This window comes from Epinephelus lanceolatus, chromosome 12 (genome assembly GCF_041903045.1).
Source record: "Epinephelus lanceolatus isolate andai-2023 chromosome 12, ASM4190304v1, whole genome shotgun sequence".
Taxonomy (NCBI): Eukaryota; Metazoa; Chordata; class Actinopteri; order Perciformes; family Serranidae; genus Epinephelus; species Epinephelus lanceolatus.
The window spans coordinates 38,474,817-38,535,764 of record NC_135745.1 but is presented as its reverse complement, the minus strand read 5'-3'; the positions used below and the strand labels follow the sequence as shown (position 1 = coordinate 38,535,764).

General features: G+C 41.1%; 1 protein-coding gene across 1 annotated transcript; it reads right to left on the bottom strand.

Annotated features, from left to right (window-relative positions):
* Positions 1–793: 793 nt before the first annotated feature.
* sntg1 (syntrophin, gamma 1) lies at positions 794–55,763 on the bottom strand. Its single transcript, XM_033650050.2, has 19 exons — positions 55,401–55,763; positions 37,902–38,129; positions 37,184–37,233; positions 32,058–32,192; positions 28,596–28,652; positions 28,330–28,387; positions 28,204–28,247; positions 27,769–27,810; positions 27,363–27,465; positions 26,654–26,736; positions 26,208–26,338; positions 23,373–23,502; positions 14,723–14,761; positions 10,662–10,778; positions 6,238–6,309; positions 5,516–5,668; positions 5,238–5,330; positions 1,560–1,670; positions 794–1,424 (listed from the first exon to the last, which is right to left on the bottom strand). The coding sequence occupies exons 3-19, from the start codon at positions 37,208–37,210 to the stop codon at positions 1,242–1,244; spliced, it is 1,578 nt and encodes a 525-aa protein (XP_033505941.1). The 5' UTR covers positions 37,211–37,233; positions 37,902–38,129; positions 55,401–55,763; the 3' UTR covers positions 794–1,241.
* Positions 55,764–60,948: the final 5,185 nt, after the last annotated feature.

Genomic DNA, 60,948 nt, shown 5'->3' with positions numbered 1-60,948 from the left:
ATAGTGCACATAGTATACTACACAGAAGTGTACTAATGGAAGTATGTGATTTGAGACAGTGTAGGTTTCCCACTGGACAAGAACAGCAGTGTCACAGATGACAGTCCGCAGTTTGTTTGATCCATCAACCTCCCCTCCTGCCTGCCCTGTGCTTTCTCACTTGTTGTATCACAGTCATTTCCCATAGCATCAAATAATGACACTGTCGGGTGCGTTTCATTCCACCACTAAAGGGTGCCTCGGTGCGTTGGTGTCTGATGCCGTGGGCCATTCACCAAACATCTGTATTTGACAAGTTGGGATTGAGGCTGGTTGGTTTGTGAAGTACTGAGCATGTGTGGATAAATGAGACTTGAATTATGCTGCACGAGTTGTGCGAGAGTTTGTGAACGGATGTTTTGATATAGTTTTGCTGTTGTTAAACGCAGTCCTCAGTGACTTCAGTTCATGAAGAGTGTTCACCTTTTTGGATTCTTCGTTCACAATGGAGGCATGAGACAAAAACAGTGTTGTTCATTAATTCAATGACCACACGGTGAGTAACTGATATACAAATAGTCATTTTGCAGGTTAAGTATTTTTTTCTATTTTAGTCAAAATTCAGATTCAGATTTGTGTCACTGTTTACCTTTTAGTTGATCTGATTACACTCCAGTGGAAATTATATTTTACTGCTAATTCAAGTATGAATGTTGGTTAAAGTTTTCACCTCAAAATCACACAAAGAAACTGAAATAGAGAAAGTGTTATCATACTCCGTCATTGTATCCAGTGTCCAGACAAATCCTTGCAGAATTTCAAGTGATGTGGAACAAAAAGACTAAAATCTGATTTATTTTAACTCTCCAAACCTTGAATAAAATTACATAGAAAAGCAGACTACCTTGGGAAAAGAACTGCATTTTTCTTTGTGATGTGATCATAAGGATGTCTGAGGATCAGGAGGACAAATTCACTTAAAAACATTTTTTAAATCACACATTTAGTGTCCACAGAGTCTTTTTGTGAAGTTTCTCAAAGCAGAGGTTCGTGTTTAGGTCCACAAGTATTTCAGAAATCCCAGAAATCTGAAACTTCTTCATGGATATCAAGTATATAACTCTCAAAGAGGTCTTTTATTCCCCAGCTATCCTCAATAATGTCATGATTTGAGCGTTTTTTAGTTCTCCTGTCCTCCATTTCAGGCCACAGTCACAACTTCAGCATCCCTTTCAAAAGGGGTCTGGAGAGAGCAGCGCCTGTCAGGTGGCATATTTGAGTTTAGGTGTCTGTGAATTACATGAGATACTGGAAAGAGAAGGAAACCCAGTGGTGGTCGCGGTGCCTTGGCTCTCCACAAACATCGGGTCCAGGCAGGCGACTTTGGCAGCAAAAAAAGCGTGAATACAATGAAGCACGGCGAAGAGGTTTGAGAACTCCAGCTCCTGAGGGCGAAAGAGAAAATCAATACTCAAGTCAAACGTAAGTAATTTATTTTCTATAACCTTGTTGCTTTGAAATTCTTGTTGAATAACCTTTTCTCTGACATGCAGCATTAAACATCTCTCAGAGTGAAATACCTTTGCTTCAATAGATTTGGAGTCTTGATTTTGGAATAAAAACTTGATCTTGCTCTTTCCATCATCAGATGACCCTTTTAGTTGGGAGAACTTGTATCTCCACAGCACTGCCTGAAATATAGAAATTACAAAGGTCATAAAAGTCTTACATTAATCTTTAAAACACAACCTAAACACAACCATAAATCTTGATTTACTGAGTTCCTTCTTATGTCACAATTTCATGAATAATTCACAATAAAAATCCACGTAGATCCAGTGAGAAATGGGCCACGTCAGCTGATCAACCAGATAAAAGTTATTGTGAGATATAAATGTGTTATTTTTTGCCACTGGGAAATGTAACAAGCCACAGCTTATTTCACCTGAAATAGCAAAGCTTCAGTGATTCAATTAGTGTTGAACTGAATAAACAAAAGCTGCACAGTGAGCCAGACGACAGTTTCCAGACTGACTCCTCAGGTAGACAGCTGGCACCGCTTTCACATGAATATGTATCTGTAAGTGTTCCTGCCACTGTAATAATTACTGCGACGCCAATCTGATTAATTATGGCATAAGAAATAATGTTTAACATTCCATACAAAGGGAGTCTCACTGAAATGTTTTAAAATCAGAGCAGACATTTGTGGAACATTTTTAGAGTGCATTGTCCTCGGAGGGCTTTTGTACTTCATACCAGAGCAAGAGAGGCAGCAGGAGCCACAATTTCTTTGTTTTTGTTTGCTAAATAAACCACAAGATATAACAATAAAATATTTGAAAGGACAATGGATTTGTTTGCCTGTGTTCACTATATAACCTTGACGCCTTTTGGTTTCAAATTCGATCCAAGGTTGATTTTGCTTTAGGTCAAGTAGCTATCAAGCAAAAGTTTAATGCTGGACTTTTAAGGAACACGGAGTACTTTTCAGTTTGGTATTGCTACTTTTATTCGAGTGAGGGATCTGAGTACTTCTTCAGCCGGAGGAATAATGCATCTTACAGCATGATGGGATGATTTATTATTTCTGCCAATCATTCAGGTGCATAGATAAAAACTAGAATTACTGCCTTGCGATTCTATGCCTCTGTGCACCAGTCAAGTTGCACTTACAGTTTATTTCCATGTCTGTGGAAATATGGATGCTTCAAACACATCCTCCCCCCGGCAGCATAGGAGATCTATACAATCAGCACAGTTTCAAGGTCAGCACCAAAAACTAGTGTCACCAATTCAGTATCTGACCAAATGTCTCCACTTCTGTTCCTGCGTTAGGACGTAATAGCCAGAAAAGTGTTTTTTCAAAACATTATGATGTCACAGTGAAGCTGACCTTTGACCTTCACTTCATCATTTTATCCTGTTAGACATTTGTATGAAATTCTGTCATAATTAGCATATGAATTCTTGAGTTATGGCCAAAAACAAATTTCGTGTGGTCACATTGACCTTGACCTTTCACCCTCAACCACCAAATCCTAATCAGTTCATTCTTGAGTCCAAGTGGACGTTTATGCCAGATTTGATGAAATTCCCTTCAGGTGTCCTTGAGATATTGCGTTCACCAGAATGAGATGGACACAAAGTCACAGTGACCTTGACCTATGACTTCCAAAATCTAATCAGGTGATCCTTGACACAAATGTTCGAACAGTGTACATTTGCCCCAAATTTGAAGAAATTCCCTCAAGGTGTTCTTGAGATGTCATGTTCACGAGAATGAGATGGATGAGGTTACAGTGACCTTGGCCTATGACTACCAAAGTCTAATCAGTTCATCTTTGATACAAATGTTCAAAGTGGACATTTGTGCCAAATTTGAAGAATTTCCTCAAGGTGTTCTTGAGATACACAAGAATGAGATGGATGAGGTCACAGTGACCTTGGCCTTTGATCTATGACCTCCAAAATCAAATATGTTCGTCGTTGATTCTAAGTGTATATTTGTGCAAAATCTGAAGACATCTGTGTGAAATTCTGTCATAATTAGCATATGAATTCTTGAGTTATGGCCAAACACACGTTTCGTATGGTCACATTGACTTTTGATCCTCAACCACCAAATCCTAATCAGTTCATTCTTGAGTAAAAGTGGACGTTTGTGCCAGATTTGATGAAATTCCCTTCAGGTGTTCTTAAGATTTCGTGTTCATAAGAATGGGATGGATGGATGGACAACCTAAAAACATAATGCTTCCAGCCTCGGCTATCCTCGGCGCGAAGGCATAAAAAAGGACATTTCTACCTTTGAGTTGTGGCCATATTTTTTTCATATTCCCTCTAATGCAGGTAATTTGCAAATTCACATGAACTCTTTAATGTTTTATGCTTGCTCTTTTTCTCTTTCAAATGTGTACCTGATGATTTGGCCTGTTAATTCAACAGCTCAGGTGTCAGACCTCTGGGTCTCTACTGAGCGGCATGTTTGCTCTGTGTAAAAACCACAATTTGATCCATAAAAATGTTCTGCTTTACATATTATTTAATTTATATCCAGTAAGTGCGACGCATGAGCGAGTACACTTTGATTTGTATCCGTTCAACCAATTCAGGAGTTTACATCGTCTGGAGATATGTTAAGCCTGAAATTGATATGGATTGATCAGAAATTGCTATGTTTATTATTTATTGGAATAATATTCACAGAACAGCCTCAGAATTGAGCTTCAGATAATTTTTGATCACAAGAGCAGCTACGCAAATGAGAATTTTCCTTCATCACGAGTACGGATATTGACACATTTTCCTCGAACGATACTTGTCCTTGTAAAGAAGTATATTATCCGCACCGGATGCTCGTTTCATCTGAGTATTCAGCTCACGCTATTAAGTGCTTTATCCATCATCTACACCAACTTATACTATCAGAGGAAACCATAGGCATGAGAAGTATGTGCAAACTCCACACAGAGAGGTTACAGCCAGCTGGCAGGTTCGAACTCAGAGCTGTCTTGCTGTTGTGCTTTTAAATATTATAAATAATCATACAAAATATATGTCTTGGCACCGTCATCCTTGCTCTATATGTTTCAGTTAATTTGTTTTCCTTAATACGGTAGAGATAAAATCTAGAGCCACGACTGAACATCACATCCCGAGCCTGCAGATTACAGCTCAACTTGTTGAACAGAGTTATATTTGTTCTGATTGAAACTAATTCAAACATGCTTTCTGAATTTTGCCAATAGCAGCTTTTAATTACAAAGTAATCCCGCCCAGTGTATTGTGTGCAACTGCAGTTTACATATGGATTGTGTTTTGTGCATTTCTCTCTATAAACAATACGCTGGCAACATTTTTATCATCCTTGGGGGACATTGTTGCTACACATTGTAGGAATTAGGGCCAAAATCTTAGAGAACAATATGGCAGTGCTTGTGTCCTGCTCATCCACATAATGTGCACCAGCGGAGTAGTCTGCATGGCTCTCAGATTTGGGGAAAGGCCAAAATGAACTGCAGGAAGGAGTGAGAGGTTTGAGCTGGGGGGGAATAGCTGTCAAAACAAATGTGCTCATACTCCCAAAATGCACACAGTGCAGAATAAGTTAGCAGCACCAAAAAAAGAAAAAGTGAGGCTGAGGCATCGTGATTAGTTTCATCACACTGTGTGCAATCCAGTTGTCTGAAATCTCCCAACTGAAAGCATCTCACTTCCATATTTTTATTGATGATGAAGTACTCTCAAATGCTCACCTTTGAAGCTGCATCAAAGCACACAAAGCCCATGCTGAAGTCAACTGTGAGTCCCATAAGGTGGCTCTCCATGATACAGGCATATGTTTTACACTGCAGAATGAAAGAACAAGATGTTACCCACAAGTGCTACACAAGGACACAAAAGCCTCTTTTGCTCTGCAGAAAATGTCATATGAGCGTTATCAATCTCTGTACTAAAACGACTGAGCTGGAACCGTGCGCTGGATTAAAATCATCACAATGCCCCGCACGTTGCCTACTGTTTGGGTGCGGACCTGTATCCTCTCCACCTCCAGGAAAGTGGCCATCTGAAAAGCCTTTTCCCAGATCAGCAGCTCGCACTCCAGTTCCACGCTGAAGAACATGTCCTCTCCGCTCTCCGTCTGGACGCTGAAGCAGTGCTTCCTCTTGTCCAGAAGGTCATTGTCCTAAAATAAGACAGTACAGCTGCCATGCTGATCAGGTACAGATGGGAAGAGTGACACGAACATAAGACAAAGCAGCAGCAATGCAGCTTCTTGACACTAAAGGGCAGTTTCTTTACCCTTACGACAGAGTAAAGGCTGCAGCTTAAAGTGCACTACTTAACACTCACATGAAGCTAATGCATAAATGTGTAAGCTGAACCATGAGATGGTTTACCCTAATGCATCTTTTTATAGCTTTACGTAACCCAGTATACTCGGTGCTGCAGAGGAGGTCAACTTAAATCTGATTTAATATGTGAATCTATATGAATCCAATTTGCCTTAATGAGTTTCCAGATAATGAATTGCAGTCAAATTCTCACGATTAAATTCAAAGTGACTTCGAACCTGCAGAGAAAGAATGCGAGCTGAACCCTGAGTGTCTCTGAGGGATTGAAGTAGAACACATGCAAATAAATCAGTGAGTTATGTAAGTGCGGTTTTCTACTTTAAATTCTCTCAATGTATCCAGTGTGAGAAGGGTTGCTTCTCTAAACGTTTGAGAAATGAAACAGCAGGGGCTGACTTACCTTTAGAATCTTGCACATTATCTCGTACACAGTAAAGCTTTTCTCCGCTCTGGTCCAGTCCCAGGTCGTCACCTGAAAGATTTCACGTTTGATTAGAAGAATGGCTCGATTTAAGGGAGAAGAAAGCAGAGGAATGGTCCATAAGAGTAACACTGGTGTATGTTTTTGTGCAGATAAGCCATTTGGAAAAAGTCTGTTTGCTAAATCCCACAGCCCACTGATTACTGTTGCTTGCTACGCCTCACTTAACAGTGATAACCAATCTGATGTATAAGATCTAGTAATTGAAATTAGCTCATAGGGACTTGGGTTGGGAACCAGAGGGTCACCAGTTCAAGTCCCCATCCGGATCAAATACAGACTGTGGACTGGTAGCTTGAGAGGTGCCAGTTCGTCTCCTGAGCTCGCTGACGTTCAGGGTGCCCCCTCCCTCTGATATCTCTCCATTTAGACCCTGTTTGTGCATGTGTGTGTTTCAGGCCTGTGTGTTCATGACAACAGAGTGAAAACATTGAATTCCCCCTCAGGGATTAATAAAGTACATCTTCTTCTTCTTCTTCTTAATTTAATTTCACACTGAAGTAATTAAAAGCAGCTTGCTCGGCCCAGAAGCTTTTGCCAGCTATCGTAAGCTAATGCTTACGCTAAAACGAAAGCAGCATGATAGCTAGATTTGATGCTTTGTTACAAACAGTAGCTATGTCTTATCTTTTACAAGAGAAAAGGATTTGAGGATGAGAATAATCATTTGCTGGCAAACAAAATTATTTTTTTTTGAATTGCTGAGGGGAAAACTTTCCTTCACCAAATGAAGAGGACAAAGCTGCTATTGTTGCTCTAAAGCCTGGGTCCTCAGGGTCACTTCAGAGGGGGCACTATTGTCCAATAATTTAACTTAAGTTTTAATATAAGTTGGGTTTGTTTGTGGATGTCCCGATCCAGCTTTTTCACTTCTGATACCGATATCACAGCCTTGAGTTTTGGCCGATACCGATACCGATACCTATCCGATCCAAGCGCATATTATACATATTCACTTATTTTGTTGTCAGTCATATTAGAAAAGGTTTGATCAAGCAAAGAACAACTACTTAATCAGGTTAGTTAGAATGATCCACAACAATTTGTATGAGAACTTGACCTGTTTATTGTTAACAGGGTTAAATAAACAAACTTTAAACTTGAACATTAACATTAAATAAAAAATATAGCTGGTTTGCTTTGGCTGCTTTGGCCCCTTAATAAATAGAAAATAAATCAACATAAGAAATCTTTAAAATGTCTAACACTGAAATTAAAATAGCAGCAAGACTTCACACACTTGTGCTTTGCTCCCCTAATAAATAAAAAATAGATTAACACCACAAGACATTGTTGGCATTTAACAAACAATGCAGCCTTTCCTTTTCAGCTATTTTTGTAGTGTCAGTGCCAGCCTGGTGCTGCTGTTTCCTGTGTGTCTGCATGCTGGCCTGGTGGATTGATAGTAAGTGCTGGAATGGATCACTGGCATGGACTGCTTGAATCGCGGAGCGCTGGGCTGGCCGGAAAACCTGGATCAGATTCCATGAAAAACTGGATCTGAGTTCTTGGATCGGCATTTTTCCATGCAGTCCGATCCGATGCCGATGCACGTTTTTTGCTAATATCGGCGGCCGGATATCGGATCGGGACATCCCTAGTTTGTTTTGTTTGTTTTTTCAAAATTATAATGTCTGAAAATACACATTAACAAGAATATTAACAAATATAAATGGGTATAATCATAAAAAAAAACATTTGATTTACAGAAGACAACATTAATGATAGGCCGACTGTTACCCATGAATCCTTGTGTAGAGGTTGAGGCTAACGCATCTAGCCATGCTACAACTGCTGCCGACTTGTGTCTGGTTTTGAGGGTCATGTAACCACTGTTTATACTGTGGAGAGTTTTATTAGTAAACCGTAACTACCCAGCAAGCGATAGTCGTGATTTAAACGTATTGGCTATATTTAGCTCCGATTTAGTCTAGCTACATGTAACCCAAATCTAGCCGATTTAATTTTGAAATTGATTAAATGTAATTTTTCGCCATAGCAGATGGCGTGCGGTATGATATTCAATCACGTATGGAGAGTCAACAGTAATTAAAATATGTTTATCTCCATTTTTTGGACATGGTCTCTACATAGCCGTATAATTGATGACTTCTACACTTTGGCTATGGTTAGACGTCTACCAAATTTTCACTGACAGCCCAAATTCAGCCGTGATTTAGCCTAGACGTCAGGTCTTCATGTAGACGGCTATTAGAAGTTTTTTAAACCAAAAAATGCTTGCTGGGTATAAAATGAAAGGATGTTTTGCTGCCTCACACTGCAGCTGGAGTCAGAGAAAATATAACTTCATTCAGTGGGCCGACTGCCGGCAACTTTTAAGGTGGAACCTCAACTTGTAATGTTACTCAATGCATGAGTTGACAACATGAATCCATCAGCACACCTTAAATTTCACTTTAAAAACTGTAACCATTTCTTTGGTTTTTAAGTGACAGACACTTTTAGTAATGGAGTGGATCTTCAAGTGTTTATGTATATTCATTTTGACCGGGTTATGTGAACTGCATATATTCTAATCCTCACTGGGAGAAAAAAAAAGTGTCGTTCCCATGGGCTCCGGCAACACTAAACCCCCGAGCTTGCCTGAGAGGACTAACTGCACAAACCCGCTATTTTTAAATATCTGTGGACGATAAACGAGGTGCACGCTTCCATCTTGTCACTGTTAATAATGGAATACAGTGAGTACTGGACAGAGCAGTGAGTGACAACTACCTCGCCCACATTTAAGAGGACTGTTTCAGATGGAAACGCTAGGGTCTAGGTACCATGTCTAAAAGGTTACTCTTGGTTCCTAAGGTATCATACTGAAAGTGTTTAGCAGCTACAAGCAAGTGCAAAAAAGAGAAGGCCCAAAAATATTCAGAGATTTATTTAAGTGCACCTCAGTTTTATACAATATATGTTCCGTCTTTCTTTCAGCTAAGGTATCTTTGGTTTTTGGTTTGGTCTTCGGCCTTAAAAACACTGACGACCCCTGCTCTAAACTATGATCTAACTTCTAGCATGTTGCCTGCACACAGTGGTGTAGTCTTGTTTATTGTAGCAGGTAGACTGTCACCACAGTGTCACAGATACAATTGCTGCCCCCCTCACAAAAATAATCAATAACAATTACAGGCCTCTGTGTCGTGTTTTTAAGCTTGAGTAGGCCTGTTCCCCGTAAAAGTTTTGTCACTTACAATCAATGTACTTCTTTAGATTAAAGATGTATATTTGTCTTTTTAAGGAAAATGACAATTATAGCTTGTTTGAAGAAAAATGAATCACCTAAACATGTATATACAGACACATCACATTAAAACAGGCTTGTTGTGAAACTCAAAATGTTAAATGTTCCAGTACATTAGCTGTAAAATAAAAAATCAACCATTGCACGAGCAGTGATCTACACTGTGCTAAAGACTCCTCTTGTCTGATTGGTTGTTGTCGTTCAGGTGCGGTGGATGCTTGCAAATGCCATAAGAAGCACTAGGAGGAGGAAGAGGAACAACACGCCCCTTTCCTTTGGAAGAAAAGCTAACGTTATGCTACTGTAGGCAGTAAGCTAGTTAGCCAGGCTAACGTTTCCACCTTATGTAAGAGCAGACAAACACACTGTTTGATGCATTCATTACACGCTGGCACTTGTGTTGTTGGTTTTGGAGAGACAGTGATAAAAGACACCACCTACATACTCTTCACTGCAGCCTTATGCACGGTGCTTCCACATATGGAAATCCAAAGCCTGACCAGCCTGCCGTACCTAGTTACAGTTGCCAAGTTGTGATTGGAAAATCACTATTTTAGGGCGGGGTTTAGCAGAGCGTCAATTATTGATAAATGGTTCTTATATTCAAAACTCTTGCCATTTAAAGGGAAATATTCCTCAAACTGTAGGTGACTAGTCTTAAGTAATGGGGAAGCTTGTCACATCATCTGAATAAGCAGGCTCCTATATTCCGCCATCCACTCACATTAGCATATTCCATTTATATCAGTACATTCAAGTTGAGCAGGCAATTCCAGTTTCCTATCAATCTCTTCGCATCTCCAGTACCATCGACAGCTTATCCCTCTTGTCATAATCACTTAAGTGGCTGGCAGAATGTAAACAGATTTAATGATCGTCATCAATCAAGAGGAAGATCAATGTAGCACAAAGGGATTATGAGTGAGTTGCTTCCTTCTTTCTTCTAACAGGAAAGCGTTTTCTCCTTCAACAATACATTAACATGAAATGAAAAATCTCCCGTGGAGTTCAACGACATTCAATTCAAACACAGACGTCTGATGGTTTAAAGAGGGAGTTGGAAACAAATAAGGACTGAGTGGAAACTTACAGGAGGTGCTGAAAACTTGAAGAGGGAGGAACCTCTCAAAGCGAGGAACTTTGGTGAATACATTCGGTCCTGAACGGAGTCCTGCTCCTTCTCGTCGACCCAGCCCATGTAGATAATCTATCAAACAGTGATAAAGAGACGTGGTAATGAGGGATGTGGAATGTACAGACGCAAAAAAAGATCTGTGATATGGGAAAAAAACAAATTACATTTTTATATCATGCTGCTTTCTTTGCATGAGCAACGGAGTCCTACATACATTAAACACAGTTTTGGTAAGGACTGAATTGATCTTTACCTAAAGTATCAATACTACTGACACTAAGCTTTGTGTTACTGGCATCAACAGGATCAATACTACATAAAATGCAGGGTCTTGTGTTAGATTAATTTCTGAGACTCTTCTTTTTAGAAGCTGAAGAGTCTGCTGCCGTTTTGTGCACATGTACAGCGACTGCATCATTACTTCAAAGGATTCACACAATAAACATTTGTTATTTACCATTAAAATTATTTGTTTTGTCATGTATGCAGTTAAGTAATTAATTGAGAATAATAATTAAGGAAAAAGTGATCTCGCCCACCCATAGTTTTGGTTATTTCACACATTTCAAATTGAATTATCTACGGTTATCAGCCACATAGATATGGGTTAAAAGGGGCCTATTACACCTACAGGCAGCTGGGGTAGGCTGTTATCATCCCATTTAATTTCATTTATCAGTTGTCATTGGTGTGGGAGCAGTTTCACTTTCAGTTTCGTTAGGATTAGGCCCAATACTACAGGGTAAGGATTAGCAAAAAGACCACGGTTTAGATTAAAATAAGTATATTTGTTACATGACGTGATGTAATGCAATATAACGTAACCTGACGAACTTCCGTATATCACTTAAAAGTCAATGTTTACATTTGATTTCACACTGGACACAAATCCTGGACTCCTGGGTCAAAGTCCTGTGTCTGTTTGACCCACCATCCACCACTCTGACCTCTTCTACATGCAAACTTTCTCGCTCTTTATACTTACATTATGTTACATGACTATCTCCTTTGCTCCTGTCATAATTACTATGACTACGAGAGGTCTCCACCTTCTAGTAGGTGTAGCAGGCACCTTCTAACCCATATCTATGAGGCTCCATCAGGGTGATTCAAGACCTCCTGCATCATCCAGTCGGGTATCATTTTGTAATAATGACACTCACTGTACCTAATCCTGCTTATTATACCAAATTATACTAAAGATATATTGAATAAATTAATATTTTGACACAAAATATTAGTTTAAAAACGATTTTATTGCTTGTGCTACGCATCTTTCAGAAGTGTGTCTATAGCAAGGGTCTGTTATTTATAGCATTGATCTGCTCTTCAGAAATAAAGGCCAAAACACACCGGCTGCAACGCTTTGTGAAAAAAAAAAAAATCACGCTTTTTAATTTAAATGTACAACCCCACACTGCTAGTGGCTAGACGTGAGTTGGCGCTTCTGGATGCGCCGCCCTGTGGCACTCCACTCTCCCATTTCCAGCCTCGTCGCCCCCGGCATTGAATGCATTTTTTCCCCTCAACCGCTGTCTGCTTGTATATACCATCATCCATAGCAGCTCTTTGTCTCTGCTCCTACAGCAGCTCGACTCCTCTCCTCACCATTGATTCAAAAGCCCCTTTTAGACAGGAATTGTGCAAATTTGCAGGAAAGCCCAGTCAGTCTTTTTTCAGCATTGGCAGTATAAAAACAAAATCGGGGAGTGCAGCAAAATGCTGCCTACCTACTTTTGTTGATACAGAATGCGCCTTTTTCGGGGCAATGGGGGGCATGAGCAAGTAACAAAACTTGTAGCTCAGCGTGTGATGTAAACAGTGATGTGGGAGGGAAGCCGTGGCTGGTCAGTCCTTCGGCAATTCTCTCATAAGTCGGCCCGTCCTTCACCGTCCCCGTCATCTGACGGTTAATGGCCTCTTCGTTTGCGAGGACAAGAAGGGCGCGCAATGCCTTGTCTCCCCAGTTGCTCATCTTTACAGTAGCTATGTTTCCATCCAAAAGTGATTTGAATCATTGGGAAATGCGCATCCTGTGTGTTTCCATTAAATGTACGGACTTTGGTGAAAACTACGAACTTGCACGAGTTTTCCACAGAACCAGAAACAAAACAAGTCCCGCATTCTTCTTCTTCTACGTCTTCTGGTGGTTGGCAACCAGCTTGTAAATGCAACCAACTTGTAAATGCCTTCCTGACCCGGAGTGTGGATATCACCATGGAGAGAGGTGCGCTACGTCAGACTTAATTTGAACATAACTGTTTCCATCCCCCGTTTTGCAAATCAACATTTTTTTGAATCAACCAAAACCCGGCTAAAGCGAGCGAATTTTAGTTTGTGTGAATCAGGGGATTTTAATTTTAATTTTGGCGTTTCCATCATAATTTTCCGATGCGATACTTCTAGATGCGCATCTAAACAGGCTGATGGAAACATGGCTAGTGCCTGGCAGGTTTGTGTTTCCCTCTTGCGACTAGCTGCTTGCTAATTCCTGCTATCAGCTGTTTCCTGTTTATCCACCGCCAGTGGGTCGCACGTGCAGCGTCATCAACAGCTCCTCCCACAAGTCATCAACAGCCCCTCCCGTTGCGGAAGGCTGCATCGTTCTGTTTAATCTAAAAGGGTTCCACCAATATGACTACCCTACGAGGCAGAAAATTGGGCAACTCGGATCAACTCGCCAATCCGCCTCTGTGTGTCTAAACGCTCACAGCTGGCCGGCAAAACGGCCCAACATTCACAGAAAATCTGGCAGTGTAAAAGGGGTTATAGAGAACTCTGTAGCTGTTGCTGTTTCTTCTGTGGCGAAGAATGGATGAGGAGAGACTCATTAAGGTCGAGAAATATCCCGAGCTAAACAACCCACAGTGCTGTCATTATTAAGACAACAACCAAAGATATTGCCTGGTGAGTCATGGCTCTGGAGATCAGCTGGTGAGAAATCAAGTTTAATAAGGGGCTCTCTACAGATGATTTTAAGCTAAGACAGAGGTGACAGAGGTACAGACCTTGTGGTCGTCTGTTGACGAGATGCAACACAACGCGTCCAGTGTGTGCTAGGGGTAGCACTTGACGCGCGTCACATGAAGCACTGCATCACGGTACTGCCGGTGTGTTTTCAGCTTAACAGACCGTAGAATGCCATAATTGACCAATCAGACTTGACTATTGAACACAGCTGTGTAATAACCCCAATGACACCCATTCAATTGAGTGGTAACATCCAGGTGGTGGATTTCTGTATCTATGTTTCTGCATATTACTCAGTCAGATAAAAGGATAAAATATAAAATATTCAACAATATTTGTATGAAAATTTGTTGGGTTATTTGTATACATTACAAGGATCAAACAACACCCATTAACAATGCCCACAATGGTCTAATAAAGGTGCCCTCCTCTACATGAAGGCAAAAGGTTTAAAGTAGGAAACAGATGGTGAGAAGAACAGAAAGAAAGCCTCCCCTGCAAATGTTCTGAGACATTATTTCAGACATCAGTACTCATTAAATTCAGGGTGATTGCAACCTGAGTAAAATGTTTGCTTGTTTTTCTCTTTGCAGTTTTTTGATGGATGGCAAAACAAGACAATGAAAGATTCGGGACAAGCAGGCGCGTCTCATGGCGTCGTGTTTCATAAAAGAATCGTCAAGTGAATTCACACGTGTTGTGTGCGGCAGAAACCAAAATAAATAAGTAACACAAGAAGAGAGCCCACCCTTGCATTAACTCCCATGTTTAGACTGAGAGATGACACTGCAAATTAACTGACTGAAGGCACTTTAAGTTGTTTTCTAATCATTTCTCGCTGGATGGACTTAAATGATGCAAACATTCTCCTTGTGTTGCAATCGCCGGCAATGTGGTGCTGTGTCCTCGCTGTGACTCACTGACCTGGTTAGATTTACTTGTGATTTAAGATAAGGATAAAACACACAAATTAAAGACAGCACAAGCAAAAAAGAAAGGCTGAACAAGCAGCAGGAGCTCGGCCGCTGCCTGGAGAAACATCTTACCTGCTGGTTAACTGGAAAATTTCGGTTAATCTTCTTCACCTGTTAAATTTAACAAGAACATCAATAACTCATTAAAAAGTCTCCTGCTAACAATCAGACACCAATTACTAGTAGAATGTAAAATAGTTGCGGGACCCTGTAGAGATTGACAATCAGTGTCTAAGAACAAATAAACTATGAATCACAGTGTCTGTGCGAACATGTTAAGCACAGCACTGAAGGAATATTGTTAGAGCTTCTTCATTTATTCAATGCATGCAAATTACAAAATGAGACAGATAGTCATTTCCACAAGGACCCAAGGCTCTTCCTAAAAAAAAAAAAAAAAATCCATTTAAAAAAATCCATTCTCTGTGATAATAAAAGCGAGGAAACTACTGAGAGAGCAGTCAGGCTTTAAATTAAAACATTCTGCTCAGATCACAGGTATCACTCGCTCCTAATCCACACTATACTATCGATATAACTCTTTCCTAGCAGCAGAGCACCAAATTAAGCTGTCCAGGCCTGAGCCCGTCCTCCTATAGAGGCGAGGACAAGTCACAGCTGCTTGTTTTGAAATGTTACAGAAGTTTTGGCCGAGGGAGAAAACAAGAAGTGTTTTTTTTTTTTTTTTATTTTGGCGGAGGAACTGAAACGAAACAGCCAGATAACTGTCAAGATGTGAGCAGGGTTTGGATGTACGGGAGCAGTGACAGTGGGTTTGTTCAGATTCAGCGGGTTGTTGTGACCAGGCACAGTGACTGCAGGTCTACCCCACCTCTGACACAAATATGGAAACACTGTGGGGTTTTTCAAATTCTTTTAGATACAAAACAAATACATCTCATACTTATAAAGTACATACAGGAGAACTTGGTTCACAATATACAAAAAGTAATTAAGAACACTTACTCTACAAGAGCTGTACTTACTTCCTGTATTCAGCAATCTATATATCATGTTTTACTCCATTATATTAATGGCAGCTGCAGTTATTGCAACACAGATGAACCTCTCTGTTCATTTGTTTCATCATCAACATCGTCCTCAATCCACTGTAGTCAACTCCTACACTGTTTTACATATCTGCTACTTGCAGTGCGACGCACTTGTTATTATAACCTTTGCTTTATCAGGTAAAACCAATTAAGATTAAGATCTCGTTTTCAAGGGAAAACTGAGGACATCATATGTTTGCAAGTCACTGAAGGACAATGATTAGGGGTGTAAAGATTCATCGATTACATCGATGCATCGATTTATTTTCCTACAATCTAACTGCATCGATAGAGCCTTGGCAAGTTGTCCCTCACTGATGACGATATTGCTGTGAAATCGATTTACAAGGTCAAAAATCGATTATATCGATTACTAAGCATTTGTGCGTTGTATTTAAGCACGACAACGTTATATACATGTATTTTTATCACTTCTAATCGTAAAGTTGCTCGATTCGCTTCACTCTCCCTGAGTGTGACGTCATCGGCATGTGCCGGTAGTGCCAACTCAAAACAAAACGAAGCATGGCTAACAGCAAAGAGGAGGCGGACGAGCTGGAGATTTTCAAGCCGAATTTGAAGTCGAGTGTGTGGAAACACTTTGGTTTCTGCGAAAAAGGAGGTGTTCTGGACAAGTCGGTGGCTGTCTGTTGAATGTGTACTGACTGAGTAAAATGACAGAGAAGAACCAGGGAAAACTACTGTCCATTCAACCTGATAGGTAAGGTTGCACTTTATTTTTGTATATTATTGTACTCCTTTTATACTGAGTAAAATGACAGAAGTAGCAGGGAAACCTACTGTCCATTCAACCTAACAGGTTGCACTTTATTTTTGTGTATTATTGTACTCCTCTTATACTGATTGAAAATCACAAGAGAAGTAGCAGGGAAACCTACTGTTCAGTTGTAATTCAGCCTGGAGGAATGCTGATCACACTTTTTTTGTCTTTTGATCAGCAGGTTCTGAACTTGTGATAATTCTAGTATTTAATAAAAGGTGAATGTTTTTGCCATTAATCGTTGTGTTTACTTATTTATATCCAAAATTAGTTAATCCCTGATTCTCTTTCAAGAAAAAACTCCCCTGCACTGTCCACAGTATTCAGGTATGTATTTCACAGTCACACTGGTTCAGTTTTTGGCAAAACAAAAAAAGTTACTGAATCGATTTATAGCCCTTGAATCGAATCGAATCGTATCGTTCTAGATGAGCCAAATATCGTTCTTGAATCGAATCGGAACCATGGAAAATGATATGAATTGAATCGTTGTAAAAATTAATCGTTACACCCCTAACAATGATATATGCTTAGAATTAATAAAAACAACTGCAAAACAGAACATGAAATAAAGTTAAAAGACATAGACATCACTCAGTTCAACAACCCAATCGCCAGAATAAATGTTAGCACTGTACACTTCTGGAAACCATGGGTGTGTCACATTTGTACATTTCATATGTAGCAGATGTGTCGACACTGTCTGTTTCGTTACATTTCAGTTTTTAATTTTATGTTGTGACAATGCAGCAGGTAACGAGTAACATGTGAATACAAACATGGTTGGACAGCTCATCAAAAAATACACTGTTTGGTTGCTACAAACACGGCTGGAATTTCCCAACCTCCCGTTGAAAAAGATCAATTTTGGTTGTTTCAAACATGGCTGGGCATGTTCTGAACTCTCTTTAATGGTAGAAAAAGATTAATGCACACTTACATCTATGCAGTATTTCACTTTATTGTTGAGCTTTTGGTCTATTCGACCTTCATCAGAGCTGACATGAGGCAACAATGGACAGGGTGGTAAAAATAACCAATCTCAGTGTAATCACTGGCTGTATCCTTTCACTTTGCCATCCAGTATTAAAAAAAACTACAGCTCCCAGAAGGTGGAGCTCCTACCACCAGGGTTGCACACAGGTGTATTGCATACAGCCAGTGATTAGACTGAGATTGGTTACTTTCACCAGCCTGTGCATTGTTGCCTCATGTATGCTCTGATGAAGGTCTAGTAGACCGAAAGCTCAACAACAAAGTGAAACACTGCATAGATGTAAGTGCACAGACATCTTTATCGACCAATCTGGACTTATTGATGTTTCCAGCACCTTGCCAAGACCAAGCCGGGTGGAGTGGTAGATATTCTTTAAAAAATACAGGTTTTGGTTGACGGCTGGAGATGTTTTGAACTCTTGTTAAAAAAATACCAGGTTTGGTCTCTACAAACATGGCTGAATTTGTTCTCAACTCTCCTTAAAAATACTCAGTTCAGTTGCTACAAACACGGCTGGAAATTTCCCAAGCTCTTGTTAAAAAAACACACCCGGTGTGGTCCCAAATTACCGAACTCTCGTTAAAAATTCCCAACTGAGTCACAGTAAACATGGCTGAAATGTCCCAAACTTTCATTAAAAAAATGCAGGGTTTGATCGCTACAAACACGACTGGAAATGTCCCTAACTCTTCATAAAAAATACTGGCTGAAAATTTTCCAAACTCTCATTAAAAAATCGCAACAAACACAGCTGGACGTGTCTTAAACTCTCATTAAAAAAGAGATGATTTGGTCCCTACAAACACGGCTGGATGTGTCCCGAGCTCTCATTAAATAAGACTTGCATTCATTGCTACAAACACAATCGTAAAAATCCCATCTCTTGTTAGAGACTGCCCACTTTTGTTGCTCATTTACCTGTAATATAGACAACTTCATAAGTACATTTAAAAACAGAGAGACTTAAGGGAGAAGTCAGCGATTCTGGAGAAAGAATATTTGCTGGAGTTCAGCACGTTAGTTAGCATGTGCCAGATTTACCGTCCCTCTCCGCTCCCACTGCCTCTCTCTTTATACATTCATGGCCTTCTCCTGTCCTTTGCACGAGCATCAACGCCCCCTGTTGCTAATTGGCTGGAATAGTCATGTAGCTCCGTCCAAGCCACTTTGTTTGTGTCTCATTTACAGAGCCAGGACTGTGTTTGAACACCAGATATTTTTTCAGCGCACACACAGAACTGACAGCGAGCAGAACATGAGATATTTGCTGAATCTCACATTGATTAGAATCGCTGAGTGAACCTTGGAAAGCATGTTCCTAAAATGCCCCAAAGGTACCTTACTGTGGACTTTTAAAGTGCATTTTAAGTTCATACACACGGCACATTTTTATGCTGGTAATTTGTAATATGGTAACATTGATGCACTTTTCTGTCCTGTTTCTGTACATGTTTATCTTATTTTACTAGTGTGTATGTACATGTGTGATTTTAGGGTATACTGAGCATCTTTGGCACAACAGTTTCTTATTTTTATCCCTTCTTATCTTATCAGAGTTACTAGTGAGGTTGCAGATTAACGTTTTAAAACTGCAAAGAGAAGAGTGGACTATCTGCTTCATCATCACTCAGAGAACGGGACTCATTCTTTCATGACAAATGGTGAAATATTTGACTACAATCAGCTCTGCCCAATTGTACAACAGCCATCAAAGACAGACTGAAGCTGCTCTGCGAGAAAAGGATGACCTTACTCTTAATGAGATCCTCGATATTCGTATGTTTTTTTTAGCAGTTTGTGCTATTTTGGTCCACTTGTACATCTCATTTGCAAGGTTTCCTGTTTAATAAGTGGGGCTCATTAAATTGCAGTTTTTAAAAAGGTCTAACTATGAATATTTATTTTGACTTTTTAAAAAAACGGGTGAACATTTGATAAAACAAGCTCCTCAAATACATTTTCTAGTGTCACAGTTTATTGTTGTTTTTTTTTTAAGCTCTTTGTGGGACTCTGGCTGATCCTCAGCATGATAAATAAATCAATAAATCTCTTTATTTGTCCCAAAAGGGCAATTGGTTGTGTCGCAGCAAAAATGAAATCACGAAGCACCAAAACACATCACATAAACAAATGACACATCATATTACAAAAAATAAAAGTGAATACAGAGTGTCTGAGTTAAATTTAGAGTAGAAAATATTAAATAATAAAATGTGTAATTTAGTCCCTAATTGGGGAAATTTGCTTAAAGATAGCAAATAAAGAGCTCTGTTATCTGTTATCTTTGTTTTCAGCCTGCCTGACAGCTTCATGTCTGTTGGTCCGTCACTTCGGTTCAGACTGAAATATCTCAACAACTACACGATTGATTGCCGTGAAATTTTGTGCAGGCTTTTATGGTCACAAGAGGATGAATCCTATTGATTCTGGACATCACCTGAACTTTATTTTAGTGCCACCACGAGGTCGACAGTTGTGGTTTTGAGTGAAAAATCTCAGTAAATATTGACTTTCACTTTTCATCCAGTCTCCGACCTCTGATGACGATAAAGCTGAGGGGCAATGGTCAGTATTCCAGGAGATCCAGGGCCGTATTCACAAAGCTTCCTCATGCTAAGAGACTTTGGTCTGTTTGAACCGTCCATCAGCAAAGTGATCACACTAACAATGACACTTTCACAGCCAGCAGTTCATTTCATTTCCACTGGGTGTCCACACCTTACAGGCTCACAGAAAGGGTGTGTCTGTGACAACCAATCACATCTGTTAAAAGAATGCATCACACCTAGCACCAAGGTCAACCACACCTCCTCACTAAGGTAAAAGTTTCTGTCTCTTCCTTGCTCTGAGAGCTTTCCTAAATCACTCCTAAGCTAAGACTAAGGCTAAGTTAGGAGCTCCAGAACAAGACTTCCTTTTTCATACAGTGCTCATTATTTACAGTTTGATTAGCAAGCTAAGACCAGTCCAAACAACATTTTGGCTAATTTCTAAAACCAGAAGATGATAGCCGATGGGTTCTGAGATTAGATTTCTGCTAATGCATTTCGCCTCTTTTGCTCTCCAGGTGGACTTTTCCCCTGTAGATGATAGGGGTGTACCACATCATCTCGTTCACGATAATACCGGTCTAATTTTTAATATCATATGAAAAATTCCTATTGTGATACCTGCGATATTTTGACTTGTTGACATATTGACATTGTACTGTTACCCATGGCAACAACAAGCATGGCTGAATGTTAAATTATTACTGACTCCCCGCTGGTTCCAAAAAGAGGAGCAGCTTCACAAGTGTGGAATAAACTGTGGCATCCTGAATGTTTTATGAACAGCCCTGGACTTCTCAGACTCTTATAGCAAGTTACCGCTCAGAGGGAACTCATTCAGCGGCTCCTCTGGCAGCAGCACAGCGTCTCTCCCTCTACTCTAGTGATTTTGTCATAAACCTTTGGTGATGTAAACCTACGTGCTGCTCACGGCAGACAGAAAAACTCCATAAATGTTAATGTGTAATAGTTGCTGTATCATAACAGCCTGTCACAGGTTACAGCGTGATGATTAGAGGAGAAATGGCAGAGCATAAAGGTCCAGGTGGAAAAATAAACAACTCAGTCATTTAGGATTTTGTTAAAAGAAAGAAATCACCTACAGATTTATATTTATAGATCCCAGGGGACATTTTTGTATTTGGGAGCTGTTTGAATGCGTAATTTGTGGTAGATTTTATTTTGTTGAACAATTAATATTGTAACAGAATCTGAATCTCACTCTGAGTTACTGTTGTTGTTCACAAACTAAAGAAATGACAGATCATTTTTCTTAAGTTTTTACTGAATATTTGAAGGCAAACTTATTTTGTTACGATTCTATTTTTTCAAACTAATTATATATATATATATTTTTTTTTACTAATTTGTCATGTTGTCAAAAATATTGTTCTCACAAAAATACCCTGAAATACTGTGATCTTATTTTAAGCCCCCCCCAATTGGAACAGCTGGGGTGAGGAACACAAACATAATTAATTTCATCTCCTATGTTTTTGACTCATGAAAGCCCCTCTGTGAGTTTTCTGTCATCCATTTATCCCCCTACCCATGTGGAGGAAGTGGTCATTGGTGGCCTTTCTGGTGACCAAAGTTGCAACAGTTCTGCTTGCTCTGGCCATTGTTATCCCGTTACTGTTGCGTTTCAGTAACTTCTAGTTGATGCCAAAAGTAAGGATGTTACTGTAACATTGCTGTCACAGAAAAAAATGTGATTTTATTTTGGGGCCATATCACCTGCCCATTGTAGACAGCCAAAGCCCGCTCAAACCTAATTGGTCGATAATGCTCGGACTACAAACGGAAACCAGATGCATCCAATTCCAACACCTGTCAACGGATTCTGCAAACAGATGTCTGTTACAGAGATTATTTTCCATCTTGTGCCATCAGTCGGTCAAAATTTCCAGTTTGTCCAACACACTGGTTTATGATAAACCTGCGTTCTCATCCGTCTCTGTTGTGCTTTGTTTTAAATACTAATTAGCAATGTTAGCATGCTAATAAACATCATAACTGCATAACCTCAGCACACTGATGTAAACACTTATCTTGCAGCACCACTGTGCCCGACTACAGCCTCACACAGCTGCTCACAAGGCTGTAGACTCTTCATCTTGATGCATCTCTCTTTTGAATTTTCTTTTTATGTTTCAGTTTATTTTCTATTACTGGAAGAACATTCTGAACTGCCACAAAAGGGACTCTGTTATAAACTGAGGTGAACAGTGTGTGCTTACTCTGAGCTGCAGGAAACATAAAATCCAGAACATCAAATAAAAACAATGCACGACAACATAAAACTCACACGACAATAACCGATCTACTTCTCTGAAGAGAATCCGGGTAATTGTCTGAAAAAATGTCAGAATCATACCGTATTTACAATTAGACATCTTGGGGTTTTTTTAAAATCCTGCATCCATCTATGTTGCTCGCATACTCGGTAAATGCCAAGGCCAGACAGAGAGAAACACACTCTCCATTGTCGAGGCCATTCTGGCAGTGAGCAATCAGTGCTATGATTCGTATGTCCCTCACTTCGTCCACTCCAATTAACCAGGCCTCCATTATTCCCCGGAGACTCTCCCACACACACACACACACACACACACACACACACGCACACGCACACAAAGCTTCGCCAGTGGACACATGATAATTACAAATCCCTGTTTTTCACTGCTGTTCACTTCATGTCGTATCATGTCATGTGGAGAACCGACACTGATGTGTGGCTATATATTTCTGGATGGCGGCTTAGCAGGCTCTCTAGAAATGTAACTTATAGTGTGCTGCATGAGAAAACACCTAAATATACTGATAAATGTGTCAAAATTGGACACTTCTGTCAGGTTTCGTATGAGCCACCACATATGATGGAGCTTGTTCGCAGCATGTGTATGCGACCCCCCCCACCCACCCTCCGCTGAGCATCATCACCCATCTGGAAATTTTTTTTTACAGCTAGAACAATATGCACTCGACAAGAGAAAGAATACAGCATGTTGTTTCTTTGTTTGTTGCTGCTGCCGCTTTCTATCATTACTGTATAACATTTTATGTTGAATTATAGATAATAAGCACAGGGGTTTGCTTAGAGGGAGTAAGTGTAGTACAGCGCAATTGCTGTTATCCTGACCTGGGGCTCAAGTGCGTGCTTTACTCATCGTGTGAAAAGACATTAGTATGTGTCTACTTAATGCCGTGACATTTGCAAAGGAACTGTTAGAAGATCCACAAACTGAAAGTATTTTGCATCAGCTCCCCACCCAGTGTCTTACTGGTTTACATAGGGGACCGTGAGAGGCAATAGAGCAAACAAGTGTTATTCTAAACTCACATTGTGCTTGGTGAGACTGGAAATGTTGCTCGCTATTGCCTGAAGCCAGTCCAAGCAGTCTTCAGCTGTGGGGAACTGTATAACCCCGCTGCAAACTCCGTCTACAGCTATGACCTGGAAAGCATTTTTCCTGAGAGAATGAAGAGAAAAACAAAAGATTAGGGGGTGTTCAAGCAACTTTCAGCTTCTGAACTACAGATTACATTCAGGCTGTAACTCTCTCACTGATTTATGACGTTCAAGGAAGCCATTAGTTTCCATTAGATGAGAAACAAATGGCAAAGACCGGACACTTACTTGAAAGATGTAATTTTCTCAACTTTGCTCTATTTTCGGGTCAGGAAAGCTAGTGTTGAATTTCATTTACATGTAAAACTCTGGGCAGACTCTTCGAAAATTCACAAATAACACTTCTCATGTAATGTCTTTACTTTGTTCAGTGGATTTTCAAAGTAACCAGCAATACCAAAATAACTGCAATTGCAATTTATCTAGTAGGAGTATATAGCAGCACACCAGAAACAACAATAATTTCCAGGGCTGGTACCTGCGGTTATTCCACAGGCTAGTTAATAACATGTCGGGCAGGAAATCCAAAGTGTGGGATCATTTTGAGAAGGTGAAGGACAAACCCAAGGTGATATGTAAACTCATCTTCATTGGTCGACTACAAACATGACATATCATCTGAAACATGGAAGTAGCTACATGTCCATTAGCCCACAGCGTCATTAACAGGCGGCTCGCTCAGTGTGTGACGTGCACTTGTAGATAAAATATAGGCCTATATTAATGAAGGTTCATTAGTACGGTTTTGTATTTCTCTGTAATGTAGCACAGTGTTAACAATGTTACTGATACTATTCTTTCTCACACCTTCAACTCAAACCACCAAAATATATAATATAATAGTTAAATTAATATCGTAAACACGCGGGTGACTAGTCGACCAATGGCCCTAAATGATGACTATTGGTCGAGTAGGAAAATTATTCTGGGGGCAGCCCTACCACTGAGAAAAGCAAAAATGGAAAAAGTATATACAGTATAGAGGGAATCGCCTTGTTGACTAATCTGATGTTTGTAAAGTCTATAAACACAGTGATTGAACAAACATTACTATTTTTGTGTGCACGTTTTGTAATTAATAACATGGTTATCGTAGATTAGCTGGGCTAACCGTTAGCTGTTGTGGAGTGGATGTCTTAGTTACAACATGATTGAACTAGCAAAGCAGTTTTGTGTTGCTATGTGTGGTATTTATTCAGTTTTGTGAAAGCACGATGTCTAGAAAGCATCAGTGGCTGCAGCTGACAGGGACAGCTAACAGCAGCAGCAAAGCTAACATCAGGACGTCATCTGTTAAAAGCTTCCCGTTGTCGGATACGACATGAAACTACTCCAGTTAGCTCAGTCATGTTGTAACTAAGACATCCGCTGGAAAAAAAAATTATTTCACGGACCATTTATTAAGTTACTGAGTTATTACAGACACCGCTAATGGCTAACAGCTACCGGTTAGCCCAGCTAATCTACGATAACCATGTTATTAATTACAAAACGTGCACACAGAAATAGTAATGTTTGTTTAATCATTGTGTTTATAGACTTTACAAACATCAGATTAGTCTAAACGGTGATACAGTGACGTGAACCCGGAAGTATTTGTAAACAACAAGGCGATTCCCTCTATATAGAAAGTATTTTCCAAAATGTTCAACTATTCCTTTAAACCTACATCAACTGATTTTTTGGCCCCTTGGGGGCAGTAGAAGCACATTGTGATCACAGCACTTACATATTATCTCCTTTAAAGTATATTTAGCTGACTTGTTTGCAAAAAGTTGCTTGTTTACACACCCAGCCATTACAGAGCAACATTATTATTCATCTAGAGTCGTGCTTCTGTCCACTTGATGAATGTAAGCCCAATATTTATTCTCTTTAGCTCTGTTTTTGGTCTTTACCAACTCCCAAGGAAAATATCTGCCTCTTTAGCTGCTACAGGCTCCACTATGTTCAGCAGCTAGTCTAAAACTGTGTCTGTCTGCTGTTTGGTGCTGAGCAGGTGGTCTACAGTTGGATTTTAGAGGGTTTTCCTGAAAAAAAAAGCTGCCTGTTGCTGCCAAAAATGACACTATGAAAGCAGTGAGAGTGAAACAAAACAGTAAAGCTGCAGCCTGAAAGTGAAGTAGAGCTGCAATTTCAGGGGATAATAATTAGCAGGTTCATCACTATTTAGCTTTAAATGCATCAAAAACTCACAATTCCTGGTCTGTTTTGAGTCTGATGTCATTAAAGATGTGAAGTGTATCACCGTTGTGTCATAAAATATACTGAACCCAACACCCACTGCACGGCTAATCAGTCTAAAAATGTTTAATACCATTATGCAACTTTCAGTCAATGAGCTAAAACATGCCAAACCACAAGTGCGGTCCATTAAGAGTCAATTCACAAGATTACTGTTTCTATCATCCACAGTGTAGCAAGATAAAAATGTATTATTGGCAGCTTTTTGGCTTCTTACATCAAGCATCCACTATTCAGAAAGTCTGTCTCACTGCAGAACTATTTCACTTATTCAATTGTATTTAAAGGGATATACTTAGTAACAGAAAAATTACTATAATAATAATAATAATAATAATAATAGTAAGAATAAGAGTATTTTTACAGATGAAGGGTGGCAATCTGCTCCATTTGTAAACCCTCGAGCACTGAACAAGTAAGAGATCCTGGCACTGCCGGCCTGCAGAGTCTTTCAGGGAGACACCAGCCCTGCAAGTGAGAACAGACACCACTGACCCTTCAAGATGAAGTCCCACAGCTCACCTGCAGACGTCAGAGCCCGGGTTGTACTGTGACAGGCGTGAGTGAAGCAGTGGAATAAGGCGCAGGTCCACCCATCTCTTCTCCCAGCGAAGCCCCGGGGACGTGGGCCAGGACGAGCAGGACAGCGTGTCCTGCAGAAGTGTGAAACGCAATTTAGAGGAGCTTGTCGTTTCCCACCTCGCGCATTTCAAACAATCGACATGTCAGGAGCTTGAATCCTGCTGCTGCTGCTGCTGCAGGTGCACAGGCAGGCCGAGTGAGAGCACGCTGCAGAGGAAAGCTGATTCACCCTCCTCAAAAGATAAAGATAGAGCATCCCGGTTATCAGCAAGCAGTGACAGTTGCATGGAAACTACTTTCTGGCACCGGGAACGCTGCTGCATGGTTACAGAGGGACAGTTATAGAATCAGTCAGTCAAAGAAGAGGAGGCTAATGAAAAAAGTACCGTGTTGTTGGGATGGTAGTTCAAGTGCAGGCCGCTATCACACAGAGGAGAGGATGTCCCGCTACTCTGGTCGCTGGGGATGCCTGAATGTACAGCGGGGACACAAACAAACAAACAAACAAAAAAAAGCCAATAAACCCTCTAAACTCAGAGCAACACCTCCATCTATTTCAAGGTTTCCAACTGCAGTGAATCACAGTTATCAACAAAAATGTGTTACTTTGTTCTCCTCCAGTGTGGGCTGCTGCTCTGTGCCAATTTGTATTCAGTTGACTCGTTGGTTGGCCAGTCAACCTGGCCTATATACGCGAATGAAAGGATTTTATGAAAGCTTTCATGTCTGATGATGGGGCTGAAGCTTCCCCATGCAAGAGCAATCAATTGCACCACAATGAGCAATGTCAATTCTTTCAGTTTAGTCTTTAGCAGATTTTGTGAAGCTTGAGATCTGTCCGTTCCCCTCTTCAACCCCCCCTCCCTCATTTTAGCAAAGCTGCATCTTTATTCAGTGCTCGTCACAATGAGAAGAAAGTGAAGCAACTGAATTTATATTTCTTATTCTCAAAGTGGCTCTTCAGGCTCGAGTTTATTGTCGCCAGGACAACCAATCCTAGACTGAAAATAATACCAGCTATAAATACTCTTTGTTAATTATTTTGCACTGGTGATTATATACTTTAATTAATGAGTGTGCTCAGAGGTTTCTTACATGTGCAGTCCTCACACAGGGGCAGTTTCAGAAAGGCTGGAGTCTTCTTCAAGAAAGAGACAGTAAGAGTCACTTCTTCACCAGCATTTCTCAAAACCTGGACCTGGAAAGAAGAAACGCGATATTTTTATTGCAGGAGCTGTAAACTGTGAGGTTTTCTGCCGATTGCTTGCTGTGATGAAACATGGTGCGCTAACGTCACCCTGAGAGTGGAAAGCCAAGATAAGAGATTTACACAGACTTACGCATATTTTTTTTTTTTTGCAGTTACATTTAAAAAAAAGCATGAAACAGAAACAATTGTCTTTACATGTCAAAGAGATACAAATCCTAAAGTGAGACAAGATAAGCTGTTGAAAGAGCCGTTGCAGTGTAAGAAAATATGAGATATGAGATGACAGCTTACCACTTCCTCGTGGCGATAACTTCTAACGTTTATTCCATTTATCTGGAAACAACAGTAACAGGGTTACCCTATATAAAACTGCTGGCATCACATCACTGTAGCTCCATCTTCAAAATGATTAATGAGGGACGCACAATAATAATGTTATGGCATCTGCGCTGAAAACTGTAAACAAGATAGTCACATCCACAGTTGCCATGAATACAGAGCGCCTTTGGCTGGCTTGTAAATGTTTCCTCTGCATCAGATGAGCTGAGACAGATGAGATGTGGGAGACTTTTTGTTGCTGGTGTACATGTAACAAATGAAAGCCTGGAGATGTGACATTTACCTATACGGATGCAGTTTTGTGGACATGTGGCACATGAATTATTAAAATGTGTGTTATTTTGCAGGGTAGGGTGAGACGTGTAAACAGGAGTTTTGGCATTTTACCTGAAGGATGCCGTCGCCGATGAAAAGTAGCCCAGAGAGTTCAGCTGGAGACAACAAAAACCACTTTAGTAAAAATAAACCAGAGGGGCGAGATGGACGAGGTGATAAAAACCAAAAACAACAAACCTTTTTGTTCTTTTGATATTTTTGATATCACGACGGGGATTTTATGCTCTGCTCCACCCTGAGGAGATAAATTAAATAACACTAAATTACAAAAGGTACGACAAACACAGAACGAGTCAAAGGCACTTGAAAGCAACTCAATTTCCTGCGAATCCCTCAGCTAAAGCTGTTATTGCAGTTTGACCAAAAAATGATCAATAACACTTGTTCAGACTTAATTTAAAGCAGTTGGGAGGAGCGGCGTAATCAGCTGGGATCTAAATTACCTTGATGCTCAGGCCAAACCCTCCAATTGTCTGCCTCCTGATCGTTACAGTCCTCTCCTGGAAGACATTCAGTTTGAAACAGAGAAATGACTTCAGACTGATGCTGAACCTGTGGGAGCTTTTACAGCAGAACAAGTGGGACTGTTTGCTTTTGCCAGAACTTAAATCTAATCACAATTAAATAAAATGCCACAAGATGAAAGCCTAAAAAATGAAGTTATAAATCCTTATTTGTTTCTGTAGGGTACATTTAGAAACGGCAGCGTAGCCTATCTTACCAATAACAATTATACAGAAAGTAGGGAGCAGTGCTAATTCAATATTATCATTTTTAGACTCTCTTTTGTTCTACAGATGTTTGTTTGTACAACTAATGAGCATCTTGAGCTACATTTCTGTAAATTAATTATAAATAGACATTTTGGCAAGCACGCTTTTCTTTTCTTTCACTCTCCTGGCGAGAGTTACATGAACACGGTCCTGTCTCAGCGTTAAACATGAAGCTGGAGCTTAGCTTATTGAGCACAAAAACTGGAGACAGAGGGAAACAGCTGGCCTGGCCCTGCCCAAAATTAAAGAAATATGCCTACAAGCACCTCTAGGCTCCGCATGGGGGGAACTACCACACCCTGGGTTCGAAGCAGGAACCCTCTTTGCTATGAGGCGACAGCGCTAACCACCGTGCCGCCCCTCATTGGTATTCGATGTGAAATTCAAAGTGCGTGACGCCCCTCCCACTGTCTTGGAGGATGTTCCAGCCAACCTCATTAGGCAGCTGGCTGACATGGGAGGGTTGTTGCCTTGATTAAGCTCACCTGGCCCTTCAAGGCTGTAAAAGCTGCCTCATGTTTTCATTTACTCTCTCCCTTCCTGCAGCAGACATCCACGCTGCTTGGCACTGGTTTGCACCCTCAACACCTCCACAACACACCTGACACACATCCATGCATGGCTTTCATCACTGACTGACACACTCCATTGTTCATTTGAGTTGATTTTAGTTTAATAAATCGTTCTTGTTTTAACTACATCTTTTGTGTGGACTCCCTACTTGTCACATTCACTGAGCTAGTTGGTGACAAGTGTATGAGAAGTCAAGACATGTTCTCAACATGAGCCGCCGGCTAGCAGCTAACAGAGCTAACTCGATAAATAGCGCTAAACAGCAGCAACAGTGCTAACAGAACCCATGGTTTTAACCAGGGGGTAAACTGGAGGGTGGATCCTACGCTTCTGCACTGCCCCAATACCAGCATTAGCCGCTGTATGAGAGCAGTGCAAAGTGGCAACGATGAGCTAGCCAGTGGGATACACATATACACATATACATGCATGCACAGCCAGACTGGCTTACCACACCAAACTACAGAGAAGCTCGGATTGCAATGCCATTACTCCGCTACATCTTTACACAGCAGATAGTAGCTTGCTGCTGTATTAATGCCTTGAATCTTAACACACTGTCTGGGCCTAATAAAAAAGAATAATGTCTGGGTTTTGTGGGAGGCGTGGGGGGGCGTTACAGGCTGTAACTATTTCTAGATGAACAACACTTACCACTGAATGCCTGGCAACCTCACAGTGACTGTTCGGCTGCAGACTGTTACACTACGTAAACCCCAAATTGACATTTTTACTTTTCAGTTTGTGTACTGGTGAAATAAAAGAACTTTATAGGCGTAGTGAGGGTATTTTTTCACTTTCGACAGAGCCATGCTAGCTGCTTCCCCGTGCCTCTGATCTTTATGCTAAGCTAGGCTAGTCACCTTCTGGCTCCAGCTTAGCGCACAGACATGACGCTACTGACTTCACCTAACGTTTAGCAAGAAACAGAATAAGCGTACTTCACAAAATGTCAGACTAAGTTTTGGAAAGTGGAACACAGCTCAATGCTTTCAACACAAGTTGTTTGATTTAGTATAGTTTTGCACTGGGAAATAACCTTATTCATGTCATGAAAATAATTACAGCCATACTAGCCCCAGCTGTAGTACAACGATGTCACTCAAATGTCAATATTATTATTTATATCCACCCAAAACTGTGAGACAACATTTTAAACAGTTAAGTAACAAAGGAACTGTTGGCTGGTGCACACCTGATAACATCATGTGAAATAAAATCTTGGATTTCTGCACACAGTAAGCACTATGTTCGTTGAAAATACAATGTCTTGGTCATACATATTCCTCACACTGCCTTCTCTGTGCTCGAGTATAAACTGAAAAACCTTGGGTGTGCTGTGAAGGGGACATTTCCACCTTTGTTTGCACTGATTTAAGAGTTTTGGGTGGTTGTTCTGAGCAGCTTTAATATTGATCGTGTGGGGTAATTATTTATCTAATGGTATCAAAGTCAAATCTTTAAGGTGGTGTAGAAAAAAATGTGTTATTGAGGGTGACTATCATAATTGCAATCTTGCATGGCTATATTTGATGTTTATTTTGTTTTGTTTTTCTATTTACTAAAGTACAAGCTACCCTTTTCCCCACAATCATACTCTCCTGAGTTTTCATTAAACGTTGTCTTCAGTGTAACTGTTCCTCTTCATGCAGTATCCAGAATCTTCTGGTCTATTTATTCCACAGGATGATGTTTGGTTATCCTACTGGCTGCTAGCGATACATATAGTATTCTTCATTTTCAACAACCAGTCAGTGTTGACATCATGAACACCTGAGTCAATGACAATATCAAGTGCGGATATGAAATTTGGACTGGTTATTATCCAATCCTCCCTCCCTTTAACTTTTCTTGTTCGTTAAAATCTATTTTCTTTTGTCTTATTTCCTTCTAATTGTACAGAACCTCGGATTTTCTGTATGTTGCCTCAACAACACTGATTCTGTAACGCCTCAGGTGTTCAGGATTTAGCTCTAGTATAACATGCTGTTGTTTCATATTGTGAACTGCATACTCACAATATGTTTAGTGCTGACGGTGTGCAGGAATCCCACACTTTCTTTTCAAAGGTAAAAGTGTAAATTGGTCACAGAGGCTAAAAAAATCTGCACTCCGACTCCCTGACATGCAAACGTTATCACTGCAGTACATCGTCGTGCTTTCCGTTCATTAGTATTCGTGTTTCAGCGGACGCTCCATTCCTCTTCCAAGATTTATCCAGCAACATGTTACTGAATTAGTTTTTTTTAATGAGAAACAGTGAATTAATAAATGTGCAGAAAAAGTCGCCAGACATGACGACAAGTGCGGCTTAAAGATTACACTCTGTACATCGTGATCCATTAGGTGAATCATTATTCAACAGCTACATTTGATTCATGAGGAACAGATTAACTGATGTAGATTTGTCATTAACAGAGACATTCAGTGAGCATTCACAGTATCTTTGTGCCTTAACCTTCATGTATTGTGCAGTGCATGTTACTTATTTCAATGTATGAGCGTGTGAAGTGCGGCACGGCGGTATTGGGAGATAATGAGACGGACTGGGTTACTTACACTTGAATAAAAAGGCTCTCCTGACACACAGATGACATCTTGTTCTTGAATGGTCAGAATATCTTTGGCCAAGTGTAGTCGAATATTAAATGGCTCCTCATTACCTTCTTGCATCAAATAAATCCCAGTCTTTGTCTGCGAACAGTCAGAAAGATAAAATCATTCATCATCCCTTCACGACTAAATTAACTGGCCATGAAATGAAATGTCGTTGAGAGTACTCGCTGCAGGATGAACATGGAAATTAGGATACAGAGTTTTGGCGTTGTCTGTTATTTTCCTTTTTTTTCCACTGCTCTCCTTGTTAAAGCTAATGTTGGAGCAAATAACCATAGTCAGCACTCTGAGTAATAAACAAACATATAGATTAAAAAAAAAAACATAGAACAACTGCTGATTTATGGTTTTAAATAACGAGCAGACCCTCTGAGAAACAGCTTTTTTATGAGCGGAGTGCTCTGTATACGTTCACGCTGAGAGAAAAAAATTATATCATCTCATTTGTTCTACATGTAAGGCTGATGGGGATGATGGCAAATTAAGAACCTGTGAAATTAAGTGGCTGGAACCAAGCTCACCCTCCACATTTGAATTTCCCTGCTTCATACAAGCAAGTGTGAGGACTGTTTCCAATGATCCATTTAAAACATGCTAATCCGCATAAATTTGCATTCTGCATATCCTTCCTCCTCCCCAGCTAATTGCAATGCCTGGCCTGTCCTTGACTTAAAAAGGTCTAAATAAAAGAAGCACCTTCACCTGACAAGACTGCTAATAGGAAAAAAAAGACACCAGTGTCAGCATCCTTGTCACCGGGGATACGCTGCTCATCAGTTAACAAGACAGAGTCGGTTGCACGGTTGCTATTCTTAGACAGAGTATCTAAACTGCAGGTCAAACTTGAATCAAAGTCAGTTTATGGAGCATATTATCTTTTGCCCGTAATGAGGAATGTGACGAAATGAGCCTCCGCCTGCAGCTGCAGTGTGAGAAATGAAATGAGGGGCGCATTAATTCACATTATTTGAAGTAATGTGTGTGCGAGAGTCATTAGCCCAGCAAAATGAGGGCAGTAGTGCCGTAACTGTATGGAGCTGGGTCAGACAGTGTCTCACGTGGTTGAGCGCTGGTTGACCCACTGTAGCACTTGCACTGTACATAATTAGCCTTATCTCTGATCCTATTGTATGTTTATCTATTACTCTCCCCTCCGAACCCCCCTCCCCGCATCATTATCTACATCATCGTCTCTGATCTGATCTGATACCATGCGCATAACTAGTTCCACTGCAGGGTATGCAACAAGGACATCTCTTTCCAATTCAGGGGTGTTGTAGTGACGGGAGTGGTGGAGTTAATGGCTCCAACATGGGGAGGGCCTTAAAAAAGTCTGTGCCTGGTTGCATGAATTACCTCGAGGCTCAGTGTGTAGGATGTATTGGCATGGAATATAATATAACGAGTATGTTTTCTTTAGTGAATAATAGGAATCATGGTTTTTATCTTGGAATGAGCTGTTTATATCTACATAGGGAGCGGGTCCTCGTTTATGGAGATCACCATCTTGCACCACCATGTTTCTACAGTAGCCCAGAATGGACAAACCAAACACTGGCTCCAAATTGAGCCATTCACGTCTACGCATCCACTGTAGTTAGAGGCCCACCTGTGCAGGCTTTTCTCACAAACTGTTTTTTATGTTTTCCTACGAAACGTAACCAACCTTTAGTTCAGGCTCTCGTCGCAGGCAACGGCACAGTGTCTCCTCCTCTTGTCAGAATGATGTCAGTGACTATTTAGTGTTGATTTGGGATGAGTAAGTATTGAGTTAAATGGCTATTAGTGTGAAATATAAGCACATACTGTAGGTAGGAACTCTTGGGGCCTACTCCGCCCCCAAGTAATCAACCTAAATTCATACATATCCCACAGATTTTGAAAGGCTGCGGTCACGTCACCAATGCGTTGAGGGAAGTAAACAGGGAAGCAGTACTGAGTGGACTCGTAAGGAGGCAGGATGGGGTGATGGATGGGTCACAAAACCCCAGACTTTCCTCCAGGACTTTCATCTGGAGTCGCGTCTTCGGAGCCATTTGTATTTTGAGTGAGCTTCAAGTCCTTTCAAGGTACGTCCTCGCCATGTTTCTTTTCCTGAATCTAACCTCAGTATTTTTATTTGTCTAAACCTAACCTCCATAACTTTATGTCAATTACATAACTGTACATTAAGGATGTCACATCACTCGTGGAATATCACACGAGAGTACGCTGATCTGTGACAAGCAGCATTTGAAAAACACAGATTTTTTTTTGTGTGTGAAAATGCCTTACTCATTGTTTTCACTGGTTTAAATCACTGGGTCTGTTTGTTTTGGAGAGGAAGAGACCTCTGTGGATAATTACGCTCCCGGTAAAAACCTCCTGCGTGTCTGGATCTTAAGTTACCAGAGACAAAAGGTGAGCACACATTAGCATGTGGTGGGTGAGCCGCCTGTCTCTGAAATGCCAAACACTGCCTGAGAAACATTGATTTGTAAAGTGAAACTGCTTTATTCAGTGTTTCTACCCGTTTTAATCACCTGGTCGGTTTGATTTCGAGAGTAAGAGCCCTCTGTGGATAATTCAGCTCACTGACAAAAGACTCCTGAACAATAAACACTGATGGAATTCTTGCCAGGAGAAGTTTCAGCTGGTTGCAATCTGCAGTTCCCACCACTAGACGCCACTAAATCTTACACACCAACCTCTAAGTTTCAAACTTAAATTTGTCCCTCATGCAAAATAATTCCCTGAGCTGAAGGGTTCATTTAGGAGCGTCACATAAAGCCTCTAAGGTTGTCTCCTACATTTAACCCAGCCATAATGAATATGCACTATGTTCCACAAATTATTTCCCTTTTAAGAGACTGGTAGAGGACACCTTTAGGTCCCCTAAAATCCTTACTAAGGACCTTTTAGCAACACATCAGGGAATATAGTTCTTCAGTAGCAGAGACTCAGAGATCAAAGGATTTTCCCTTTAAAGCATCCTAAGGTAATGCTTATGCTGACTTTAGGCAACTAATTTATTTGTAAGGCATCCTTAAAAGAACATTTACAGGCAACCTTAGCCTAAGGGGTTTTGTGCAACCGTGTACTGGTATTAAAGAGTTTTTTAGAAAACATTATTAGCGTTATACAAAAACTTTTGGCTGACTAAAAAGCTTTTTGTATCTAAAACAATGTCAGACCTGGGTAATTGTGCTGCTGCTGGGGAACTCAGGTGAACTTTTTGAAGCAGTTGTGTAATTAAAAAAAGAGAGAGAGACAGAAAAAAAGGAACAGCCAGGAGCGATGGAGAAAACAATCAAAGGGAAAGCGACTTGTTGGCAGTGTTAGCTTGCTGATAAATGAAGCAGCTCTGGCCTCAGTTTGACAAACAGCCACAAAGAGCGGATCAACTGCAGGTCCATCACCATCATCTTCTCATGTTACTGAGGATGTGAGTTTATAAAGCGGCGACTAAAAGTCACTTCAAGCGGTCAATTACTGCGGTTCACACTGAAAGGAGCAACATTCTCACTCCCAACTCGTCAAACACCGACATGGCCCACATGAAAAAACTATTATGCGCAAGGGACCGGTCCAGCATCAGTTTTGGATGCTCAGGGGCCACATATTAATTTAGGTTTGTTGAATACAGCACCATTAAAAGACACAGTTACAACACTCCTTGATTTTGTTCTCACTCATGTAGTCAAATGGTTCACTTGGCTCTCAATAGTTCCAAACAAGTCTGCACTGTCATCTTTTTGAATGGTTTTCAGCGGGACAGACAGCAGCGCCTATATTTGCACTGATTTTCGGAAAATATTAACGTATAATGTGCATCGACTACTATGTGGTCACTTATGTTCAATAATGTTATTTTTTCTGGGGAGGAGGGAAAAGGCAGCATTAATCTGTTTTTCTGTGCTTTATTTTGAAGGGAAAAGACTCTTTAAAAGACTGTTTACATGCATTGTGTCTTTTCAAAATAAACTTCACAGAAAAATGCAGTTTCTGCTCGTTAAATGCATACAGTCTCTTTTCAAAATAAACTTATTTCCTTAGGTTTAGGCAACAAAAGCATGTTTGTTTGATTGCATAACGCACAACCTATGTCACATATGTCACCTGACATATGTCACTGGCATAGCATGCTACACATTTATTGTTACTTTTGGTTTCGCATGGGACATAAGCAGCAGTCTCTCCCTTTAAAGTCTGAAATTTGTTCGACCCATGCACCTCCCCTTCCACCCACCCTGTGCGCAACACATTCTCACTCCGACCTTGTCACATATTGATGTTTGGCCATGGACTGTCCACGTCCAGATACGACGTGAAAGGTCGTTGGTTGTTGACTTTCTGGGACGCCGTGTCAAATTCTGCCTGTTACATGCGTTGTCTTCTTTTAAGATACACTTCAGTTTTCACAGGAAATTTACTTTTTACATACAGTCTCTTTCAAAATAAACGCACTACGTCAGTACAACAACGCAAACTGATGTTTTTTTCCTCCAACAGCAGACACACATGGTTGGGTTAAGGAGTAAAGAACAGGGTTTGGCTTTATTATCTTGTAGGATGTGAACACCGGCCTCCCGGGTGAAGGTTGGCATTTGTTGGACCTATCCACCAACACTCCCTTCCACCCTACTTGGACTTTTGCCGCCTTAACTTTCGTTCTTGTCCTACTGTTAAAGTTAATTATAACAGTGACCAGCCGTGTGTCATGCCAAGGTTAAAGGATGCTTTTTTCTTCAGTGTCTGACGCAGCAAGTCACTGCACAAGTGCCGGATTCCGACTTGGAGTGAGACCGGGTTGCTGTGCAAACTCTCTCGCTCCTCATACGACAGCAGTTGCTATTTGACAAGTCGGGAGTGAGACTGGGTTGAGAGGAGATACTTGCATCATAGATCTGTTTTAATCTCAGTGTTTATTTGTCTATTTGTGCAGGTCATGTACAGGGCCCCAGATTTATGTGCTGTTCTAGCTGCATGCTTTCACCGACGTTGTTTCAGGCACTTGAAAATGCCAAGGCTGCTTCTATAATCATCGTCAATTTACTGTCAAAATGTTACATTGATTGAATCCTACCAACCTCTTCATTTGAAGTCTTGAAATCCATGTGCTACTACGCAGTGAGGGATACTGCAATGGAGAAAAACAAGATTGAGTTAGACTGTGGAGGAAAATGCTTAATGACACAACTGACTCACTGCGGCAAAACCGTATGGCTGATTTAAAGCATTGTTAGCAGGGTACCTTTTATCATTATAATTCAGCCTTTCTCCTATAGAACTCAGATAATGGAAAGAAATAGATTTTTCATTGAAATGTGCCTCTTATAACTTAAGTGTGCAAGGGGAAAAAAACCATTGAGCAATCCCAGGAGAAAACCGGAGACCATTAAATGATAATGAATAATTCATTATCAAAGGTGAGAACCCAGGTATCCTAATAAATGTTTCAATATCCAATCCAGCGCTGCCAGAAATGAACTGAGCTGCCACATCTGATGCCTTGTCAGAGAGTTAAACTGGGCCACAGTAAAAAAAAAACAAAAAAAAAAAAACCTCACAGTAAGGTAGGTATTGTGGTTTTAAAGCAAAAGGAGTGACAGCACATACTTCTTAAATTATCTCACTTGCTCTATACAGACAGATACACAAGTGTAAAGTCTTGGGGAAATGTTATGCGAGAGCCTCATTTACATAAACCAGTTCCACTCAGTTTTAATCAGACACGACTGCCACTTGACTCAGAAACAAAAATGGCTCACACTTGAACCTGTGCTGCAGAGGGACTCGGACACTTGCCTCAGTAGAAAGGCCCCCAGCTCTTTGTACGGTGAGATCTAGCCATCGAGCAGTGAGTTGATCCCTGATCTGAGCCGTGGCAGAGGGCGTCCCCGAATCATGGCTGTCAGACTTGGGTGGTTGGAGAGCAGTGCTGTCACCTCTCCTGGCTGGCTGTGGGTGTTGAAGAGCAGAATGAGGCTATCGTGTAGTGGTTTCACACCTGGCAGTCCCCGACCGCTGGACGTGCTGCAGTAAAAAGGGGAGGATGCAGTTAAGGTATCGTTCTAAACCAACGTGCAGGTGAGGAGCTGCTCTTCAACACAAGCAAAAAGATGAAATGTTAAATGGACAGTTCACCCCCAAATCAAAATTTTTCCTGTTGCCTGTAGTGTTATTTATCAAGGTAGGTGTTGAGGTGTGAATTGCCGAGTGTTCGGCTGTGGAGATGTCTGCCTTCTCTCAAATATAATGGAACTAGATGGCACTCAGCTTGTGGTGCTCAAAGCGCCAAAAAATAAATAAAATAAAAACTCACCAGCAATGTCTCTTTGCAGAAATCATGACTCAGCTGCTCAAGATAGTGAGCAGTTTCATGCAGGAACTATTTTACCAACCAAACGTTTCACAGCGCAGAAGGAAGCGTGCAACTACTGCTAGCTCACCTACGTAGCACAACTGAGCTAGCTAACGTTACAGCTCAGCCAAAGAAGACGCCATTAATGTTTTCATCTCGTGATGTCATCAGCACAAGCCTCTCGTACCATTGGTGGCTGTAATTCGGTAAAAAGATAATGGGACCTTCATGAAACTGCTCACAACAAGGCCTGTAGATTATCTTGAGTAACCGGGTCATGACATCTACAGTAGAAAGAGACCAAGGACAGTTCGAAGCAGAAGCACAAGGTGGCAATGCTTCACCAAATGCTCCGCCTCCCCCACCTACACCAAACAAAGCCGTCATTAGCCCTGAATAATTCCCCACCGAGAGCAGTTAATTGTCACTAAAGACAGACAGCTGCAGGTGATGGAGAGCTGAATGAGCTGTGTCTGAAACGGCGTGTGTTGGTGACAGAAAACTCATTTAATATTCCAATAAACACATGTTAACGTTATCAGTGTTGGGGAGAACGTACCATTAGTTCCATGTAATTAAATTATAAATTAATACTACTACTACTGCTAATAATAATAATAATAATTTGTTTTATTTATAGGCGTCTTTCAAGACACTCACCTTACAGGCAAAGATAGAGAAAATAAGAACAGATTATTAAAGTGAACGAGATACAGAATAAAGTAACATAAAAAATAAAAAAAGCCTAAATAGTGAATACAATTCTGTGGATGTGTGCGGCTAGATGGACGGGAGTCAAACTGAAAAGGCTATATGAAAGAGATGAGTTTTGAGGTGGGATTTGAAAGTGGAGAGAGTTGATGTTACAAATGTCTGGTGGAAGGACGTTCCAGAAGCATGTAATCAAATTATAGTTAATAATACAAACTAGTGATTACAGAGGATCCAAAATCTTATATGTAGAATATAACATTCATTCTGTTGCTTTGCATCTTTTTGGCATGAAGGAATGCCTTCTTTTGGTGTGATCTATTTCCAGACATTTTTCAGCTTTATTGGTTTGGTTTGGTTTAGGCACAAAAACCACTTGGTTAGGGTTAGGAAAAGATCATGGTGTGGGTTAAAATGAAAAAGAAAGTGGCAAACACATTGAGCCTACTTCGCCTCAAGCCTTTCCCAGCTGACCCAGAGCCGGTCGCGGCGCACCATCAAGGCAGAAATACGCCCGCCGGGAGCCGTTCAGCACCGCGGACCTTCAGACTAATGGAATGTCGGACCAATGACATGGACCCGTCTCTGATAACCCCTGCTCAGTGGGTGAGTGAGTGTTGTCATCTTGGAGGATAGAGTTTGGAATCTCATCTCGATATCTCTCTGCATTGAGAATGCCTTCAATGAGGTGCCAATCAGGCACCTGACCGTCAACACCTGGGGGTACCAGGAGCTCAAAACAAGAGCCAATTGCAAAAAAAAAAAGTTTGGCACTGGCAGAGAAGATTTGGCAAATTTTTCATGGGCACAACCCACATAGCTCTGCTGCTCATCCCACAAATGCATGCTCATTTCAAATGTGGCACCATTTAAAAGGGAAATAAACAGGCTTTCCAACGGTGTAAGATTTAATGCCAAGAAGCATTGTTACAACAAAGAAATAATCTACCAACACAAATTTCCTTACTTTTTGTGCCTAGTTTAGGAGCATTACTCATTACATTTTAACAGGGTAACTAGTAGTCAGTAACCTATTACATTTCAAAAGTAACCTTACCAACACTGGTTAACATATAGTGGTGGACATCTCCAACATGCTCCAACCCCTCCATTCAAAGCAGTCTAGAACAGGGCCTGAATGAGACGTGGCTGTTTTTTGGCACTTTGAGCACCACGAGCCAAGTGCCATCTAGTTCCCTTATATTTGAGAGAAGGCAGACATCTCTACAGCTGATAGCTCCAACACTCACACCAAAACAATCTAGTTGATAAATAGCACCTCAGGTAAGAGCAAAAATATGTATTTTTGATTTGGGGGTGAGCTGTCACTGTCAGTCTTCAAATACAGCTCAAAAAACAGAGCTGAATATTGTTCATTGAATGCTTCTGACTATGACTGAAAAGATGTAATTTACAGTTGGCAGCAACACAGATGAGCGTGATGTCAATACTTCATGTATGTGGGATGCTGAATCAGAAGCAATTCACAGCTTCGTCCCCCCAAATAAGCACCTGGTACAAAAAACAGATTCAAAAGCAAACTCAAAACCCTGAATCCCATTCCTCAAGGATCCTCTCAAACACCTCACTCGTAAAAAAAAAACCTGTGGATTCCTGTGCACGAATGCCAAAACGCAATTAACTCATATTCTTCCATTTTTGTATGCCGCGCACAAATGACTCTTTTAAAGTGTTTATTAAGTTCCAAAAGCATACCCTTGAGAAATCCTCCTCGTTAGTATGCATTGTTGGCTCCATGCCACTTTTTTTGTTGTTAACCACTGTGATCGTCGTTCCAAAGGAATAAAAAAAACTTACAGTATATGTATTTCAAGATACATTTCATGCATAAATCATGGACGCCTGATTATACAGTCACATTTGCCTTAATAGAACTCAATGTATTTGTTAAAGCACTGAGAGGAAAGAGAGTGATGCCATTATATTGTGTTACAACAATTCAAGAAATCTTCAAGGTGATGTGATACCAGATTATTCTAATAGCTTTTCTTTATGCACAAGAAAAACGTACATATCCTGAGGCAAGCTGACTCTTTGACGGTAAATCCTTGGCCCTTTTTAAAAAATATATATATATATATATTTTAAGCATGGACTTGTCTGTGATATGTGTGTTGTTTTGTGTATTTTAATATGCTCAGGTTTTATTCTTAAGTTATATGTTTTTGTGATGCTAAAGGCTGTCTTGAATGTTGCCCTGTGAGTTGTGCATTTTAAAGTCTAAATAACATTTTTTGTTAATGCCAAGACTAAAGTAAAGTCAGCTCATTTATTGGGATCCAACATGTGTGTGAAACAGTTCCTTTTAAACATTATAATTTTCACTTTGTGTTTTGGAGAAATTAAACGTCATGGTCAATAAGGAGGCTGCAGTTTTGCCCACCCTATTTATATGAATGAAATTAGACGTAGTAGACCGCATTCATCGTACCTAATAAAGTGGCAGCTTAATGCACATTTGATATTATTTTTCACGGTAGTGAGGAATATATCATGTTACAGTTGCAGTGTGCTATAATTTTGTATCAAATATGTCTGATCAAATGGTAAAACTAAGCAGTCCTTCTAAAATATGATGAACCAAGATTCTGTTACCGTGTTGCCTATTTTTTGCAAACGTTTTCAGAGACATGTTTTAGCTTAGCGTTTAACCATAATACATGATTGTTTGTCACCAGCTGGAGGCCATATTGTTTCCTGTGTAAAAACAACAAAGCTCGCATCACTGTTGCGTCCCAAACCGCATACTTTTTACTGTCTAGTGGGTGCTGCAGCTTCCCTTAAAGAGTACGTACTGTTGCATGCAGTATGCACACAATCAGGACATTCTTCTTTTTCATAACATTACGCCCTGAACTTTGATCGTCTTTTTCATATATCCGTTAGCCTGGTGTTAAAACTCTATTTGCTGAGTTTGCCAGCGACCTGGAGAGCTCTGCTGTTGTTACTTTGCGATGTATGTGGTTTAACTTTAAGGTCCTTTTAGGCTGACACTGAGGATTCTAACGTGCAGTTTTATATTCACAACAGTGAAATTACACGTGCACTTCTCTGTCAATTATTTACGTAGTTATTTCTTTTCGTTGTTGGTGATCTTCATGATTATTTTGTTCATTTATTTTCTATTTATTTTAGGCTTTTTACGCCTTTATTAGATCAGACAGACCAAGCGTGAAGGGGGAGAAAGGGGATGACACGCAGCAAAGGGTCGTGGGCCGGAATGGAACCTGCAATTAGTGTGAAACAATTAGTATTCCTATTATTACATTCGTCATACATTTGTCATCTGTCATTGCAACTTCTGAGGGTTGTCACTCAGCTGTCAACCAGCTGTCATCTGTGTGCAGCTCAGTCAATGTGACGCATCTTGCACTGTGCAGAGGATTGTGGGTGAGAACAGGCAGAAAAGCATGCTGGCCTGCATACTGCAAAATACGACCGGATGTAGTAGAACATTCTGGTAATTTTAGCACACAGCATTTGACATATTATGTATTGGGGCATGCTAAAACTTTTTTTTTTTTTTAGGGGGCGGCTGTGGCTCAGAGGTAGAGTGGGTCGTCCACCAATCAGATTAGTGGTTCCATCCCAGTCCTCATGTCAAAGCATCCTTGGGCATAATACTGAACCCACAAACTGCTCCCAGTGGCTGTGTGAATGTGTGTGTGAATGGGTGAATGTGACATGCAGTGTAAAAGTAGACTAGAAAAGTGCTATGCAAGTGCAGCTCCATTTTACTGGTATACTACATAGTATAGCAGTATGAGTATTGGAACTCACAGGATGTCACCAAGCAGTGGGAGTGTTTATTGGTCTGGTGCGGTGCAGGTTTTCGAAAGCAAATACCACTGCCCTTTTCCTCTGTTTTCTCTGTTCATATAGCACCAATGTTAAAAGTATTGCATCTTTCTACTGCAAAGACAGCCCACTTCATATATATATATATAAAAAGACCATCTTTCCAGCAGTGAAAACCCTTTTTTTGTTGGGAAATTTCCAAAAATCTGTCCAGCTTTAAAAGATTTTCTGCTTTTCTTTGTCTTATTTGATTCTAATCTGAAGATATCATGTTGAGCTCTGGCAAAATGTGATTTTCATTTAATTCTTTTTTTGTACAATAGACTGACATTTTGTAAAACTGAAAAGAACTGATTTATTAGTCAGCTAATTGGCAAAGAGTTCTGCAGATAATGCGTAAAGAAGATAATCAATAGTGCGGCTCCAGTTTAAAGGTGCAGTGTGGAGGATTTAATGGCGCACCAACTAGCTGAACATCCTCTGCTCACTCCTCCCTAACTAAGCATGGAGAGGGGTGGCCTTCAAGTAAGGTAAAAATGTGAAAGGCCCTCTTGAGAGTCAGTGTTTGGTTTGTTTGCTCTGGGCTACTGTTGAAACATGGCAGTGCAACGTGGCTGGCTCTGTGGAAGACGACCAGCTCTCTATGTAGATATACACGGCTCATTTGAAGCTGACACAAACACAATTCTTTGTTTCGAGTGATTACACACTGGACCTTTACTAAATGGTAAAATGTTCATGCATCAGTTAAGTTGTATGTTATCCCCATGTACATATGAAAAATAGATGATGCACATGAAGAAACAATTATTGATGTGCATTCAGTCCTTTTTTTCATCAGTGATTTTGTTTTTCTCTATATGTGAATGCATGCGCATCTCTCAGATTATTAATGAAGTTTTATTGACTTTAGAAATTCAATTTGAAACACCAGATCACAGTTTTCAGCCTCTCTCCGCCTGCCGCTCCCCACATCGAGCTGTCTGTGTTGCAGACGAGCCAGCCCTGTAATGGATGTCAGAGAAATCCTGACATCATTTGTGGACCTGCTTTAAAAATGAATGTCTTCACGTGGTCAGCTGAAAAATGTGTCTGCGGCTCTTAGATGAGCACTTTGTCTTAGCAGGTGCCCTCCTGGAAGACGCCTGCACTTCCCCTTTTATTCCTGTGTGAGAACCGCAGATTAAATAGGCCGAACCTTTTGTGCCTTTTACGTCGAGTCAGCGTAACTGCTTTTACAACCACGCCATCAGATAGTTTCAGTCCTACCAATTTGCCGAGCGATGTTTTTCAAAGAATGCTCTTGTCTTTGACACAATGGCAGGAAGCAGAGTGGGAGAGGAGCAGAGTTAGATTGGCTGGATGATGTGGAGATTGTAACGTGACATCTCCATCTCTTAGACCTGAGGACAGCTGTGGCCCGCACAGGATGATGAATGGCCGCTTGCGAGCGCAGGTGAAGCAGCTGCCTGTGGAGTGCTCCAGCAAATGTAGTTTTACCACACGAAAAATTGAGATGGGTTTCACTTACTGTACCGTTCACTTGTTCTGCGACCTGGAACATATGGCGCCTGGGAGTGCAGCTTTTTAATTTGGCAAGTGATGATAGCAGATATTATGTTACTCAAATATTACGGCACTCCCTAAAGATCCCAGCTCAACATCAACAGCTGACAAAGTTTCACAGGATCTGCTCAGTTTATGTTAGAAAACATAATGACATTTGTGTTGCAAGCTGTCAGCCTCCTCTGTTGTGAATAATGAACACCTTCCTGTTTCTACCCTTTTAAATCTTCAGTCTTTCTGTAGTAAACACACGATGAAGAATACTAATTAAGATCAGTTATCTATTGTTCTTATCTTGAGAGGAAAACACTCCTCCAACAATTACGTTCCTGATCATTTATCACAATTCTAACCTTCCAGGAAATGAACTCTAAAGTGTGGGCAGTTTTCCTTCCCTTTCATATTTCCAGGTATGAGGAGTTGAGGATTTATCTTAATCTGGAGGGGAAGATACTGAATTGTTTAGCAGATTTTGTTCAAGGTTGCAGGATATGCTTGGTTTGTGCTCTTTGTGTGACAACATAATGTGATTTTTTATTGTTTTTGCTTGTTTTTGTAGTTGCTTTATACTTGTTTTGAAAAGAAACTGAGTGTTGCAGAACTGCTCAGGGGCTTTGTAGAAATGTTAGCCAGATATACGTAGGCTTCTCTTTGTCTCAGCGCTCAGAGCTGGAGCTGCCTTTTGTTTTTTTGTTTGTTTCAGGTACAGGAGGTGCACAACGGGAATGGGTTGAAATGAAAAGTTTTAATTGAAGTGCATGTGCAGTGATCTGTTGTATCACCAGAGAATAGAATATGCCCTATTTGATGAAGAGAAAGGAAATGTACATTTTCACTCTTCCTCACTTGGTCTCAGGGCTGCAGCCAACAATTACTATCATTACTGATTAATCTGGTAATGATTTCCTATAATAATCAGCTGAGGGTTTGGGCTATAAAATGTCAGAAAACAGTGAAAAATGCTGATCACATATTTCCAAAGCCCAAGGTGACATGTACAGATTGCTTGTCGTGTCTAACCAAAGATATAAAACACACAGCAAATATTCACATTTAAGATGCTGGAGCGATAGCAGCCATTGGTTTGTGGACTTCTGTTTTAAAGCTTCGAGATCAGCGTTTTAGCCATCGCCATCTTGGATTTCTGGAATCAGAAGTGACCATATATGGAAGAGAGGGTGGAGCGAAAGGTGGATCTGATTGACAGACTGGAGTGACGCCTCACAGGCAGCCTGTCAGTCAAGCAGCCCCGCCCTTAAAGGGAAATTTCGGTTTATTTCAACCTGTCTCCTATCGTCCTAAATTTGTTTCAAGTGACTAGTGACATAAAAATAATAGTTAGCATGTTAGCCGTTAGCCTAGATACAGCCAGGGCGCATAGTAGCGTCAGACCTGTTAAAACATAAGTGAAAGGGCAACCTTCAAGTGCAAAGTTAGTCCACTAAACAAGCTTTTTTCCACAAAGACCGCCTCATATCGTTAGGATAAATGTCAGAGAACATATAGAAAACCACATGTAAACGTGTTGTCTTATCTTACCGCTGTGCTGCCATGTTTGTTTACCATTTAGCTCTGCTTTCCAAAGCGTGGCCGAAATATCACGAGAACAAGCAGCAGCAGCTGGAAGGCAGAACCGGACAGTAGCCTGAAAAGTTCATTCATTTATTTTATGAAAGATTTATAGAATAATGGCTGACTTTTTGCCAGACTTCGACTTTGTGGAGGAGGAATTTGATTTTGCAGAGTTTGATGGCCGCCCTTATTTATTTGAGCCAGAATACACTGACGAAGAGCTTTGTGGAATTGAAGAATGGAGGAGAAGAGAGAGAGAGAGAGGCGCAACAGGTAGAGGACGAGAGAGGAGGAATGGCTGCTGCAAGGCTGCGTAGCTCTGGAGATTGGTGGTGTACCTGTGAATGCTGTGCCCCAGTGCCCACAGAAGAGGAATGCCTCTGTTGCAAGGAATGGGACCGGTTGCAGCCTTATTTTCAAGGTCTGGATGTGACCGAGGACGAGACACCTCCACCTGGAGTAGTATCCAGCTGGACTTTATCTAGAGCTCGCGAGATTTCGGCCACGCTTTGGAAAGCAGAGCTAAATGGTAAACAAACATGGCACCACACCGGTAAGGTAAGACAACACGTTTACATGTGGTTTTCTATATGTTCTCTGACATTTATCCTAACGATATGAGGCAGTCTTTGTGGAAAAAAAAGCTTGTTTAGTGGACTAACTTTGCACTTGAAGTATGCCCGTTCACTTACGTTTTAACAGGTCTGACGCTACTATGCGCCCCGGCTGTATCTAGGCTAACGGCTAACATGCTAACTATTATTTTTATGTCACTAGTCACATGAAACAAATTTAGGACGATAGACAGGTTGAAATAAACTGAAATTTCCCTTTAAATATGTGAAAATTGAAGCCTTAATAAAGTTTACAGTTGTCATGAATGAGGAAAGCAGCTCCAGATGCAGGCAGTGTCTAATCATAGTTGGGATGTGGCTGTCAGAGGGGCAAACAGTCCTTTCCTCAGCCTGTAATTGCTGAGGAAGCACATTTTTTAAATTCACATTAGCGACACTATTGCATTTATCAAAGATATGATTGATTAAACTCACCATAATATCAGTACCCTACTGCCATGAACGCTATGATGTGATAGACTGTATCCATGCATGTTTCAAGACAGTATAGCAGCACCAATGTTGAATGCTGATGATGTGCTATAAAGTTACCACACAGGGATTTGGGATCTTGAGAACTGCAGGTCCTTGGAGGCTCAAACTTTTATACCAGTGGCTAAGCAATTGAGCACTTTAGATAAAACATCAGATCCATTTTGTTTAACCAGAAACAGCCCCAAAAGCACCATCACCAAACCCATCAGACTCCATTTAAATAAAGAGTAATTTAAGTGTGTATAGGGTCAGCACATTTTCACATCTAAGTTGGTTAATTAAATTCAATTTCAATGATGTAGATGAACCAAGATGTTTCATGTGAGTTGTATTTGTTTCTATCAACGTTGAATGAAGTGTGTTATACGATGATTAAACTACTGTTTATTCAAATGGAGTCTGGTGGGTTTAAAGATTTAAATGCTGTGTCTGGTTTAACGAAAAGGATCTTACTCTTTCACATGGAGGTCTGACTCTGTAGGGATCCTTTCAATAATCTTGTCATGCACTTTTGATAACAGTCTGGCCCTGCTGTGGCAAACAGAGGTAGCCTACTTTTAGTTGTGATAAATTGACGGTGCGAACATGCCCTCAGTGTTTCCATTGCAGCCTGGCCGCTGCTCTCTCACAATACTGGACCAATTTCAAAAACTGTTATTCCCATTAGTCACTTAGACATAAAAACATGGAGAAATAGAGTCCAGGTTGAAAAATACCTTTTAACTCTGGATTTTTTTTTAAAGTATTTGACGTGCAGGAAGCCACACAACAACTCTGCAGCATGGGAACAAATGCGTTGTTATTCCCAAGTGTTTACGGATGTGGTAGGATATATTGTAGGCATTTCCATAAATACAGACTGTATCTATAGAGACTAAAACCACTTATTATATCAGGCTGTAAACATGTTTTTTATGCTGTAAAGTCAGGCATGTCAACATGTGTGTGTATAAGGGGACTGACTTGCTTCTAGAGACAGTTTCAAATTGCCATTCAAGGAACTGCAGTTCCTGGGGCTTCTGCATTGGCTTCATTTGTCAGCACCAGAGTTTGACGCTTCGCTGGAGCCAGTGGAACAATGCAATGCCCTCATGGTTTCCACTGCGAGCTGGTGAGGCAGAGGCTGCACAAGAATCACTAGCCCCTTTTACACTGCCAGATTTTCTGCAAATGCTGGGCCGTTTTGCCGGCAAGCTGCGAGCGTTTAGACACACAGAGGCAGATTGGCGAGTTGATCCGAGGTGCCCAATTTTCCGCCTCATAGGGTAGACATATTGGTGGAACCATTTTGGTTTATAAAGACTGAGGCGACCTTCCGCCATGGGAGGGGCTGTTGAAGACTTGTCGGAGGAGCTGTTGATGACGCCGCACGTGCGACCCACTGGCAGTGGATAAACAGGAAACAGCTGATAGCAGGAATGAGCAGCTAGTAGCAAGAGGGAAACACAAACCTGACAGACACTGTAAAGATGAGCAACTGGGAAGACAAGGAATTGCGCGCCCTCCTTGTCCTCACAAACGAAGAGGCCATTAACCGTCAGATGATGGGGACGGTGAAGGGCGGGCCGACTTACGAGAGAATCGCTGAAGGACCAGCCGCGGCTTCCCTCCCATGTCACTGTTTACATCACACGCTGAGTTACACGTTTTGTTACTTGCTCACGCCCCCCATTGCCCTGAAAAAGGCACATTCTGTATAAACAAAAGTAGGTAGGTGGCATTTTGCTGCACTCCCTGATTTTGTTTTTATACTGCCAATGCTGAAAAAAGACTGATTGGGCTTTCCTGCAAATTTGCACAATTCCTATCTAAAAAGGGCTACTGGCTATGAAACCAAGATTTCACAGTACAGCTGAAACTGGTAAAGGCAATGCATACTAGTCTCCTTGTACAATATGCAAAAAAAAATTCAATTCACAATGGAGCCTTTAGCGCTTACATAACTTTGATATTTTTGGCTGTTAGTGATTGGTGAAATGTTGTACAGACATTCATGGTGTCCAGGAGGTGAATCCTACTGACTTTCAAAATGATTATTTGTCCAATAATTTTGTTTCTGAGCACGTACCTGCAAAACTACTGGCGTTCCCATCAGCCTGAGCCGTACTTTAGTGTTTACCACTAATTAGCAAATTTAAGCATACTAACAAGCTAAACTAATATGGTAAACATTAAACCTGGTAAACATCAGCATGCCAGCATTGTCATTATGAGCAGGTTAGCATGCTGGCATTAGCAGTTGGCTTAAAGCTCCACTGTACTTCAGTGCAGCCTCACTGAGCCCACAGCCTGGCTGCCTGTTTTTAAATGTGCTTTTTTTTTTGCTTAAAAAAAAATACATTTTTGCCAAGATTTTTCAGGAAATTATAGGGTTCAAATGATATTAATGATTAGTTTGCCTATTATTTTCTCATTTAATTGTTTGGTTCACAAAACGTTCGAAAATACAAAAAAAAAGTTCCATCAAAAGCTCCAAGAGCCCAGGGCGCCATCTTCAAATGCCATGTTTTGTCCGACCGACACTCCTTAAACCAACAATCAAGTTCACAATAAAAAGCAGCAAATCCTCACATGTTAGAAGCTGGAACCAGAAAGTGTTTGGTGTTTTTGGTCTCTGCTGACGATACATCTCAGCTCCACATGGCTTTAAATTAAGGAATAGTGTGTAAAGTTGTGTTGTGTGCAGATTCCTCTTCACCTGACAATTCCTGACACATTAATACACCCAACCGTCAGTCTCACTGCTGCAGTGAACGGCTCGTGTAAAGAGGCGGCTGTTTGAACAGTTTTGTATTTACAGAGCACATCTTGTATTCCACGGGGCCTGTTTTGTGTGTGGCTAGAGGTGCTACTTCTCCTTTTCTTTCAGATTGAATCCGAGTTAGATCATTCAGGCAAAATAGAAACAGCATCTCATCAAGTTTTCAATTCTTTTAAAGCTTTTGTTAAAAAAATAACTCTTTGATTACGTCATGGGTCAATACCTGAGCCCTGGACACAGGCAGTGGAGCTCTTGAGGCCAGATGCTCATGACTGATTGGCAGCGGAGTAAATTAGTGATGGACACGTTTATAGACTGAGCTCTTGACCTTCCTGACTATGATATATGTTTTCTGGCAACAGGAAGCCACCAGATATCAGGTAGGTGCCAGCTTAAATCAGCCCGAATCATTTCACAAACTGGTTTCCTGTTATATCACCAGATATCAGTGAACAGAAATAGACGCAGGACATTAAGTGATAGCGAGAAGACACTGGTCCTGCAGCATGTTTAACACTGATGGGCTCTTTAATTGGATTGTATTCTTTTTTTTTTCTTTAACATGTGATATAATGGCGCCTGTGGATAAATGGATTGAGCAAGTCAAGCATGTTATCTTACACGAGAGTCTTAATGAGACTCAACAGATGAACATTCAGCCTTTATACCACATTGAATAACATAATTCACTCATTTAATTAAATGATATATGTATAAATACATAGTCATTTTTGTATTTCAACCAACGAGGCCCGAGCAGCCTTGCAGGGGAAGGCTCGGGGGCCTGGAAATGGCACCATGCTGTGTGTAGTGTACATGAAAGGATTAAAAAGCTCAGCATATTGCTGAAGGCTACAGCTACATCGAAATGAAGCTACACAGTCGAGGGACACATCTGCTCACTTACTAAATATAAAGTAGGAAAATATAGTACTGCCTCTCAATTGCTCAGGCGAATTATTAATGAATTGAAACTGTGTGACATGAAACAAATGACTGTCTTAGGGATATGAATGAACTTCTCTGGATAATGAACCTTAAACAGTTGTAACATTTTATTGCAGATAAAAGCAGCAGTTAGAAACTAATGATGATCTCATATTTACTTTATGTCTTGGAGGATTTGCATTGTTCCCTTAGGGTCATTTCCAGCTGCAAAATGTGACGTATTCACCTGAAAACTGCCACAAAATACGACTACACATACATGTAGGGCTGCAACTAATGATTATTTACATTATCGATTATTCTATTAATTACTTTTTTAAACATTTAGTCTACAAAACATAAGAAAATAGTTAAAAAACGCCCATCATAATTTACCGAAGCCTAAAGTGACGTCTTCTTTTGTTGAAATAAAACACAAAAACCCCAAATTCACTCAACTTGTTGTGATATAAAACAGAAAAAAAGCTGCAAATTCTCACATTCACACTCATCAGAGGTTGGGAACTCCAGTCACATGACTTGACTCAAGTCAGACTCGAATTGCAAATCAGAGGACTTGAGACTTGCTTGATAAACACTGATAAAAGACTCGACTTTGACTTGGTATTCATGACTTACTTAGACTCAAGGCAGACGACTTGAGAAGACTTGACTTTTTATTGAATATTTGCATTTTTCTAGATATTGAGAAGTTACGTTTTGTCTTTGAAACATAATTGGAAATTTTCTCGTGCAAAGCGTGCAAACCTGGCAACCTACAAGGCCACTACAAAACCCACAAAGGAAGATACATGATGGTGTCCTTTTAGTACGACTGCACCCGGCTCACGATTATGCCAATCAAATCAGATTTGACTGTTCACTAAAAATATTAAACTATTCTATTACTGTTTTTCCATATAGAGTTTAAGAGTTTGAGTGGGGTTCGGCTGAATGTTAAGTTTGACAATTAAAAAGCTAACTGCGCTAACAACGAATCGTAAAGGGCGACAACATTTTTTGCTGACACTAGATATCAAACAAAAGTCAAAGACTGTATCGTTAATTTGCAGCGAGCTGTAAATTCACCACATGGCAGAAATTAGAATATGTTTCTTGGAGCCTGACGGACAAAGCCTCTCTTCCTGCCTTGGTGTATGCAGCTGCTTACAACAAAGAGCAGCGCAAAAGCAAGGAGCGCTCACTCTCAGCTAAATCTGGGGACCGAAATGTCCCCAGATTTAGCTGCACACTCAATTGAAGGAATTTCAGTCAACTGAGGAGAGTCCGACTGATGATCTGAATCTCCTTCTTTGAGGGGGCAGCTCTACTTTCCAGCTTATACTTATTAGCTCATTGGCTGGTCAAATGTTTGCTAGAAAGCTCGCCAAACATTTGACCAGATCGTCCTTATTTCACAGGACTTTTGACTTGCTTGACTAATAGCAGTGACTCGACTTGACCTGCCTGATTCTCACCACAGTGACTTGAGACTTGCACATATGTGTCTTACTCCCACCTCTGGCACTCATGCTTGGATTAATCAACAAAAGATTAGTTGATAATCAAAATAGTTAGTGATTACATTTCTGCCAGGACTCACTGTCTAATTGTTTGAGCCCTGCTTCACAAATGCTTTGCAGTGTTTTTACAACTGTTACAGTAAACAGCAGCTATGATGGCCATACAGTCTGTTCTGCTATCATAAGCAAAAATTGTGAAGTGGGTTAATTGCTGCTCGGGGCTATTTTACTATTCACAGGTTGAATGAATTGCAAACGTTCCAGGGAAACACAATAATGCAATTTACACCGTGCAAGACGACTGCCTTCCATCAGGGCTGAGCCGCTGCTGTAGCGTGCTGTCAAGGCAGCAGTGTTTAACGAATAAGCAGACTCTCCACATTAATCAAATGTGACCTAAAATTGTCCAGCCTGGGCTAGTCACACGCTGCAAAGCATACAGGAATGAACAGAAATGCAGTGTTGGAGGTATAGATGTTATCTCTTAGGGTTTTCTTCTGTCACCCGTATGTTAAGCAGTGTGCTAGTATCATAAATCATTATGTGTAATCTCAACCCTTATTGCTTTACTCAGGGCAGTTATCACTTCCGTGTAGCTTTCAGTGCGTTAGTCTGTGTTGCAATCCTGAACCTCTAAATCAGATGGGCTGGTATATGAGGCGCATATAAATGAGAGTTGTGTCTTCTGTCTTCCCCGCCATGAGACTTTGGTGTGCATTCGCTTCATTAGCCATCAGTCTCTGCTAAGACAGACTAATGGTTTTCTTGTTGCATGACAGTCAGTGACTTTGTGGCACAGACCCCTAATATTTCTCTTGCGCTGTCTCCGAGAGAGAGAGAGATATCTAGAGTTTCTTTTATTTGTGCTGCTCATACATCACGCTGCGATAAAAAGCATATGGCTTCCCCTCTGTGAATTCAACATCTGGAGCAGTTTGTATGGATGGTCGACCAAACAGTTGCTATAAAAGCCCCACGGAAACATCAGGTGTGATACATTTTCCTCCCTGCTGCCGGGCTCTGGGGCTAGATTGTAATGAAGATGTCCAGCCTTACAGTGACATACTGTAGGCTCTCCCAGCTGCCCTTTAGATAGAACAATCGCTGCAGGGAAATGTTAACACACCACTCTATTTTGAGAACTGTTTTCTTTACATACGCCTAAATCTGCACAATCATGTTTTAGTTTCTTGCTTTTACTTCCCCTGAACCCATCACTATTGTTCCGTTTTTTCCTGCCAGGCTTGTCAAGTTTTTTTTGTGCATCATTTTCAGCACAGTGCTCCTTTTCATGATCAAAATAGGTCAGCGAATAAAGCCACATGACATTAAAAAAAACGAATTATGCCTCACTCTGAGCACTGCAAGTGTAACCCTTGAATATTCAGAGCAACACTGTTACATATCAAGCTGCTGGGTGATGCTTGGGGAGTGTAACAGCCTTTTGAATGTGTTAACATACATAATTGATGTCAATGTGTACATCCACTGCTTGCAGTAATGCCTTAGGACAAGTTATCCCACTTGTGAGCTTCAAGACGTTTAACTAGTCCTGCTTCTTAAATGACCCGATGGGATTCAGTTTGCAGGAGAAAAAGCGGATTATTGATTAATTAAGTAGGGAAGATAAAGTGTGGGGGAACTCTTTGTTGTGCAGTGTAGACAATGTTTCCAGACCATGATCGATGCCAGCAGGCTTTAGATGGTGATTGTGTCGGCTAAAACTTTGTGACAGTGTCCTTTTTTTCCCAACTATCAGCAGATCCAGACTGCGACACAGTATGGAGGATTCAAACAAGTTGTCCCTGGCTGTCTCTCCACCCCGCCTGACATATTGACCGGACATGACTGACACCATTTCACTCAGGCCTGATTTTCTGCCAGTCTACCTCTGTCACTTGGCCAAACTGCTTTTTGATTTAGGACATAAGCAGAAATAGAAGGGGAGGGGGATGCGTGTGCCAGGGCATAAAATCGTCAATGACATGTCAACGTCTTTGCCTCTGTAGGAAGTGAGACCTCCAGTACATCAAACAGATTGCTGCTGACCTATGACCAGCGAATGGACCAGCTCAGCTCGGCTCAATATGCTTGCATGAGCATAGAAATCAATGATGTGGAGTCTGGATTCTACATCTCAGTGGGCTTCTTAGATACAAACTGCACTGATTGCCTGTCATCCTGCAGCCCATAATGAGAAAAAACAAGCCTGCCCGTGTGCCCTGCCACACCAGTTTACAGTTCAAGAAGCAACATAAATTCAGTGAAACACTGGAGAATTCAGGAGCTTTCTGCGAGGCTAATAAAACACAGTGGACCACCAGCAGCAGCAGCAGCAAGCTGTGCTGAAATACTCCTCAGGTTTATCACTGATGGACGTCGCCTTGGTGCTTTTTCCAAGAAGAAGCTGCAAATGAGCGATTTGTGAATAGAGTTGAGTGACGTTCGAGATGTAAAATGGCCTATTTTTGTAAAGAGAAAAGGTTGTGGATTATTGGCATCCAGTGCAGAGAGAGTACTTTAACGCTGCTGAATAGCACTATGGATGAAAAGAGGTCTGCTGCCACTGCACTGGCTGGAGGAACTGCGGGTGCTGCTCGTGTACCTGCACTGAGGCAATGTGAAGCTTTCTGCACATATTCCCCTGCAAACCATGCAATATAACGAAAGGCTGTTTTAATCACGAGGCCCATTATAAGTGAAGTGTTCAGCTTAGTGCATCAGCGAAATGTGACTAATAGAGGATGGTATGGTTTATTATGCATCGGATCATATAGGTGATTGCTACATAAATCTTGGTGCGCAGCATTAAGGCAGAATACATCTCAAAAAAGTACATTGTAAACGGATTAATGTTGCGTTTCACGGGTGTTTGGCATTATAATTAACTACCTGCGTTCGTAATGTGTAATGCGAGGCACTGTAAATGTAAAACCCCCAAAAAGGGGGGCTTACCTGATTTTCTAGTAACAGGTGGTGATGTCTTATTAGATCCCTTTGGACTCCGATCCCTCATGTGACGGGCTTTCTTATTCTAATTTATGCAACGGTTGCTAAAACATCTCTGCGAAATCACAATGTATCCCTTGTGGCAGCATCGCCCACACGGCATCCTGGTCCACTATACTCTGTAAGCGATGTGCAAAAAAACCGAGAGGAAAAATCAGCCCGCACTCGCACAGAAAACAACATTTGTCCATATTTCCTGGGCAGCGGTGGTTTCAGGGATTCCTCTCCGTCGACATCTCTGGCAGAGGGTCCAGTTTCACAGCTCCGTGTCTGTCTCTCTCTCGCATCGTGCTGCCAAAATGACTGAAGCTGGAAATCACATGCGGCTGGTTTAACGCGCGCGTCAATCGACTTGGTTTACCCAAGGCACCCGCACAACTCTGGATCCATTAATATTACATGCTTCTACTTTTTCACTGTTTCCAGGGACGTGCGCTGCGCTGTCCCACATCCTGCGCTAAAGACGCGCAAACATCTCACAAAGCGTTTTCTCCCCTTTTCTGCCAATTACATTTGCGTGCACTGCGGTCCTGTGTGTGTGTGTGTGTGTGTGTGTGTGTGTGTGTGTGTGTGTGTGTGTGTGTGTGTGTGAAATCACTTGGGATTCATACCAACGTTTGCCCGCTTTACAGATGAGATCTGCGGCAAAAGAAAAAGAATATTAGATTTGTTTGAACGCCCATAACTTCAAAGTTATGTTCACATTAAAGGCCATGTGTGTGTGTTTGTGGTTGTGAGTGTGTGTGTGTGTGTGCATGTTCCAACTTTCCTGAGCTACATAAATGGTATATAAGAGAGAAAACAGGCAGAAGCATGAGTGGATTTTGTCAGTCTTTGCACAGTCAGACTGTGATGACTCAGTTTGTGTTGTCAATGAACTTGCATCTCCTCAACAAACACACACACACACACTGTACATATGCAGTCACTCGGTAGTATCTGGACTATTTCCCCGAGGCCCTCGCGTGAGCAGCTGCGCGACTTGACCAGGTGCACCTCATTTCCCATGCTGTCATTGTGCCAGCTGAAGAGTCCCTGCTGTTCCCGCACATGATGCAAACTGACTCTTCTGACGTCTCGTGTCCCCGCACCAACCTGGTCACCACGTCATAGGCAGCCCTTATTCACAAACTGACGAGCACGTGCAGCATTACAATCTGAAATCCAACACAAGGCTCTTATTCTGAAAGTGTTTTTTTAATTGAAGGTGAAAACCTGCAGCTCTGGACCAGTCTACTGCCTCCTGTCGGTCCTGCAGCCCACAGCTGTGCTCAGGGTGATCTGTTGCTATGATTAAATGGAGGTGCTCAGTCACATCACACTTTGCTTTACAACAGCAGCCTCTCTAAGTGTAATTCCACTGTGAGGCTCTCCATCCCTGTCCTTCCTAATGGCTGCTTAACTGTGATCCATCAGCAAACCACAGCTAATTCACACCCAGATTATAGCGCTTGTATAGCCTCCAGGTCTCACCAGAGGCCTTGTAAGAGTTCCACATTTTACCTTATTGTACTATTAACCAAACTGAAATACCTGTACCTGATGCTGATGTGCTTGCTTGGGATTAGCACCAGTCTTGGTACCCATTAACCTTCGGCTGATGACGATACAGTCCCTGGGGGCAACCATGGATGCATACAGAGAACTGAATACAGCGTTGGAGGCAGAACCCTGTTCATTTGCTCAGTGATGGATGAAGTAAAAAAAGTTTGATACTGGGTATAAAATTCTGCATCCATGGGCCCATTGAGCAAGAGCACCAGCGTTTGCCTTCAACCCCACCTCCCAACTACCTGGTCTCAGGTTCACAGACGTGAATGACAGCAGCAAAATAACTCTGGCTATTAGTGAAATTCACAACTCATAGGGACATAACTATATAAATAAGGGTTATTTAAGTGTTTCACTGGGAACCTAAAAAACGTATCCATTGATTTGCAGACATCTCATTCACAACGTACAGTAGGCTAAGTCTATGGGAAGTTGTGATTGCTCAACATGTCAAATAGGCTAGGGTTAATATTTCGGGAGCACTTGGCTACATTCAGCTTGGACAAAACATAGCAAAACGTTCATTTAAACAGAAATAGTGGTGTGTTGAACGCCCCACTGTGTTACACAAGTGGACCGGCTTTAAATACGGTGGGGGTTTAATTCAATTTAATTCAAAGGGGCTTTATTGGCATGGAAAACATACGCTTATATTGCCAGAGCAAGTCTTGACAAAAATTGAATGCACAATAAGTAAAGAGCTACCACAATTTGGTTTGTATAGGCTACACGTCGCTGCTGATTGGGTGACACCTCTTACACACCCACTAAATGAGAGAAAAGCCCATTGCACATGTTTCACACTGTTTCAAGGAATCACGTACCCTGGAAATCCAGAGTTCTCGCTAGAGCACAATTTGAATTTGCTCAGCGAGTCACTCTGGCAACCAGTAATGATGCTCATTACCCATGCCCTTGGATGCGAGCTGCACCAATCACATAGATGTATCTGATATAGGCGGGCCAGAGGCGAGCTAAACAGATGACGACAGCGCTGCAACGATGAAGTCCGGAATCAGTCAGTAAACATTGCAAGATGGCTTACGGATGAACACCAGCTGTTTGAAACGGTTTTGGCCGCTACAATGAACGAGTTAGACTTGGCTTTTTCTCTAAAAGAGGAACAGAAGACGGTGCTCGAATCTTTCCTTTGTAAGAAGGATGTTTTTGCTGTTTTGCCAACTGGATACAGCAAGAGTCTAATCTACCAGTTAGCTCCGCTGGTAGCTAAGCTCTGGATACGTCACCCCGTGTACTGTTCTGACTGGTCGTAGTGTTATCCAATTGCGTGCAGTGATATTTTCAAATGCATGCTTGGTGCCGCCCCTCGAGTTGGGCCATTTGCATTACTCATAGCAAGACCCTAAATCTGTCTAGATTTGGGTCTGGATTTCCAGGCTAGGAAACATGTCATCCAACCCGGAAACTATAGCAACCCCCAGTTGATATCTGGGGCAAGACTTTCCCTTTTATGCGCCACTCATTATTTACAGTTTGGTTTGCAACTGGACACAAGTCTAGACAACATTTCGGTTAATCTTTATAATTGCATATGAATGCAGATCAATTCAAAAATGGCTGATAAAAAGCAAAATCGTCATCCAGTGATCACCAATGGGTTCCAAGATTGCATTTTGGCTGATGTGTTCTGCCCAAGCAGCAACCTCCACGGCTGGAAGATGAAGCTAACATGAAGTGCCAAACACTGCAGTTCTTTGAACGGCCACTAGAGGCTGGCTGCAGGTGCAAATCAGTCCCCATAGATACCCATGTTAAAATGCTCACCTTAACAGCAGAAATAAACACATTTACAGCCTGGTACAATAAATATTTTGGGGCTCTGTAGCTAATTTTAACATTCATGACAACTGTACAAGGAGTGGATTTTTATAAATTCACCTATTTACATTTTTTGAAGGCATAAAGCTACGCATAATTAAGGGTGGGCCGCTTTGAGTGACAGGCTTCTCAGTCAGATTCACCCCTCGCTCCTCAACAGCACCAGCCTCTCACCCAAATATGGTCACTTCTGGCTCCAAAAAACCAAGATGGTGACGACTGAAATGTCAAATTCGAGCCTTCAAAACACGAGTCAACAAAGCAGTGGGTGACGTCATAGTAGCTACATCCATCATTTTTACAGTCTGTGGCTCTATTGCTCTCCACATGAACTGTTTACCCACGGGCAACAAAAGCCTGCTCAAACATGATTGGTCAATATCACTCAGACTACACACTGATACAGATTCGCGTACATGCAGACGTGTTTATAGAGGTTAAACAGGCACCAATCCTGAGCCCTAAAATCCTAAAAGCCTCTACTACATAAAAATAATTACAATGCCTTCCACACAGTGAGATATACAGATTTTAAATTGGAGTACTTGTTGTTGGCACACACCTTGAGTTGAGGTATAAAAATGGGCACAAGAAAAGAAAACAGCTGGATCAGTGCATCCCTACAAGAACATATTTCCTTAATCAGCCTCTCACTGTGAGTGATGGGGAGCTGTATTACCAAAAATTATCTGCCAAACTTGGATTGGTTTTTGTTGTTTCACATGAGATATTTTTATATTCCTGTCTGAGCTTTTATCACTGGTTTAAAGTGGGCGAGGCTCAAATGGAAATACAAAGTGATGTCACAAAAGCCCCAATCAAAAATTAGCCACATGCCAACACTGTCAGGCGAATCTGATCAAACTACACCCACACAGCGTTGAAGAAGCAGGTTTTTAAACTCTTGATAAACAAGTTGCTTATTTTGTCATCAATATGTGCAATGCCAGATTTTGGCGGGCTGACCTCGCGTGCATACTGTGCACCTTTTGTACATTATTTATTTTATTTGTTTGCACATTAAAAATGCGGCTATCATAAAAGACACACAAAGCTGAAGCTAAATAGACTCAGAGATATGTGGATTAAGAGTAAATAAAAGCCCATGCAGGAGCGGTGGGGGGCTAAAAACTTCTACTGTACAAAAACTCCAGACGAGATAAGCGGGATTGCATTAAATGAAAATAATAAGGAATGGAAAGGCGATTACAAAACAAAGAAAAAAGAAAATGTGAATTTAAGATATTTGTTTAAGATGATGAGTGATGGACAATATGCAAATTTGAATGAAGATCTGTTTCTAAATAAAAATGTGACCACAATGCTGGAACGCAACAGATTAAGACGCTCAGACTGTGTAGTGGACAACACCTGGATGTTGCACTGAGCTGCCGCCTCTCAGAATAGCAAATCCTTTTGTCTGTGCTTGACCAGATATCAAAGGCATGTTCATGTTTTAATTGACCACATTTTTGCTGGTGTTACATTATCCCGCCATGGTAACACAACGCAGGGCCAAGGAGACACGGCTTCCTCCTGTTAATTAATTTCCGACTACAGACTCACAGACTACAGGCTCTGCGCTTCAGAATAAGTGATATGATTTGAATCGGCACACCGTGCTTTCACTCCCCCTTCATTACTGTCAGCCAAGCAGCATCCACATGCTCTGAATGCAGAGAACAGTACTGAAGCATGAAAACTGCAAGGAGGCATATTTTCACCTGGCCATGCATGGTCTGCTTCTCTTGGATACGGTGGATAATACTGATGTCAAAGCATTATCTTTTATGGTGCACAGTGTTTTCTGCTGGATCACCACCAAACACCAACACTCCTCACACATCCTACTTGCCATACAGCGCTCCGAATGTGTGACAGAAGCCCGGAGTTATTATGCACAGATAACCTTCCCTTCCCTTTATAATCCAAGCAGGCACAAAGGGAAACTATTCATGATCTGCAATTATGTTTTCCAGATAAGATAAGCAGTTCACAATTAACTTAAGGCTTGCCCCAGACATAAGGAGCTTTTCATATCTGCTGACCCAGCCAATCAGACCGCTCCAGGAGCTGCTTTTCAATATAACCATAGCTAAGCTTT

Excerpts from the sequence above, each read along its gene's own strand:
- sntg1 (XM_033650050.2), bottom strand. The coding sequence starts at position 37,210 with ATGGATTTCAAGACTTCAAATGAAGAG. Across the intron at positions 28,248-28,329 it reads AATATCAAAAGAACAAAAAG|CTGAACTCTCTGGGCTACTT; the intron begins GTTTGTTGTTTT and ends TGTTGTCTCCAG. Across the intron at positions 26,339-26,653 it reads ACTACCATCCCAACAACACG|GACACGCTGTCCTGCTCGTC; the intron begins GTACTTTTTTCA and ends ACACTTCTGCAG.